This window comes from Physeter macrocephalus, chromosome 16 (assembly GCF_002837175.3).
Source record: "Physeter macrocephalus isolate SW-GA chromosome 16, ASM283717v5, whole genome shotgun sequence".
NCBI lineage: Eukaryota > Metazoa > Chordata > Mammalia > Artiodactyla > Physeteridae > Physeter > Physeter macrocephalus.
The window spans coordinates 56,642,485-56,713,192 of NC_041229.1; the positions used below are offsets into that span (position 1 = coordinate 56,642,485).

General features: G+C 53.4%; 2 long non-coding RNA genes across 2 annotated transcripts; both read left to right on the forward strand.

Annotated features, from left to right (window-relative positions):
* The first annotated feature begins 25,028 nt into the window (after nt 1-25,028).
* LOC114488050 (uncharacterized) lies at nt 25,029-45,716 on the forward strand. Its single transcript, XR_003683737.1, has 3 exons — nt 25,029-25,124; nt 45,129-45,281; nt 45,519-45,716. It is a non-coding gene; the product is annotated as an uncharacterized lncRNA (long non-coding RNA).
* A 1,365-nt stretch (nt 45,717-47,081) lies between these two features.
* Nucleotides 47,082-59,556, forward strand: LOC129391382 (uncharacterized). The gene is made up of 4 exons (XR_008615396.1): nt 47,082-47,220; nt 50,528-50,713; nt 56,146-56,258; nt 59,451-59,556. It is a non-coding gene; the product is annotated as an uncharacterized lncRNA (long non-coding RNA).
* The last annotated feature ends 11,152 nt before the right edge of the window (nt 59,557-70,708 follow it).

Below are 70,708 nucleotides of genomic sequence, written 5' to 3' on the forward strand. Positions count from 1 at the left end.
AGATCTTTCCTGGTTTTAAAAGCCCAGGTCAAAAGCCACTCTTTGTGATGCCTTTCTCAGTCTCCCAAGCTTGTATCTTGTTTCACCCAAGTTGGACTTACTGAGTGATAGACATTACAGAACCCTACAGACATTATTCCACTTAAACCTTTATACTTTATAGCTATAGAGGCTCAGAGAGGTCGATCCATAGATCAAGATCCCATGACTAATGAGTGACAGGACTGAACTCCTGTCTCCACTACCCAGGCCCTCTGACATTATCCCTAACTCAGGGGCTCCCCAAAGGAGGGGCTCAGATTCCGGTGAAAAAAAAAATGGCACATGTACTGCAAAGTCAGCCCCAGGCACAGAAAAGGAGTACCAAATAGGGATAAAGAAGTTGAGTGGTGTGCAGTCCAGAGGAAGGAGGGCTTCATCCCAAGTGACTGAATCAGGGTGGGCTTTACATAGGAGGTGGCATCTGAGCTCATCACCACCACCACCTCAGGCTGGCTTCTCTCCTTGCCTAGAGGATTGGCAGTGACAGCGAATAATAATGATGGTGGTGGTTTAGTGTGCAAAGCATTTTTACACAGATCTCTTTGATACTACAGAACTCTCGGGGCTGAATGTTATTTCCATTTTCGGCAAGAGGAAAATGAAGGCACGGAGAGGTTAATCACCAGCTCCTGGTAACCCAGGAGATAATGTTGGTTTCAGGATTCAAATCCATCCCTTCCAATTCCAGGTTCCCTGCTTCTCCCACCCTGTTCACTCTTGCTCCATCCTGGCCATCAGTTGAGGGGAGCCTTTCTATTCCGAAACAGCTCTTCACCATTGTTTCACAATGTGTGTGTCTGACCCGCCTGACTGTTTTTAAAAGCCGGTTATTGGGTCCCACCCTAGACATACCTAATCAGTAGGAGATGGGGCCCTGGAATCCGCATTTTAACAACTGTCCCTGTGACTTTTGTGCTCACCTAAGAGTGAACCGCCCTGGGCCCACAGTGATGCTGAACAGCGCAGTGGGCAGAGCGGGGACCCTGGAGTCAGCACTGCCCTTCTTGTTTCTGTCTAGCGACCACCTCAGTTTCCCGCCTTCTAAGTGGGCGAGTCACGCGAGGCTCTGAGGGCCGACGTGCCGCGGGCTGCCCGCTCCAGTAGCACAGGCACCTGCCTCCCTCCCCAGGTTCCTTCCCGCCTTCATCCGCCTCGCCCCGACCCAAGTGGAAGGAAACAGCTGGGGGCTCTTTGCTTCCAGCCTGCGGTCGCCTTTAATCGGCTACTGACGCGCCCTGAGGTTGGGGGCTCGGGGTCCCCATTCCGCACGCGCCAGCCCCCCCGCCGGGACCCGAGAGCACGGCGCTCCCCGCCGGCCTGGGCAGCCGAGGCCCCCGCCTCCCTCCGTCCACCCCTCCATCATTCATAAATATTCCGAGGGTCCGGAGGGGGCGGAAACGGACTTTCCAGCTCCCCTTCTGGCCCTGGCCCACCTTCCCCCGGCGCGAACCATGGGAGGGGAAGCCTGGACTCGAGTCAGCGCCGCTCCGGCCCGCGAAGCCTGAGGGGCGCATGCGCGACTGAGACAGGGCAGATGAACGCATGCGTTGGACGGAGGGACTAGAATACGCAAAGGCCAAGAGGGTGGCAATTGGGGAAATTACAGGTATTTTGTGTTAATGAATTATTGAGTTCAAGGTGAAACGTCACAAGGCAGGGCTGGAGAGAGTGGCAGGGACCAATCCAATCAGGGCCTTGTAAACAGTGCGGGGCAAGCACTGTAGGATTCTAAGCAGGACCTGTGCTTCGGCCAGATTATTTGCTTTCAAGAAAGACCACTCTGGCTTGGTGTGGGAAGTGGAACAGAGGGGTTGCAGGACGTGAGTGAGGAATCTGTAGACAGAGGTCATGGTGCCTGGCCAAAGTAGCTACAGTGGGAATGGAAAAAAGGGGATGGAGAATTCTGAGTGTTATGGGTAGGACTCAGTGATAGACTGGATGAGATGATGGGTGGATGGCCCAGCCTTTCCCAAGTAGGAAGCAAGGGGGAGGAGGATTCCTCCTCCCACAGTGTGTCCCTCCTTCTCTATCCATCCAGCTTGGATCCAAGGCCTCATTCAGTGCCTGACCCCTCCACCTCCAGGAAGGCTTCCTTGCTCCTTTATGGATTTCAGAACGTCAAAACTTGTGTTTGGTTAAATGCTGTCTTGCATTGTTCTAGAATTAACTTGTGTTCATCAGCCTTCAAGGGAGCTCAGCATAGTGGTTAAGATCACATTAGAATCCTAGCAGTCCTGCTCTGTAACCTGGGAAAGTCATTTATTCCCTCTGAGCCTTGCTTTCATCATCCATACAGTGGGGCTAATAATCCCTCCCTTGAAGGATTCTATATGCCAGGCATATGGTGTGTGCTCAGTGAGCGAGCTTTTCTTTCCACTAAAGTTGGTCAGCCTGGAAAACCAAACAAAGGTCTCTAGAGTATCTCCTGAAACTTCTTTTCTGGAGCTTTTGGATAGAAGTGACAGAGTGGGGTAATAGAAAGATTATAAGGCTGGGATTGGAAGGCACGAGGCCCTGCTTTGGACTTCCCATGTGACTTCAGGCAAGTCAGGGCCCCCTTACCCACCTTGGACACCAGGGAGTGGATAAAATGGCCCCTGGAGTCCCCACTGCTGCCCCTCGGTCATCCAGTTTCCAGTGGAGTTCCATAGCTCCCAGAAAGCCTTGAGCACTGAGGGATTAGCGGTGCTCATTCCCAGGCTGCCATGACCTCCTCCCTCCAGCCTGTGAATCTGGTTTCCCCCTACAGCCATCCTAATGGGGAAGCAAAAGTATCCCTCTCCTACAGACCTCTAGAGACCAGAGCTGGGGCTGGTCCTCCAGCAGGGCTTGGGGTCTAGTGGGATTGGGCCTGGGTTTCCCTGGGAGGCCAAGGCACCTGGAACACAAGCCCAGAGCTGCAGTTCCAAGAGGACAAACTGGCAAGGGCCTGGCTTGGAGCAGCTGCAGCAGGTATCAGGGCATGGGAGGTAGGCATCTTGGGAACAGCAGGATGAGACATATGTGAGCAAAGCCATGGGATTTGGGTAGATCCCAGCTGAAGGAGCCATAGCAGTGGTGTTATCACACCCTTCTCTTTGCCCAAATGAAAATTAAGTGAGCCACCATGGTCATGCAGCAGGCTACTGGCAGGAACAAAGTGGTAAAGGCTTCTGTGTTCAACACAGGTGAACTGAGTCACTGTAATGGGATAAGGCATGGGAAAGCATCTAGTCCAATGGCACTGAGTAGATGCTTAATAAATGCTACTTAATTGAACACCAGACCCTATGCTGGGAAGCAATGGGTCACACCCACACTCTCTTTCCTCAAGGAGCTCAGAGCCTGGGAAGACCAAAAGATGTACAGAGAAACATTCTTGGCTTATGCAGAGATAAAGGGCAGTCCAGGGACTGGCAGGGTGTACCCGGAAGAAGACAGGCTTGAATCTCTGCTGTGGGGAAGGCTTGGGGCTCAGTGGTGAACTTGGGATAAAAGGCGTGTTAAGGAAGGCTTCACCAAGGAGGTGGCATCTGCAGTGGTCTTTGATGGCTATGCACGAGTTTTCTAAGCCAAGAAGTCAGAGAAGTATATTTTAAGCAAAGGCAAGAGCGTATGCAAAGCCATGGGGGAGGGGAAATATGAAGTGTTTAGGGAGCTGGTGAGTGTTTTGCTGTTTAGGAAATGAGGCTGTAGTAGTCAGGAGGGGCGTGAATGGGAAGGGCCTTGAATGTTAGGCTGAGTGTGCACGGAACCCCAGGGCAATGGGGAGCAATGAAATGTTTCTGAGCAAGAGAATGATGTGGTCAGACTCCATTAGAGAAGGGAACATTCTGTGTTTAGTAAGCCACCTGGAGAGGCCTGGGGAAAGGGGAACTGGGGCAGAGGGCCCATTAGGAACCCCTGCCTGTGCTTCAGTCCTCTGGGACTTGTTTAGGTCAGAGCCAGGCTCCTGGGACTGGTGGCCTCTTCCCACATGGACAGTAGGTGGCGCTGCATCCCTGTGCATCCAGCTTCATGGGCGGTGCTACCTGCTCCTCACCTAGGCGGTGAGACCCCTGGCCCTGCTTGGGCCCTATTTCTGCTGATGGGCAATATCTCTGCTGATGAGGCCCCGAGAAAGGGTGGGGTGGGGCTGGGCTTTGCTCCCCCTCCTCCAAGAGTAAAGAGGGCTACTTGCTTTGCTTTACAGAACCACAGGACCTGTGAGCATGCTGGGAGGGCCTCCAGGGCTCCTCTGGTCCATTTCACAGGTAGGGTAACTAAGGTCCAGAGAGGGAGGGGCTTGCTTGAGCCCCTGAGTGGGTTAGTAGCTCAGGGGTTGTTCCTGTGTGCCAGCCGCAAGAAGTATTCCTGTCCCTTCCTCTTCCTGCGTCTCTCACCAGTTCGCCTCCGCCTTGCCATCCCCATTGCCTCTTTTCCACTCAATCCTCGACCATCTGCCTGGCCTGGACCACTCTCCCAGTCTCCTCACAGGTCCCTGCACGGTGATCTCTTCCGTGCCTGCCTGTGCCCCTCCCCACCCCACGCAGCCCGCACCCATCCAAAGATTCTTCTCACACACAGATCCAACCTTCACCCGCCCTGCTGAAGCCCTTCCCTGCCCCACCAGCCCCGGGGGCTCCTAAGCCTGGCAGTCAGGCCCTGGGAACAAGGCCCACGCCCCTCTCATAGGCCTCATCTGCTCTGGGCCCCTCATGCTGATTCTGACCTACTGTCAAACTACTACTCATCACCCACGACTCGTGGGGCTTCTGAGACGTGGAGGTTTAGGTACCCCTCCTGGGCTCCCGTGGCTGTGACTGCACCGTGTGACTGGGCGCCCCTGTGCCCAGCTCCTCTGCCGGGTGACCCAGAGGGCCTCCAGGCAGGGGCCCCCAGCTGGAGTTCAGTGCAGCTTCTCTGGGTGACCGACCGACCGATAGGAACGCTCTGGGAGGAGCGTTACCAGGTCAGCGCGCGCTGCGAGCCAGGCGCCATGCTAGGCGCTTTTGCACACTCACAGCCTCTCTGTCCACACCACAAGCCGGATGGGTCAGAGGCTGCAGTTATTATCCCGGTTTTGCAGAACAGGAAACAGAAGTGCAGAAGGTCAGGCAGTGAGTAAGTGAGGGAGTGGAACAGGGCTCAGCAAGCTGCGGGCAGGGCACGGCCTCGGGCCACAGCTGAAGGGTAACCGGAGCCACGAGTACCCAATGGTCTGAGTAAGGCTAGTGTGGGGCTATCAGGCGGCCACTCAGGGTGCCTGGGGTGGACGGTCCTCAAAAGTGACCTCCCTTCCTGTCTTGGCGCTTGGGGAGCCCCCTGCCATTCTGAGTCAGGCAAGGACCCGGGGCCTGAGTACCAGACGTTGTTCACGTGGTGGCTGTGAGGCAGAGAGCAGTGGCCAAGGCCGGGGAAGAGGCTGACCTGGTGATCCAGGGAGGGGCAGGCCCCTCCCAGCAGGCAGCTCATGGTCTGAGATCAGGCCAGGCCAAAATACCAAGACTTTCCAAGGAGCCCTGTGGTGAGCAGGCCAGATGCCAGGAAGCCGGAGGTAAGGCTGTCCACAGAAGACAGGCGGGCAGGACGGGCAGGACATAGTAATGAGCTTTACGTATTTGCTGCAGAGAATCCCGGGGCTGGGGATGGGCAAAAGGAGGGGCCCACAGAGTGTCTCAGGCTTCTGGGTCACAGTATCAATGATGGGAGTGTCCTCAGCTTGCTGTGCGACCTTGGCTTGGTCTAGGTACCAGGAAGGAAAATTCTAGCCTGGAGTCCGCCAAGGGGCCCCTGTGTCTGGTGCCCAGTCTTGAAACCACGCAGAAGTCAGAGATAGAAGGGGCCTCGGTGTCTAAGCCTGGGCCCTGTGTTGTCTGAAGGGGAAACTGAGGTGTAGAGAGGGACTGCGCCTGCCCAGTCCCACAAGGCAGGCCCAGAACCCAGGTCTCCTGATTCCCAGTCTGATTTGGTGATGACTCTAAGCACATTCCCTCCTGTTCTTCTAAGACTTGTGCTCAGATTCTTTGGGGGAACCTTCTGGGGGTCATTTGGTACGGCCCCTGTGGCTGGACTTAATCCTTACTCTCTAGGAGATAGTGTTCAGAATGCCTTCCTGGCCTAAATCCACTCCAGACAGTGCTGGAGAACTTCCTTGAGGCTACCCCTGCCCCCTCTAGCTGCAGCCAGGCTGCTTGGGGATGTGTTTGGGGCAGGGCATTGTGAGCAGTTGCTGGTGAGGAGAGGGGTGTCTGCCTAGCTCAGGCTGACACATGCCCACCCGATGGCATCGCTCAGCTTGGTGAGGTCATCCGCTCTCTGGGAGGTTTGCTCCCGGGGCCTCCCATGGAGTTCCACTCAGGTCTTCTCCCAGGCTCAGCCAAGGGGCCCAGCCACTTCTAGAAGGCAACTCTTCCCCTGGGTCATCAGTCTCAGGTGGGGGCACCTCTTCCAGCCATCCAGTTCTGGATGACAGGGTTTCTGGTCACTGCTCCCCGGCTGTGGACTGCAGAGAGAATCCCTGCTGGTTTCCTGGGGGGAAAAGTCTGATCAGCCACTGGGATGATGCCACCAGCTCCCCTTGGGGGACTTGAGGGGAAAAGCATCATCCCACCCCAAGTGAGGAAATCAGGCGAGTCTCAACACGCCCCAGAGCCTCTGCTCCTGGCCTCCTGGCTCTTCCTCAGGCCCTGCCTCATCCCTGAAACATCCTCTCCCTTCCCAGGGAAGGGCGCCCTGAAGGTGCTCGCCCTGATGGTCAGAGGAGAGGGGACACGCATTTACCGAGCTCCTGCTTGTGCTTGGTGTGAATGCCTTCTCTGGCAGTCCTTGCAGCCACTCTATGTGGTATGGGTGTCACTACTCCCAATGACCAGCTGAGACCCCAAATTTCCAAGCCACTAAGCGGGGGAACCAGGACTTGAATTAAGTCTCTCCAAATCCTTACAGAATCAGAAGCTGTCCCCATTCGTGTATAGGGAAAGACCATTATTGCTGTTTCTTAACATGATTGTAACTAGTGAGAATAAACATATATTTCACGTAGTAGGGGCTCAAGAAATATTTGTTGAGGGAAGGAGTGAGTGAATGAACTAGCTCTCAGGGATGGGGGGCTGGATGAGAGGACCTGACCTTAATGGTGTTCAGTCCCCACCCAGGGAGGGGGCTGCCCCTTGGGACCCAGAGAGCAGAACCACCTGTGTCCCTCACATCTCGCTGGGGTGTCATTTCCTCTCTCTCTCCCTCCACCATTGAGGGGTAAGCAAAGCAAGTCTGAGAACCAGGATTTGGGTGGGGACTGAATTAACAGTGGGATTTCCCCTCTGTGGGCTCCTGTGTCTCGCCCTCTCGTGTGGCTCTCCTACCTCTGCGCTCCTCACTCAGCTGGGAATATACCCCTGGGGGCCCCTCCTCTCCCATAGTCTCGACCTACTCCAGGAAGCCTCTTTGTACCCAAGCCTGGACTGGGCTTTGCTCTCTGCTCCCCAGCCTTGTGAATTGTTGTCACAAAAGTTCCATGTTGTCATTGACTAGTTATGTGGTTGTTTGCCCATCAGACTGGGAGTTCCCTGAGGGCAGGCCTTGACCGATTCCTCTCTGAGTCTGCAGCTCCCATGACACAGCCAGGAAGGAAGGTTGTTGAATGAGTGAATGAATGAATGAACGAAAGAATGAATGGATAAAAGAAACAGGCAGCGAAAGTGTCCCCAGTTGACAAGCCTTGGGCCTCAGTTCTACCACCAGCTGCTGGGTGACGTTGGGCAGAGCCCTGTTCCACTCCGGTTTCAAATCTCCCATCTGTCCACTGGGGTGATGGGACCCTCCAGCCACCCCTCAGAAACTGGGAGTGAGGGCAGGGCTGCGTGCACAGGTTCATGCTCAGCATGAAGCTGCCCCCTACTCCCTGCCCCCTCCTTGTCCCCTCAGCCCTGGGCTCCACGTGGCAGGGTGCGGGAAGGACCCATCAAGTTGCTTTAGCCCCATGCTGCTTCACCTTGCCTCATCTCAGAAATGCTCCACCTCAGCTCTGATCTCTCTGCCCTGAGCAAACCTGCTTGGCCAGCGGACACATTGACAGAAGCCAGGGCTTGCTGGGGACAGGTCCTGAAATCCACTCCCAGGATCGGACGGTGTCTGCAATGCTCTGCAGGTCACCAGGCCTGTGCCCCTCCCTGCAACCTGGGGGCCAGCCTATCTGTGAGGAAGGTGGGACCTGCAGAGGGAGGGGCCGGACTGGCCCTTAGCACTGAGTGACCAGTGTCCCAGCTGGGAATCTGAAATCAAGTCTTAAACTCCAAACTGGTTTACTTCAATACCCAGTTCTGCCTGAAGGTGTGAATTTGGACAAGTGAGTGATTTCCTCTGGGCCTCATTTCTTTATCTGTTTCAGGAAGATTACTGTTGCCCAGTATTCCTAAAGGTGCCTGTAGAAATGCAGAGGCTGCTTGTGGAAAAAAACTCTAGACCGGGAGCCAGGCCTGGCTCTTCCTATCTCTGGGCCTCAGCAACTTGTCTGTACAAATGGGGCTCTGACTATGCCCTGTTTCTCTCCCTTCTCCCCTCTGTCTCCATCAGCCTCATAGAGAAAGTGGTGGCTACAGTAGTATCCTGCGTACTGGCCACTTTTCAGGCCTGGGCTGGGCTGTGGGCATCGCAGCCTGAGAGATCCCAGAGTTCTGCAGGGGGAACACATCTATCCTTTAGTCTATCCTTCCATCCATCCTTCTGTCCGTCCATCCATCCAGCCAGCCAGCAAATATTTACCCAGCAGGGTCGCTGTCCCAGGCCTAGGCTACACTATGATTGCAGAGCAGAACCTCACAGGGTCTCTGCCCTCAAAGAATCACAGTCCATCTCCCAGCTGTCCCCACATCTGTCTCAGCAGCCTGGACTTTATTCCCAGATCCAGATTTTTATATTTCACAGATGCCTGAACTTTACCCCTTGGATGCCTCCAGGCTCCTCACATCGGAACACTTGAGCATCATGACCTCCACCTCTTTCTCTGCCAGTTTCCCCAGGTCAGTTAATGACCCCTCAAATCTCAGCATCTTTCCAGACTCCTCTCTCCCTCTCACTCACCTCTGACACGCAAACAAGCAAGCTGTAAACTCTGAGGATACTACTTCCAAATACATTTCTGCTCTTTCCATCTGTTTTCTCCATCTCCATCATCACCACCCCCATTGAACCCTCATCACTCAAGTCTTATTTACCCGACTGGTCTCTCTCACCCATCTTCCATGTGGCAGTGGGATATCTCTCCAAAGTGCACACCTGGTCATGTCTCTCTCTGCTGAAAACTCTTCCAGGCTCCCATTGCTTGTAGGCTAAGGCCATGTTCTATGGGTCCACATCCAGCTGTGCCCAACCTTCCTTTCTGCCCTCGGCACCTGCTTTACCCTTGGGGAGCCGTGGAGGCAGCGGAGCACTGGCGGGTCTGAGGGGTACGTCACATAATTAAACGATCCAGTACAGGGGCAGTGAATGGTTGATCCTTCTGCTAGGTGGCCTCACTTGGTGGTTAGAGGGACATGGCAGAAGCCACCTCTGGGGGACACAAGAGGGCGGGAGAGATCTCGCGCCTCCTGCTGGTGTTTCACAGCCTCAGAACTGTCCTCACTCAGCACTTGGTGCCATCCCTGGTCCCCCATACCTTCAGAGGCATAGCCTGGGTACCGGCTGAGAGCCAGCAGGTGAGGTAAGTATATGTTTTAGCAGAAAGAAAGGTGAGCCAGAGCTGGGCCCTTGCCATTCACAGGATCATAGGTTAGATAGGATAAACAACAAAGCAAACAAAACACCCAACTCACCAGCCATCTAGAAGTATTTGTCAAGTGCTTTACCTGAGCTCCGTATACACTTCAGGTAGTTCTCACAACTCTGTGAGGAGGTACGATTTATTAGCCCATTTTAAAGATGAAGAAACTGAGGCTTGAAGAGCTGCAGTGACTTGCACAGCAGTATCTAGTGACTAAATGGTGGGCAGTAAGAACCCGGACGGGAGGAAGATAATTCAGAATATGGAGAGTAAGAGTGGGATCCAGGAGGGAGTCCCTGACTTGAGCCACTGCCACTTTCCTGGAGCCCTGGCAGCCCTCTGGGAGGGTGGAGAGGAAGCCCCACAAGGCCAGACCTGGCCAGGGCATCTTGAGTCCATGCCTGGAGGTGTGTTGAGGTGGGACAGGTTAAAGCTGCCTCAGCCACAGAGCCCTAGATGAATCTTGTCTGAACTTTCTTCTGCTTCTGCTGAGCCCTGGGTGTTGGGGGAAGAGACTAAGGGGGAGTAGACCCCCTCCCCCCACCAGCAGGGCCATTAGCTACAGAACAAGAAAAGTTCCATCCCGTGTAAGGAGGAGGCTGGGGGCCTGATTTCCCACGTCCCAGCCCTGGGTGGAGATTCTCCTTCTAGGGCTAGATGTAGGGGGCAGGGATTTATTATCAAGAAACCTCTTCTTACCAGAGGCTGGAACTTGTCAGGACAACTTGAGTATTGTCCTAACTTGGCAGCTCTGGGGCTGTGCTCACATGCTGCTTTATCTTGCATGTACTTAACATGTGCTGAGCCCCACGTGGAGGTTTGTAATCAGTGGTCTCATCCAATCCACACAAGGGCCCAGTGGGAGAGAGATTATCACTCCCATTGCTCTGATGGGGAGATTGAGGTACAGAGACGTGAAGGGACTTACTCAGATTACCTAACTCCCAGCCCAAGGTTCTCTCTTGTACTAGTTACTGCCCCCAAACACAACTCCCCTCTCATATAATCCCTGAATTAGGGAGCAAATATCAGTGGGCAGGAACCTTTGGTTTGACTTTGTTTTTGCTGGGGAGAGATTTTGGTTGGACCTGCCAACCATTACTTTCCCCATCTGTTAAATCAGTATTAATACTAGGAGTAGTGCTAATAAACCTCTGCTTTCTGGATGCCGTATGGTTCAGGGGTTAGCGCAGGCCCAGGGCCTGGAGCACAGGGAGGCCCTACAAAGGTTGGTTGGTATTTCAGGGTGGTTAAGGGAAGGAGCAGGCAGACCTGTAAATCCTCAGCTACCCCACCCCCTTTAGGGCCTGTGTCCCTTGCCTCTTCCTGAGAGGTTCCTTTGCAGGGCTTGGGGCCCCTGTGAGTGTGTGGTGTGCGCACTTGCATTCATGCATGAGTTTGCTGCTTCTGCCCTCAGACCAGGGCCCCCAGGGGCCCCCAAGGCCATGTCTCTCCTTTCGATTGGGGCTCACCCTGTTCATGGTGCCTGATTGCTTAATGAGCTTGGCATCAGGGTATGAATAATTGCACCATAAATTATGTAAATCTAATCATAACAACACTGAGCTGGGCAACTCGCATTCTCTCAGCTCTGGGGGTGCCCTGCTCCTGGGATAAAACTTTCGTGGGAACTGCACAACCCAGCTCCCTCCTACTTTTCTGAAATTATAACTATGATGCATACCTTGGCCTCAGCAACTACAGTAGCACAAAGGGCTCCCTGCCCCCATCCCATCGGAGTCTCACAACTATAACGGGAGAACATTGATGGAGCGCGTACAGTATGTCAGGCAGAGTTCTAATCATTTTACATATGTTAACTCATTTAATCCCCCTAATAACCCAATGAGATAAGCATTATTGGATTTCACAGATGAGGAAGCTGAGTCTCAGAGGGGTTTAATAACTTGCCTAAGGTCACACAGCTGATAAAGTGAGAAGTCAGGAAATTTGGTAGGATGGGAAACTAAGGCACAGAAAGGAGAGAAAGACTTGTCCAAGCTCTTGTAGTCATTGGGGGTTCACCCAGGTCTCCTGGGACCTCTTCAGCCATCTTTGGGATCTGCAAGGGCCCGAGTGTCACCTCAATGTGTGCCTGTGTGGCTGAATGTGTGTGTGTTGGAGGTGTGGACCGGGGCCTCGTTCTGGGAAAGTCAGGGGATGCAGCCAAAGCAAAGAGCTATTTTAAGGCCTCCCCTGCCCGCCCTGCTCCCCACACAGCCCCTCTGCTGAGCCAGGATGCAGTGGCCCGGAGCCTGGGCCAAGCATGGAGAGTTTTGTTCCGAGAACACAGGGAAGTCTTGGCTCCAGAACATTCACACTCAATGAATTACTTCAACGCTAGATTAGACTTGCAGGCTTGGAACAAAGTGATAATAGGGCCCAATTAAATTAATTTATATGGACTCTATGCTCTGGGCCCCTCCCTCGGTGGAGGGGCAGGGCTGAGCCACCGCACCTCTGCCCCTGGGCCCAGCCCACGCTGGGAGATCTGGAAGGCAGTGGGCAGATGGGTGTGAGGGCTGCTCCTTCCTTGGTGGGAAAGCAGTGCTGGAGCTGCAGAGGGAGAGGCCAGGATTGTGGTTTTGTTTTTGTTTTTAGTCTGATGTGCAGGTCGGGAGAAAATGACCCTCATTAAACAAAGACTTCAGGAAGCAAATTCCTGGTTAGAGAAGGTAAGGACTGGCAGGTCTGGCTAAGGCCCGATTCCCAAGGTCTAAGGGGGAAACCTTGAAGGGGTCACTTGGGGAGGTCCTCACCCATGGCCAGGCCTCTGTCCTCACTACCCCAGGCAAGGGGACATGTGACTCTCTGTGGTAAGTAGGTGGGTGCAAGAGAGGGCTGGGCACCTGGGCCTCAGTCTGGGCTCTGTCGGCAACTTGCTGTGTGAAGGTCGTATTTGAACCCCTTTGGGCTCAGGATGAAGCCCACCTCCTTAACAGGCTCACAGAGCCCTCCCGATCCAGCCCCTGACCCTCTTCCTTCCACCCTACCAGACACTGTAGATGCCCTGAATCCACCTGTGGTTCTCTGGCTGGTGAGCTTTCCCAATACCCCCGCTCCCGCCTCCCTGGGCCTTTGTACTTGTGGTTTCCTGGTCCAGGATGTCTTTTCCCCCCACTTTCCCTAGAGAGCACCCGATCCTTTCCCAACACCCTGGATGTGGTGATCTGTCTCTCCAGGAAATGGAAGGCAGGGGCAGATCTGATCACCCCCGTGGCCCCAGGGCCAGGAAAGGCCTGGCACAGAGGTAGCATCGAGGAAGGTTAGATAGTCTTGACTCTCTCCTGCAGCACTAATGCTATGACTCTTGTCACGGTTCTAGTCCAGGCACCAGGAGATCACTCAGCTGCACGGGCCACATGGGGTGAAGAACCAAGTGCCTCATTCATGACTCAGCTTAGCCACTGGCCTGAGACAAGTTACTTCCTTCCCCTTTTGGTTTCCCATTCTGCAAAAAGTGAGACTCAGTGTCCTGTATCTGGTGATTGGGGATTGCAGCAGTTTCTGGTGTAGGTCTTACTGCACCAAGTAGAGGCCAGTGCTGATGCCTTGCAGCTGAGCGTGGCAGAGGTGGGTCCTCGGGGCTGAGTCCCAGCCCACAGGCAGCATGAGGGATTTCCCAGGAACTGGGCCTACTTCCTGTCTTCTCCTGGGGAGGCAGGGCTCTTTCCGCAGATGTTTCTCAAATTACTCAGTGTGCTCGATCCCTGGCACCGCTTCTGCCAGGGACACTCCACTTTGGGGTCCTGGCTGCCATCTGCAGGACTGGGAGCTTTGGCCAGGCCTGCAGGGCTCCGAGCCCCAGAGAGCCCACCAAAGAGTCCGGGGGTAAGGAGTCAACTTCCTCTCTCCCCCAGCCCGACCCCCTGTTTTTTGAATCCAGATAAAGGAGCTTGAACGTCACCTAAGAAATGTGGGAGTCCATGCCAGGCAGGAAATGGCCTGGTCAGATGGGGGCTCAGGCGATAAGCCTGCTTTTCGACTCCTCCACATGGGGTCCCTGGAGCCAACCCCGCCCCCCAGGCCCAGCCTGGACAAAGCTCTTTTTCTCCCTCAGGCTTTCCAACAAGTCATTGACTCTGTAGGGCCATGGGGCCAACCACGGAAAAACTCGCCCTCCCCACCCCACTCCCATCCGAAAACGCTGGGCCTTTTGGGGGTTGTGAATTTGCGGGGGAAGCTGAGGGCTGGCGCCTACCGCAGGCAGCCTCTGAACCTCAGCCCCACACTCAGCACCCATGGCGGGGGTCTTTCCTCCAGCCAGAGGGAGCAGGCCCTTGGCCCGGAAGATGAAAGGCATCTGTGGGGAGGCCAGAGCCTGAGTAACTCCCCTGACCCTCGGCTCACCCCTCCTTGTCCCCAGAGGCAGGCCTGGCTAGCTGAGCTGCGGGCTGGGCTGATGTGTGGGGATGCCTGGGGCCAGCTCCGGCCCTCTGCCTCTACAGGCCTCCTCTCCACGTTTCTCTGGTCAGGACAGCCAATGGACGGGGACTCAGAGCCTGGAATCCCGCCTTCCCCACTCTGCCTTCTCCAGGCCTCAGGTTCCTTTTCTGTACCAACAGGAGGTTAGATAAAGTCATCTGTATTATTATTAGGGATCTCACGTTCCATTGCATTGCACATTCCTTTCTGACTCCCTCCTCTGCCAATGCTGGGATCTAGAGAGATGCCAGGGGCCTGTTAGTGTGTCGAGGGGAGGCGGGGGGACAGGGAATGGGGCTGAGGGAGCCCAGAACTAGCTGGCTCAGCTGGAGGCAGGAGGCAAGGAAGACTTTTTACAGCAGATGAGAGTTTTGTTGAGGACTGGAATTATTATTATTTTTTCAATATTATTGTTATTATTATTTTTAAATAAATGTATTTATGTATTTAATTTTGGCTGCATTGGGTCTTCGTTGCTGCGCGTGGGCTTTCTCTAGTTGTGGTGAGCGGGGGCTACTCTTCGTTGCGGTGTGTAGGCTTCTCATTGCGGTGGCTTCTCTTGTTGCGGAGCACAGGCTCTAGGTGCACGGGCTTCAGTAGTTGTGGCTCGTGGGCTCTAGAGCGCAGGCTCAGTAGTTGTGGCTCACCGGCTTAGTTGCTCCGCGGCATGTGGGATCTTCCCGGACCAGGGCTCGAACCCGTGTGCCCTGCATTGGAGGGTGGATTCTTAACCACTGCGCCACCAGGGAAGTCCCGAGGACTGGAATTATTGGTGCATTTGTGTATTGATTAGATAAACATGGAGTGCCTACTATATGTCTTAAAACATACTAGATGATGATGATGATGACGATGATGTGTGTGTGTGTGTGTGTGTGTGTGTGTGTGTGTGTGTGTGTGTGTGTAAAACAGAGATGAAGAAAGACATAACCCTGAGAACAGAAGTTTTCAAATGGATGTGGAGGGAGGGCATTCCTGGCAGAGGAGCACAAGGCAAAGACAGTGACTCATGAAAAAACATCATGGGTTTGGACACGGACACAAAGTTCTGTGCGGCTGAATCAGGAAAGAGGTGACTGCTTTCTGGTATAAATGGCTCTGGAACCAGAGAGACCCAAGATCAGATCCCAGCTCTGCTCTTACTAGCTGTGAGACTTACAGGGTTGTTTGATTTGTCTGAGCCTAGGAGTTTGTAGAGAAAGGGATATAATTCTAACTTCTCGGGGCTGTGGGAATTAAATAAAAGAAGGTAGGTAAAGCACGCCACCCGGGGTCTGGCAGAGGTCAGCGCAGAGGTAACCAGAGGGGGCTCCACCAATAAGCAGAGCTTTCTATCCTCCAGAGTCTTCTTACCATGGAAGCAGCTGCCAGGTGGGGATTAAACTCCGTGTCACGGGAGGTATGTGCCCTGCATTAGGGTTTATCAGTTTATCATCAGTCAGGGAGGCTATGGGGAGAGAGCTTGAACCAGAAATCTCTGAAGTCGTCTAGTTCTCAGGTCTGTAATGCCACCAAACACATACGGCCATCTATCCCCAACATCCTCGTAGAGGTGTGGGACTAGTACCTTTGTCCCCTGAGTTTGCTTTTCTCCAGGTTCCCTCACCTCCCTGGTCACCTCCTCTGGTCACAAAGTTCTACTCTCACACTGGTCATCACTCTCTAGGAATCTTGTCAGTACAGAGTAGATTGAGAAAATCACCTCCTTGGATTTGGTACCATCTCTATTGATATGGCCAAAGAAGTCAGTGGTTATTTGGCAGCCTGCCTTTCACTCAGGTGCATCAGGGAGACCCACCCACTTTGGCTAGATGCTCTCAGACATCTCAAGATTTGTAGAAGCACAGACCCTTCCAGGGAAGTGATAAATCCTTGTGGGATGAATGAATGAAGTGTCTGACTTTGGGCGCAGGCCAGCCCTCAGGAGGGAAATCCAGAGAATGAGGGGGTGCAGAAGGATCCCTGCAGCTGGGGGCTGTGTTGCAGGCTTTCCTTGGGAGCTCAGAATGCTTCCTGTCTCCCCATTCATGATCACCCCACCCTGCTGGTTGCTGTCTTCACAATACCCCTCTTTGGGGGATGGAACAGCAGGCTTAAAAGACTTATGGACTCACAGGTTGTCAGCACTGAGGGACCTCTACAGAGGGTCCAGTTCAACCTCCTCATCATACAGATGGTGAAACCAAGGCCGGATAGAGGGAGGCTGGCAAGGTTTCCTAGAGTCACTCAGTGAGTCCCTGATGCAAGGCGATTCAGGCAGGTGGTGAGGACCACGTTGGATGATGTAAGTGCAGGTGGCCCCTGACCTGGGGGTGACAGCTGGCTCACCCTATTTGCGAGACTTCCAGGTTAACCCCATTCACCACCACCACCCAAGAGCCGTGCAGAAATTCTAAAAATCTCTGGGCTCAGTGACCCTGGCAGATTCCCAGACCCCAGGCCTCACTGGAAGGCCCTGGCAGGGAAAGCATCCATCCTGGGGGGTGATCACAACGCTGGTACAGGGACAGGGCCTCCAGCTCAGGTTCTGGTTCTGGCTTTGCTCCCATTTTCTGTGACCCTCGGCAGGACCTACTACTCTCTGGGCCTCAGTTTCCCCATCTTTGAAGTGATGGCGCCAAACTGGACCCAGAGGCCTCTGAGCTCTCACCCGCTGTCTATCTGAATGCTTTAGCAGGGAGGAATCTGCACTCGCCTTCAGCATTTCCTGCCTTGGCACACGCCAAGCCCCCTATCTAATCCTGGGGTCCCAGGCCTGCCCTCTGGGGAGAAATTGCTGTGATTTAAGGTTCCAGATTTCCTGGACCATTAGTGTCATGATACTTTATATCTGGGCCTCGATTGCTTTTTAATTAAAAACGAATTCCTCCCAATCCTTGGTTTTACATGCATCTCCGGGAGCCTGTGGAGGCTCTGCTCTGCCTGATGCTTTGTGTAGCCCTGCTTTTTGCTCTTCTGCTTCCGTCCTTGAATCCCTAGCTCCCCTTGTTTCAGGAAGAGAAGGGCCTGGAATTCTTTATGGACATCTTCTTTGAGTTAGGTGCTGAGGCCCCAAATTGTATACCACAGATCCCCAGCACCCCACATTTCAAAGCATCTGTGAAGGACAAGAAAAAGGAATGGCCCCAAACCAGTTCTGTGTCTGGCAATCACTTCCAACCCAAGTAGGGGTTGTAAGGACAAACCTGGTGTGCAAGGACTGTCCCCTCGTCGTGTAGGTCCTGGAGTTTGCGGGTAGAGGGCTGTGTGTCTGATTCTCACCTGAAACACCGTCTGAAGACTTGAGGCTGCAGAGAGAGGACAGGGGGCTGCAGGGTTAAGCACGCCCTGCTAGGGTTTGCAGACAAAGAAACAAGATTCCTGTGGGCCCAAGTGGGCGCTCTGGAATGAAGTGGGACACGAATCATGTAGCAAGGCCCAGTTGAGGGTCTGCTGCCTGCCAGGGTCATGTGAAGGTGTCTGCCTGGGATTGAGGGGAGAGTGGGAGACATCAACTGGAAGAGGGGGCATTACCCATGTCAGTAAGTTTTTCTTAGCAAGGGTGGGGGTCATTGAAAAATCCACAATACACCCCAAAGAGAGAAAGCTGGGTTTGGGGCATTGCGACTGCAAGAGGAGCCCCCAAGCCAGGTCCCGGCAGCCTTAGGCTAGTCCTACTGTCATCATTTTGTGTCTACCCTCCCACTCCCCACTCCACACTGTCCCCTGCATCCAGACCTAATTCTGAAAGCAGTGGACGACACAGAGGAGTGGAGGGAGGTGAGGAAATAGAAGAAGCTCCCAAGCCCCTTCCCTCTCCCAGCAGCTAAATCTGGAAATGGGCCTGAGTAGGGGGAGGAGGAATTTTGAATCAGATATGAAAGTGACCTACTGAGGTCAGACTGGGAGCATCTCTTACCACCTGGGAATGAGACTGTCACTTTATACCTAACCTAGAGCAGGAAGGCTGGGGTCCACCCTAGATCCCTGTTAGGGCTGGAGAGGGAGAGCCCACAGGGCAGGTCTGAGAGACAGTGGTGAAAAATTAAGTTTTTTTCACTTGCACACCACAGAATTTAGCCTGTTCCACATGCCAGTTATACATCCATTATTTCATTGACTCTCACAGCCATCCCTGGGGTCAATTTTCTCATTCCCTAACACAGATGAGCAAATGGAGGTTCAGAGAAAATCAATGACTTGCCCAGGGGCCCTTGATTCAGGATTTGAATGGATTCCAATGTCTGGGCAGAACTTTTTTTGGGGGGGGGCAGTGCCACATGGCTTGTGGGATCTTAGTTCCCTCACCAGGGATTGAACCGGGACCACGGCAGTGAAAGCGCCGAGTCCTAACCACTGGACTGCCAGGGAATTCCCTGGGCAAAACTTTCTAGTCTAGTGGTATTTTTTTTTGGCCTTCAAGCTCAACCCCCCAAAACTCTGATTCAGATCAGGAGTGGGGCAAAGGAGTCTGCATTTTCGTAAGCACCTGGGAGGCTCCGGTGCAGGTAGGTGGTCCAGAGAGCACGTCCTGGGAAACACCACCCTCACCTTGATACCTTTGTGGTGAGAATAACTTTGCAGACGACGGGGCAGCTCCAGAATGCCCAGGCCGGACATCACCCCTCATCCCCATGTTCTCTGTGCCCTCCAGTCTTGTGAAGGAACACAATAGCATGAGCCAAGAATGGTCATTCTGGGGCTCTGGATTCAGACTTCACAAGCTCGAAACCCAGCTCTGCTCCCTCTTAGTTGTGTGACCTTTGGGCAAGTTATTTCTCTCTGTGCCTCAGTGTCCTCATCTGTAATATGGGATAATTTGGGTACTGACCACATAAGGTAGTTGTGAGGATTAATTGCATTGGTTCATGTAACTCAATGATATGTCACATGTAATATACAGGGAGTGAGCACTCCATAAATGCTAGTTATTATTAATATTAGTAGTAGTAGTAACATTACCTGTGTGAGTGAAGCACGTTGGGTCCTTCTGGTTGGGGGAACTGGAGGGCAATGATAGGTCTACATGGGCTGGGTGGAGGGACGACCCTGAAAATCAGGTTAGAGAGTTTGAGCGGGGGCTACTGGGTATGGGTAGAGGACACTGGAGCCAAGCTTTCTGTTGGAAGATCTTGGCAATCCAGGAAAAAGAAGACCGTCAGCGGGGGTGGGGTAAGTTGCAGAGAGAAGCAACCATGGTGAGGACAGGACGTGCCCATCCGTTGAGTCAGTGGTTGGCGCCATCTTACCTGGAGGGAAAAGCCGGGACCAAATAATAGCCCCAGTTGGGCACCTTGTTTGACTCCCACAACACCACGTGAGGTAGAAATAGCTGCTCTTGTTATTCTCACTGAAGGGATGAGAACATTGGGACCTGGCTTGCAGGTGCCTTGAGGTCACAGGGCTAATGGCAGAGCAGATCAAACCCGGGGCTGACTGTAAAGCCTGAGCCTCTCTGGCTCCCTCTCTATAATAGAGCTCTGAGAGCCACACACGCTCAGCCTGGGTTTGGGCACAAAGGTCATCCTTCAGCTCACCCAGCACACAGGTGAGCAGTCTTACAGCACCTTCTCGGTCGGGTCTGGCTGGTTTGAGAGCCACTCCCCAAGTCCGTCAGGCCACAGGGGCAGCGAGGCAGGTGGAAGATTTATCTTGGTGGTCCAGTCCCATCGGCCCCGGAGGCTTGTCCTTTGGTTTTGGGGCCCAGTCGCTCCCCGGTGAGCTCAGGATTCCCTGGGTCAGGCGATCCTGGATGGTCTTGGGGCTTGTAAGCCATCTGAAGTGACTTTATGGGGCTGCTGTGTTCTCAGGGTCCATAAAACACATGGAGTCTGAGGCTCTCAGAATTTCCATGTCTTCCCGGCCCAGGGCCAAAGTGAGAGAAGCTAACAGCTTCAGAAGCAGCTCTTGGTGGGGCTGCTCCCCATGCTGGCACCTAACCCGGGGGCACAGGGGGTGTCCACGGCAGCCAGGCCCAGGGTGGGCGTCTTCCAGGCAACTTGTCAGCCCTCAAAGTCCCCAGAGCATCCCTTTCCTTTTATTTTTTAAAATAAATTTATTTTTGGCTGCATTGGGTCTTTGTTGCTGTGCATGGGCTTTCTCTAGTTGTGGTGAGCGGGGGCTACTCTTCATTGCGGTGCGTGGGCTTCTCATTGTGGCGGCTTCTCTTGTACAGCACAGGCTGTAAGCACGCAGGCTTCAGTAGTTGTGGCACCCGGGCTCAGTAGTTGTGGCTCGCAGGCTCAGTAGCTGTGGCTCACGGGCTCTAGAGCACAGGCTCAGTAGTTGTGGCACCCGGGCTCAGTAGTTGTGGCGCACGGGCTTAGTTGCTCCGCGGCATGTGGGAATCTTCCTGGAACAGGGATCAAACCCGTGTCCCCTGCACTGGCAGGCGGATTCTTAACCACTGTGCCACCAAGGAAACCCTCATCCCTTTCTTAAGAACTTTTTGTGGTTTGTTTTGATTTTGTAAAATAGTTTATAGTCTCATTTCGCAGAAGATGAAACTGAGGTTCAAAGAGGTGAAGGGACTTGAATAATGAGATGGCTCTGGGGAAGATGAGGATGAGAACGGGCCTATTCTGGGGGCCACTTCCCACCCCACCCCCAGCTATAGTGGGAGATTCTTGTACCTAAGAAATTGTACCCAAAGCTGAGTTGTGGTTTTTTTTTTCCCCACTGTATATAAATGGAATAATGTAAACATGTTTTTACATTGCAAAGTGTGTGGAGGGAAATAGGAATTGTCTGGGCCTCAGAACAGCCCTGAGAGCCTACAGGGCAGGTGAGGGCCCTGAGGGGTCGAGACTTACAGGAAGCCACACAGTGAGCTGGAGGCTGTCTGGTGTGGAGGCCTCAAGCTCTCAGTAGGCGCCCCCCCCCCCACCCCCCCGTCTCCCGGACCTTCAGAGGGGTCACCTTTCAGCCGGCTGGATCTCCAGCCTGCCAGCACTTTCCTCCTCCTCATGGGAACTGGCTCTTGTCCCCAGCAGCAAGGTGGAAAGAATCTCAGAACCAGAGACAACATTTCCTCAGGAGCCAGAACCCTGGCTCTAGCAGTCCTGGCCACGGGCCCTTCAGAGAGTGACTCTCCCGCTCTCCCCTGATGGGTAGCTCACTCCTCCCGGGGCAGCGCCCTCGTGTGGGACCGCTCTCCTGGGAGAAGTTCCTTGCAGACACTGGTTCAGATGTTTACCTCTCTGTGCCGCCTATCTATGGCCCTCCCTTTGCCCACTGGGACCCCACTCACTCATTCATTCGTTCATTTATTCAGCAAATACTTTTTTTTTTCAATATTTATCTATTTATTTGGCTGTGCCCGGTCTTAGTTGCCACATGCGGGATCTTTGATCTTCGTTGCAGCATGCGGGAACTTAAGTTGTGGCACATGGGATCTTTAGTTGTGGCACGTGGGATCTAGTTCCCTGGCCAGGGATCAAACCTGGGCCCCCTGCTTTGGGAACATGGAATCTTAGCCACTGGACCACCAGGTAAGTCCTTCAGCAAATACTTATGAGCCTAGTGTGGGAAGCGCCTGTGTCTGCCATCCCCTCTGCCCAGTCGGCCCCTCTGGGATATGAGCACCCCGACTGGGCCCTCTTGAGGCTGCCCCCAGTGTCAACGGTCAGTTCTTTCTCTGCCCCACCTTCTTGCCCCCCGGCTGCACCTCTGAACAGTTATCAAAGGCCCAGAGGAAGCTGCAGGCGAAGCACAGGCCAGGGCCCTAGGTGGGATGTGAGGGCCTGGGTTACAGGTGCTGCTCTGCTTTTGCTCCCTGCATCCCTCTGTGGGGCACGTATGTCCCTCTTCTGTATAACGGGTGATCCAAAGCAAATGGTCTTGAGGGGTCATCCTCTCTCCCCGGCCCTCAAAGCTCGGCACAAAGGCCACCTCTAGCCTTCTAATGCCCCCAGTTCAGATTCTTCCAGCTCCTTCTCTGGGAGTGGCTACCTCCTCTTAGCATTGTCTGTGTGTGAGGCTAACCTACCCTGGCAGAGCCCTGCAGGTTTATCTTGTACATCCAGCCCCAGCACCAGGTTGGGCAGAGGAGGGTTTGGTTAACATGGATGTGCACTGAGAGCTGCGTGGCCCTGGCAGGGCAACAGCACACACTTGAGGAGTACATGGTGGGGCTCGAACCCTGACCACAGTACATGCCTTCTCTGTGACCTTGAGCAAATTTTAACCTCCCCGAGCCTCAGTTTCTCCACCTGTAAAATGGGAATAGTACTCAGAGAGAGTGTTAAATAATATAAATATGTCTCATTATTGTAGGCACTCAATAAATGGCTGGTATTGTATTATTTCACTTTCCCCATTTAGGGCCAGATGTATCTATGTGCCCATAGAATGTAACTATTCAACTCACCTGGCATTGGCTTGGTACCCACTCTGTGTCCATCCTGTCACATTGGGATCCTAACCATGTACACCAAGCCTCAAGGACTCCATGCAGGCTGCGTGGCCAGTGGCAGTGCCACTGTGGAATGCCCTGTTGTTGGATGCTGGAAGCCACACGGGCAGGCTTTGGGGGACCAGGCCGCCTGCCAAGCCTGGAAAGGCTTGGTTGCCTCCACTCACCCTCCCGCCTGGCCCAATTAAAAGGTTCTGCTCCACTGGACTTGGAGCCCCCGGGGCTGAGGAACTCGTGGGAGAGAGGAGGCCCCAGCTTGGGACAGGCTCTGCATGCGGAGGCCCCCTCCCTTTCCAAGCCAGTTCAGTTCATTCTCCAGCCCTTTCCTGAGCACCTATTATTCCTGTTTTAGAGATGAGGCTCAGAGAGGGAAAGTGATTTGCCCATAGTTTCTTTTCTCTTTTCTTCTTCTTTTTTTTTTTTTTTTAATATTTATTCATTTGGCTGCACCAGGTCTTAGTTGCGGCACGCGGGATCTTTGTTGCCACCTGCGGGATTTTATTATGGTATGTGGGATCTAGTTCCCTGACCAGGGATTGAACCCGGAACCCCTGCATTGGGAGCACGGAGTCTTAACCGCTGGACCGCCAGGGAAGTCCCTGCCCATAGTTTCATAGTTGGCAGGCTGTGGAGGCAAGATTCGAACCTGGGTGTGTGTCAGTCCAGAGCCTGAGCGTGCTCTGACACACCCTGCGCGACGGGTTGTGACATAGGCCATCCTTTCCTCCCTCCCCTCCTTCTTTCCATAATCATGTAGTGAGAACTTGCCCTGTCTGGGGAGAGTGTTAGATGGGTACATATGGCCCCTGCTCATCATCCAGTGGGGAAAGCAGACAGGGAGCTGATAATTATCCCATGAGGGAGGGAAGGAGGGAACGAGAATTGTGAAGAGGGCTGGGCTGGGCAAGAGGACATGTGTTTGGAGGATCCTTCATTCAACACACTTTTGTTAAACCTTTAGATGAATTTATTTCTAGCCCACCTCATTTCAAAAGGAGGTGGACTGCAGACATACAGAATTTAACCAGTTTTTAAAGGAACAGGGACCAAAAGGGAAGAAAAAAATACAAGCATGCAAGGGGTGAGGTCAACTCACAAAATACCTGCTGGGAGTGTCTCTCTACTTACCAAGCATGAGCCTGGAGCACAGCTCTGTGCTTCCTTCCGTGCACAGGAGGGAGGAGCACACCCATGCTTTTCCATCCTGTTTGTCACATTGCAACACATTTTCCAGATGACCGCTTATGTGACCCATAACGCTTATGACCCAGCCAATACATCCAAGAAAAGGGAAGGTGCTCTGGTTGAAGGAAGGTGAGGGGGTCTTAGAACCCTAAACCCTCAGCCTTCCCTCCACCCTCTTGGCTGCTCCTGGGGCCCCTCTGAGGGTCCCGAGGGCTCAGTTTAACACCACCAAGCTACACTCTTCTCTGTCCATCAGGTGAAAAGTGAAGGAAGCTAGGGGCACCCAGCCGTGGCTGACACTGAGCCCGAGACAGATCCCTCCTGTGAGCTCGAGGACCTCATCTTTGCCAGGCTTGTGCTGGGCACTGGGGACCCAAAGGAGTCAGACACGTCTTTGCCTGGGAGCCTCCCTTCTGGTGGGAGAGACAGATGTGTGACAGAGATATTGGCTGGCTGTGCCAGCACTGACATTGCATCTGCCCTGATATCTGCTGCCATGTATCCGTTTATAATTGCAACATGGGTAGGGGGCGTTGGGTTCAATGGTGGGAGGAGGGGGAAGACCTTGACTGGCCTCCTGGCTAGAGCAAGAGGACCAAGTCAGAAATTTCCAGCACTACTGAGCACTTACTATGTGCTAGGAAGGGTCTGATCCAGTTTTCAGGGACCCGAAACTTATACGATTTGGGGAGCCCTCTTTAAGATGAAAATACCAAAAAAAAAAAAAAAAATACAAAACCAAGTACAAAAGTAAATAATCAGAATGAGAAAAGAAGTCACAATTAATTACAAATTTTTTAAAGTGGCTGAATACCACAAACATCAACAAATTCAGAAAAGTAATACAATCTTTTTTAAAAATTAAGTGTCAGAAATACCTTCATAACACTTTTTCCTTGTAATTTTGGACTACGTACTCTTTCTTTGCCTCCTCATAATAACAGTTGGGCTACATAAAATAAGCAACTTTAGATACAAAGGTACTTGCTGTTTGTATCCTGCTGCAGATGGTGCCCTACAAACACAGAACTTCTAATCAGTTCTATTCCACATGATTCCCAGCAAGAAAAAAAAAGATGCATTTATAATTTCTAATTATTCAGGCCGCAGTGCCATTCCTGACAGGAGAGAGTTTCTATTTTGATAAGGCCCAAATTCTTTGCCTACAGTTTGGCACAACTGATGCTTGAAAGAATATTCCACAGACTAACCTCCAGGTGCATTCATGTCAAACCTTGTTTCTCTCCCACCATCCACAGGGCCGGTTGCAGTTCCAACGCTAAATGAGTCTGCACAGTGCGCAGCAGGGTTCTTCGTGCTGGAAGCTATTCCTATACTAGGACGGCTACAATAACTATACCCGTAAGTGACTGCAAAGCATATACATATACACCACTAATCCCCCAATACAGTAAATATATCCTCAACTCAACTTCCCTTTAGCCAGATCCCTAAATGCCTCAGCCGCTCAACACTACTCAACAGGAAAGGAAGACGGAGGGGGATTCAGGGAGAAAAAGTGCCATCAACCGTTTGTGGCTAAAATATCTTACTTCTTACAAAATTTTATAAAGATATATGACCATAAGAACACATTTCGAGAGTATCTTCCAGAGAAGAGACAAGTGTAAGCAAAGGGCCCCTAAACGCAGATTTCATTACCTTCCAGGTAAGTCTGCCTGAGTGCAGGCACTGTTCTCATCAGTTTGCCTGTCTTGTCTCAGGGAATCTCATAACTACCCTGTGAGGCAGGTTTTTTAATGATGAGGAAACTGAGGCCCAGAGAGGTCATGCAATGGGGGACAGTTCTGAACTCAGAACCACGTGACCCCAAAGCCTGTGCTTATAGCTTTGCTCCCCAGAAGCTGATGGGACTATTGTCAAGAGATGGATGGATAGATGGTTGGATGGATGGATGGATGGACTCCTGACTTATCCTCTGATGCATTGGGTACCCAGGTGCTTTTCCTCCTAGACATAAATGACCCAAAGGAAAGACTGAGTCTGATGCTTCCTTGGTCCAAAGAGCTCAGCACAGGGCAGGGCACAGAGGAGGAACTTAGAAAAGGACCAGGCTGGGGACGGAGGGATGAGGAGACTCAAGTTCCTGCCCTCAGGAACTCAGCAACTCAGTACGGAAAGAAGCCACAGACTGGGCAGAGGTGGCTTGTCAGAGAGCCATGCCTCCTGGGTACTAGTGCAGGGTTCTGCTGAGACGCAGCACGCAGGACAGGTCCTTCTCCCCTTAGGCCATAATGCAGCCTGCAGGGGATCCTTGCATGGGACCGGGGGCTGGACAAGTTGACCTCTCAGGTCCCCAAGTCCTGCAAACCCAACCTTGTCTACTCCTCTGCTCCAAGGCCTTGCCAGGCTTCCCTCTAGAGTTTTTCAAGGTGTCTAGGGAATGAGATGTCCACCCAGGTGGTCCATTCCAAGGTTCAAGAGCTGGAACGGACAATGCCAGATTGCTCCAAGCCAAGCTCAGTTCCGCTTGAGACATTTTATGGGCCCAGCCTGGGTAAACACAAGCGCCATTAATGCGCCGGGGGTTCCACCTCTGCTGCTGTCGGTCTCACCTCCCAGAGCCACAGGCGCTGGAGCGTGAGGCCCAGGGGCAGCTTGGAGAAGACATGGCAAGGGCAGAAATGGCTGCCTGGCAAGGACCCTCAGACACTTTCCGGTCTCCAATCACAGATTGGGGACTGAAGTTTTGGGGAGTAGAGGGAACAGGGACCCACTGAGGCAGCGCCAGAGCTCAAACCTCAATTCAAGCCACACAGCCCACTGTGTACCCCACGACCCCAGGCCCTGCGCCCACCCGGAGATGGGGACGGTGCTTTCCGAAACATCAGTAGAGACACATGGTCTGCCAATAGCTGAGTTCTTATGGGGACAACTGGAAAGAAACTGTGAAATCAGAACCGCCTAGAAAACTCCAGGACTCTGCTCCCTTGGCTCATTTGTCACCCAATTCCTCCACTCACCCACACAGTTTTTTTTTTTTGGCCACGCCATGCACCATGTGGGATCTTAGTTCCCCGACCAGGGATCAAACCCAGGCCCCCTGCAGTGGAAGCTCAGAGTCTTAACCACTGGACTGCCAAAGAAGTCCCTCTACACACCTTTCCTGATGCCAGCTCCACTCCAGGCCCTGAGGTGGGGCTGGGGACCCCGAGATGAGTCAGTCCTGGCCTTTGTCCAGGATGAGGTCACAGTCTGGTGGGGAGACAGGTGTGGACACAGGCAATGACAATGACAAACCGGAGTGCTCAGTGCTGGGACAAAGGGAAGCTCAGGGGCTGTGGAAGCCCTGAGGAGGGGCCCTTAACACAACCTGGGGTCAGGGAGTTCCGTGGGAGGATGGGGAGATGAAGCCTGGCCTGAATTTTGAAGGTGAGTTCTCAGTCAGCTGAGCTATGGGAAAGCCCGTACAGCAGAGGGAACAGCACGTGCAAAATGACAGTCCTTTAGAGGGTACAGCACGGTCGGGGAAGAGGGCCTGGCACATGGTAAGCACTCAGTGACTATCTCTTGAATGAATGTTCAGAAGTTTGGTGCTACTATAGTTAAAAATTCTGTATTGTATATTTGAAAGTGGCTAAGAGAGTAGATCTTAAAAGTTCTGATCACAAGAAAAAAAATTTTGTAACAGTATATGGTGACAGATGTTAACTAGACTTATTGTGGTGATCATTTCACAATATATACGAGTAGTAAATCATTATGTACACCTGAAACTAATATACTGTCATATGACAATTATATCTCAATATAAAAAAAGGAAAAAAATGGATAAAAGCTGTGTCCAGGGCTTCCCTGGTGGCACAGTGGTTGAGAGTCCTCCTGCCGATGCAGGGGACGCGGGTTCGTGCCCCGCTCCGGGAAGATCCCACATGCCGCGGAGCGGCTGGGCCCATGAGCCATGGCCGCTGAGCCTGTGTATCCGGAGCCTGTGCTCCGCAACGGGAGAGGCCACAGCAGTGAGAGGCCCGCGTACCGCAAAAAAAAAAAAAAAAAAAAGCTGTGTCCATTGATATGCTATGAGGAAAAAAAAAGTTTGGTGGAGTTAGAGCGTGGGTGGTCTGGGGCAGCCGAGGGGGTTGGCTGGTGGTGTTTTCACGAAAACTCGTTACTGAAGTATAACATGATAACAGGAAAGTGCACAAATCATAGATTCAGGGCTCAGCAAATTATCAAAAGTGAACACACCTGAGTAACCACCAAGCAGGTCCAGAAACAGGACAGCACCCTGTGCCCTGTCCCGGCAGGACCTCCTTCCAGGGTGACCGATATCCTGCCCTCTGTCACTGCAGGTTTATTTTGTCTGTGTTGGGGCTTCTTAGTGCAGTGTGTACCCATTTGTGTCCGGCTGCTCTTGTTCAACACAGAACAAGTGGCGGTCACCCAGGATGCTGCACGTAGCCCCAGTGGCTTGTCCCCTCACGTGGCTGCATGTTATTCCACTGTGTGAACAGACCAGTTTATTTACTGTTTCTACTGCAGGTGGGCATGTGGTAGCGTCAGTTTGGGGCTATTAGGAGTAGTGCTGTGTGAATATTCTAGTCCTTTGTGTGGGATGTATCTAGTGGTGCCAGCACTAGGGCCCATTATGTCCTTCTCTTCCCAACTCTGCATTCGGTGACATCACCTTGGTACATAGTTCAAAATGGACCCCGGGGAAATATTTACACCATAGGAATTAGCAAATGCTACAAATTGGGGCTTTTTTTTTTTTTTTTTTTTTTTTCCGGTACGCGGGCCTCTCACTGTTGTGGCCTCTCCCGTTGCGGAGCACAGGCTCCGGACGCGCAGGCTCAGTGGCCATGGCTCACTGGCCCAGCCGCTCCACGGCATGTGGGATCTTCCCGGACCGGGACACGAACCCGTGTCCCCTCCATCGGCAGGCGGACTCCCAACCACTGCGCCACCAGGGAAGCCCCAGGGGCTTTTTAAAAAGAGCTGGCTGGTCAACATTTACCAGCACATCACTGGGTCCATCCCCAGTGCTGGCTCACAGGAGCCGTAACTCACAATATTCATCTTGAATGGCAACACTGTTTTCCAAAGTGCTTGTGCCAGTTCCTGCTCCTCCAGCAGCGAGTGAGAGTTATGGGTGCTCCCACCTTCACCATGGAGCGGTTTTCAAGAGGTGGAGCCACCAGGCCTCGTGGACAGACTCACTGTGGGGAGGGTGGGAGAGGCAGGATATTCGGGGAATGGCCGAACTCTGGCTGGGCTTCGGGAGGGTAGGATCACCCTACCGAGAGAGAGAGAACCCGGGGAGAGCAGGGCTGAGGGTGGGTGGTGAGGTTTTGGACAGGTTGGGTCTCCAGGGCCTGTGGGATGTCCAGGGTTGTTAGACTTTTCATCAGCCCCCTGGACTCCATGCCGGTGCGGCCACCCTGCCACCGATTCCTCTGCAGATCTCCCCCTCCTTTCTCACCCTCCTCTTCCGCCTCACCTGGCATTGTGGGGACACCTACAATGGACCTGGGTTCAGTGCCTCTCCTGCCCCAGCCGCTCTGAACCACAATCTACTGAGACAAGTTCCCGCTCCCCTCTAGACCTCAGTGCTCCCTTCTGTCCAATGGGAGGCCTGGGCTGCGGGCCCTCCTGGAGGGAGTGAGAAGCGGACTCCAGGCTCCCACCTCCGGGGGTTCTGGGCAATCTCACCCACTTGGGAAACTCTTCAGTACTTCCTAGAGTGAATTGTTCCCTCAGCCCCAAGTATTTGTCGCCTTGTAGCCTGCTCATTAACTAAGGACTGCGTAGGTTGTACAGGGGACAAGTCCCCCTGAGAACACCTTGTGGCATCTGCTCACCACCCCTGCTCCTCCACACAGCCCAGCCCTGTGCCATCGGCACTCAGGGACAAGGTCCCGGGATTTGTCCTGGCCACACAGCCCTGTGAGTGGCCAAGGCAGGATGCAAACCCAGATGTGGGGTTACAGGATCTGGCTTTTCTCCATACCTCAGTGTTCCCATCCAGACTGACAAAGACTTAGGGCAGGGCCAGGGCATGCCCACCTGACACCCCAGTGCCCAGCCCAGGCCCTGGCATGGAAAAGATGCTTGGTGAGAGTCTATTGAATAAAAGAACACTCTGCACCTGTCCCAGTCCTCTGTGCAGGGCTGGACACTTGGGAGGCCTGGGGTCGAGACTGGGGATGGGCTGAGTGTGTATGCCTGTGGGGATGTATACGAGCCAGGATGGGGGACGGGAGGGAAGGGGGACACATCCCTGACCAGCTTGGCGGTGGAGAGGGGCGCACAGACTATTCTGAGACCATGGTCCATTTCACCCGGGCAGTTCTCTGCGAAGCCAGGAAGTGGTTTGTATTTTCAGAAGGAAATGAGTGGGTTTTGTTCACAGGGAGCAGACAGCTCTGGGAAATGGCTCCAAGGGAAACAGGCCTCGGAGGGAGACCAGAGCCAGGCAGGTGTCAACCAGTGGCATGACAAATGGGCTGGCTGAGCTGACCGTGTCCCTTTCCTGACGCTGTTGAGAGATGCCTCCTCCGAGGGGGTTCTCTGCCTCAGAGCCTCCAAGAGGTGCATGTGGGCCAAGCAGGAAGGGGAAGGGGGCCCAGGCTCCTATCACCACCTCAGGGACCCCCCACAAGTCAGGCCAGCAAGGGCAGGGTGAGGCCCACTCACCGGGAGGGGCCGGGAGGACGGGCTGGAGGCCATTTGGAGATGGGTGTGTTCCTTCTGTCACCCCACTTATCCGTCCACCTTCCCCCATCCAACCACAGTCAACACCAAACCCAACTGAGGTCCCTTAGCTGGGAGTGGGGAACTCGGAGACAGAGGCAGGCTCAGGCCCTGCCGTCAAGAGGCTCCAGACCTCATACGGGGAGGAGAGACTGACTGGTAGACAGCTAATGAATGACACAGGGGTGTCCTGAGGCGGGGGTGGCCAACCCTGCCTGGAGGTCAGCAGCAGCTTCAGGGAGAGGGTACCATCTGAGATGGGTCTTGGTGGGAATAGGAGGATGTCCCAGGAGAAGGTGGGGACGTGGCCCTCCAGGCAGTGTGGGTGGAAAGCCTCAGGCCTCAGGGAGAACTAGGGGCAGGTGAGGGGCAGGAGGGTGGCGGTATGGCCCTGGGCTGGCCTGGGTTCAGTCCCGCCTCTGCCCGAGTCTCTTTGTGAGGTCCACCAGGAGGGCACTGCCCAGTCCAGCCCGTGGAGGCTGAGAGGGGCTCTGGAAACATCCCTGGGCAAGGGCCTAGGAGTGTAAGCCTCCCCTCTCTGCCTAACTCGCTCTGTGGCCCAAGCTGTACTGCTCTCTGCCCCGGTGGGACTTACACCCTGGCGGGGAGCCATCATCTAACCTTACAAATGGCCACCATGGAGATGACTCTGCAGGGAGAGACGGGAGGAAGGACGGAAGGCACCCTGAGGGTCAGGAAGGGCTGTTCTGGGGAAAGGATGGTCTTTAAAGCTAAGACCTGATGGACAGTGACTAGTCAGATGGGTGAGGGGAGGGCGGCCCAGGTGGAGGGGAAAGTTTGTGGAGGCTGAACGAGAAGGAGCCGGCAGAGCAAGTTCAGGGCCAAGGCAGCTGGAGAGCCGAGCCTGGGGAGAGGGACCAGAGGCGAGGCGCCATCCTAAGTAGCGTCGGAATCACTGGAGGGTTTCTGTGACTGCATCTTCGCTGGGCACGAGGGTGACCGGTCAATGAGCATGCCCCAGCCCTGCCCCGAGGCTTCACCAGCCTGGATGGGACACGGAGGCTTGGAAAAGAGACTTAAAAAAATTCACCTGGACTCCTGGGTAGAGCATCCTGCAGGGTCAGAGGGACAAGTGAGGAGGATTTTGCAGGTCCAGGTGAGGGGTGGGGATGAGATTGCCCAGGAGGAGAAGTGCCAGGAGAGTATAGAAGAGGCTCAGCCCAGAGCCTGAGAAGATCCCATGAATTCTTCTTATTTCCTCCCTTATTTAAGCTCCCTTATTCCCTCCATAGTGGGACTTGGGCTGGGCCCCTGCCCCTGCTCGGGCCTCCAGTCTCACCTCTTCCGACCCATCTGCTGCCAGCAACCAATCACATCTGTCCAGCCGCTCCCCAGTGCCTGAGCCTGTCCCATGCCCCCCTTTTCGATCCAGCCTCCACTGCCTCCCTAGACCTCCCCCTTCTCCCAGCCCTTCCACCCTGTGCACCTCAGCCCTTCCTGTGGCTTCAGGCTTTGGGGCGTTGCTTGTGTTCTCCCACTGTGAGGCAGGACCCCTCACCCCTTGTCTGCCTGAAGAGTCGTGCTCTCCACTCAAAATCGAGCTCAGCACCGCCTCCTCTGAGAAGCCTTCTTTGATCATCCACTTCCCCAACAGAGTTAAGGCCCCTCCTCCGGGCAGCTCCTGGCCTCCCACATGCTCAGATCATTCTGTTTCAGAGGGTGTCACGTGCCTGTCTTCCCAACAGACCTCCCAACTCCCCTTCCTTCCCAGCACGGAGGAACCTGAGGGCAGCTCCAGGAGAGGAGCTCAGCAGGAGAGCTGAATCGTAAAGCAGAGAATGTCTCTGTGAGCCAGGATTCTGGTCAAGGAGGTGTGCTGGAGGGGGTATGTGTCCTGGGTGTGTGTGTGTGAGTGTGTGTGTGTGTGGTGTGTACTGTGCTAGGTCCATGGGGCTCAATGAAGAGATGGGGAGGTCGACGTGGGAGAGGTCAGGGTGGGATGGGCAGGGCCAGCAACTCTCTGGGGAGACAAATGCTAGAGGGGAAAAAGATGCTAGGCAGGGGGACAGCCTGGGGAAAGGCACAGGGCAGGACCGCATGGACAGTCCGTGATGGGGAGCAAAGAGTGGCAGGAGGTGACACGGGTGAGGGGTACTTTTGGAAGGGCCCTTAGGGATGGCTGTTCCCCTTTTCGCTCACCAGACCAGGCCCTGAGCTGGGTGGCGTGTCTGCATAGCTCATCTAAACCACACAGCCCCCCATGAGGTAGGTTCTGGTACCATCCCCATTTGATGAAGGAGAAAACTGAGGCATACAGAGGGCTCACGACCTGCACAGGTTCAAAGCCAGGATCAGGGCCCGGAGGCATCTGACTGCGAAGCCCAAGCTTGGGACCACGGCACCCTGCTGTCTCTGACAGGCTTTATTTCTGTAAATCTCAGGGAAACTGAGTTCTGAAGAGGGCAGTGGCTTCACTGGGGCTGCCCGAGCTCTGGGCCTGGCTTGAGCTCCACCATCCCAGCCAGGCTTCCCTAGCTGCACCCTCCACAGCACAGGCCCCTCCTCAGCACCCCTGGAAGAACTTCATAAGCAGCTGAGCTGGTAAAGCCTGAGGGGTGTGGGAGGGGCATGTGGCCTGGCACATCTGTGAAGAGGACCCCAGTTCCAGTGGCCTCTTTGAAGGAGGCTGAGGGCAGAGGTAGGGGCTATGGAATCCTTGGAATGAGCGTTTGTTCCAGAGCTCCAGACTGAGAGCAGGATCCCAGGTGGAAGGGCTCTGAGAACAATGGCGGCCTGGGTGGGGGGCAGCTTCTGGGACAGACAAGGCAGGGCACGGAGGGGCAGTGCTGGGCATAAGCTGGGCAGAGCCCTCAGGGTGCGGGTGGCTCAGATGAAACCACAGACCAGACAGGGAGCAGCCTCCCTTCTTCCGGTCCCAATGGGTGCCAGGCACATGTAGCACCTGCACCCTAGGGGATGCTTGGTGATGACATGGCTCCTTGGGCAGGATACTTAGAACACCCAGAAATGCTCTCACCTACATAGTCTCCACAGGCCCTCGGCAGCCTGTGGGATGGGCCAGATGATGATCATCACACTACTTTACAGACTGAGAAACTAAGGCTCAGAGACGCACGAATTACCCACAGTCACTCAGTGTCTTGGGGACACACACCCCTGATTCAGTCACACCCAGGAGTCCCAGACTTCAGGGTGATCCTGGGAGCACAGGGCAAAGGACAAAGACTCAGATGTTGGACTTCCCTGGTGGCGCAGTGGTTAAGAATCCTCCTGCCAATGCAGGGGACATGGGTTCGGGCCCTGGTCCAGAAAGATCCCACATGCCGCGGAGCAACTAAGCCCATGTGCCACCACTACTGAGCCCACATGCTCCAGGGCTCATGCTCCGCCACAAGAGAAGCCACCGCAACGAGAAGGCCACGCACCACAACAAAGAGTAGCCCTCGCTCGCCATAATTAGAGAAAGCCTGTGCAGCAACGAAGACCCAATGTAGCCAAAAATAAATAAATATTTATTAAAATTAATAATTAATTTAACAATGAATGGTTAAAACAATTAATTAACTAATTTTTAAAAAGACTCAGATGTTGCCAACACAGTATGACAGAGCTGGAAGCCCAGGAATCCTGGGAACCCAAAGTAGGGAAGGCTCAAGGGAGGCTGCCTGGAAGAAATATCATTGATCCCAGCCTTGAAGCATGGAGATGAGTTCCGGGGAGATCAGGCGAGGAGGCGCTGGTGGGCAGGAGGCTCTGGGTGTCAGAGAGGGATGGGAAAGGGGCTGTGTCAGCCTCCAGATGAGGCAGGAGCCCTCAGCCCAGGGCACCCCAACCCCACACTGGCCAAACTTGTCTTGGGGTGGCTGGTGACTGCCCCTGCCCCAGGCCGCCCCAGGTGGACTGCCCTAGACTAAGCCCCGGCCCACCCCCCACCAGGGCTGCATCGGGCTCCAGGCACTGCAGCTACTGAACCCCAGCACTACTCCTGTCTCTGACCTGCGGTGGGAGACCCCAGGGCCCAGCAAGGCCCCCATCCAGCGGGGTGGGCACCTCTTCTGTGACCATCCTAGCACTTCTGTCAAGGCTCTGGAATCTCTCCCACGCCCGCCATACTCTCCAGGCCCACTGCCCCGGTCTCTCCCTTGTTTCCTGGCTCCGTGCTGTGGGCTCTGCGCTGTGGACACGGGGCTCCTTCCTAGAACAAATGTGTCCTGTGCAGCGGCCTGTCCGACACCAGGTCTCACCCCAGCATTCAAGTCCCTCTCAGTCTACTCCAAATGCCCACTCTAGCCCCTCTTCTCCCACTTCTGTGCCCAGCCCATCTCGGTCCCTGAGCTGTACCAGGGATATGCTGGGGCCCAAGTGAGCCAGGTCTCCTCTGGCTCTGAGCACTTCCCATGCTGTTCTCTCTGCCTGGAGTTGGTCCTTCAGCAAACATCTCCCAGTACCTCCTCTGTGCCAGGCACCTGCTAGAGTCCTGCCCTTGAGGAGCCCTTTTTGTTGCATGGGGGTGAAGTCTGAACACTCTGGAGGGGGTGAGGGAGACAGGGGCTCTGGGGGGATGACGTGGCAAAGTCCAGATGAGGGATGTTAAGGAACAGGCCACAGACGTGGGGCTGGAGTGATCTGCAGAGGCCTGAACGGGTGGCCCTAACTCTCCACCTCAGTCTGTTCCCAGCACAGGGCCCTGCAAACATCAACCCTCAGCCTCTTTCAGGGTCACCCATCTTGGAGAAGTAGCCAGAGAGAAATCCTTCATCTACAGGTGGGAACCCTAAAGTCCAAAGAGGACCGGGGAGCTCCAAGGTCCCTCCAGAGACAGGGGTCTTCCTAGTCCAGCCCAGCTCAGACCAGGCCCCTCTGATGCACTGGTGCCCATCCTGAGGGGGAGGCTGGAGGCACAATTAGCTGAGACCAGCCCCGGGCTGGGGCTTTCCCCATGGATATCCACATATGGGACAGGCAGGCACAAGGGCAAGTGGCCCTCACTGGCACACCCCACTCCCGCCACGCCACGCAGTCCCACCCTGCTCTTTCCCAGCTGCGATCTCTGGCGGCAGGAAGGAGCAGGCCATGTTATTATTTTCCTGGCTCACCTGACTGTTCTGATGGCCCCTATAATCACACGGTGGTGCCCCTGCCATCCGGTCAGGGAGCCAGGGGACCCCTTTTCTGAGCAGAGCATACCTCTGCCCCCCATCTGAGCCCTGCCGGGACAGACTCAAGAGTGCCCTGAGGTTACGTATCAACAACAATGACAGTAAGAAAACAGAGAGGGCGCTCCCCCATCCCCCCAAGGGCATTCACACACATTGTCTTTCTGGACACTTGAGCCGCTCAAAGCGTCAGCGGGCAGAAACTGAGGCTCTGAGAGGGTACGGGGCTTGCCAAGGCCACCTCACAGGTCCCAGGGTCCGAGACCCGCGCCTGGCACCCTTTCCTCTGCACCCACCCCAGACGCTGAGCAGGGGAGGTTCCATGCAGGGGCCTCGGTCCCACTGCTGAAGAGCTGGCTGGCCCTCCTCCCTGCCTCTCCTTCCCTGGGCGCGACTGGAAGCTAGCTGCGGGCAGGAGGCCAGGTCCTCAACCGTCCCCAGACGCGCAGCAAACCGTGGGAGTTCCTCTCTGAGTCTTGGACTCTTGGCTGCTCTGCAGACCCCTCCCCAGCCATGGCCTCCCACACCCAGGCCCTCATCTCTCCACAGGGACGCGAGGCCGCCCAGTCTCTCCCCGTCGAGAGTGGGAGAGTGGGGGGAGTGGACAGAGCCTCTGCCCACAGGACCAATGGGAAACCCAGGACACCACTTCTGAATTGTTCTACGGTGGTAGGTGGTTCTGGGCCAGTCGAGTGATCCAGGTGGCAAGCTGCAGGGGGCGAACTGCTACAGGATGGACAGGGTCCTGCAGCATGGCCCGCAGGCCCCAGAGTCCCTTGTCACAGGCTGGCTTTGCACCGCGGCAAGTCCCACCAGCTCCCAGTCTCGGGATCCTTGTCTCTAAAGGGATGATAATAGCAGCACCTACTTCATGACCTTGCCTTGAGGATCCAGTGTGAGGGCTTGTCAAGCACTTAACAAGTGGCTGGCACTTACTAGATGTAGCTACTTATATTATGAATTTTTTTTTTTTTTTTCGGTACACGGGCCTCTCACTGTTGTGGCCTCTCCCATTGCGGAGCACAGGCTCCGGACGCGCAGGCTCAGTGGCCATGGCTCACGGGCCCAGCTGCTCCGCGGCATGTGGGATCTTCCCGGACCGGGGCACGAACCCGCGTCCCCTGCATCGGCAGGTGGATTCTCAACCACTGCGCCACCAGGGAAGCCCACGAATATTTTTAAACAAGTGGTAAACAGGCCAGCTTCACTCAGGTGCCCCAGAGATGAAGGCTGGGCCTGATTTAGAGACAGGGGTGAGTTCCTCTCTACTGAACACCCGCTGCATATCCATCATCACCTCTGGTCAGATGACCTTGTAGGGGAGGAGGACCTCAGAGAGGGGGAGTGTCCTGGCTGAGGCTGAACAGATTTGCGAGGTGGAATGGGGATTCTATGGGACCCTTTGTCCAGCACACAGCACAGCCACAGCCGTTCCCCAGGCGGACACTGATATGTCCCGTTCCCTCCGGCCCCTTGTGCTCAGCACCCCTGGGGTCTCTGGATATCCGGGCTTTCCCAGGGGCTGCTGGTGCCCTTCCCTCTGATCTGGAGCTGTCTTCTCATGCCCAGCTCTTCCCTTCTCAGACGCAGCTGTGGAGCTGTCATCCTGGCCTTCGATGACAGCTTCACTCGTACCCCGTTATTTAAGGGTCCCATCTGGCCCGGTCTTCTCCCTCAGTCTTTGAACTTGACTGGGGTTGGAGGTGGGTCACATACTGTCTGGGCCCCCCCACAGGTGTGAGTTTTGGGGCAATTCCTTCCCCAGCCACTGTTCCCTGTTTCACCTCCTATGCAGGCAGACACCTGCTGAGTGGCTTCAGTGACAGTGCATTCCCTTGGTCAGCAAATATTTGCCGCCTGTGGCTCAGCACATCTGCAGGCCACCCAGGATGGGGGCAGAGGGGAGGGTGGCCACGAGCCAACAGTGTGAGGCTGCAAAGGATGCCAGTATCCTCTGGCTCCATCACCGAGAGGCGTAGGGACCAGGACCACAAGAGCGGATGTCCTGCTCTGGAAAACTGCCCCCTCTGGGCTCCGCGGACAGACTGGAGCTTGTTCAGAGGAGACAAAATGTTGGATAGGTCCTCAAGTGTATCCTGTGAAATGTGGCTGAGACGGCAGGGGTGCCCGCCTGGAGAAGGGCAGTCTTGGAGGTGAGGGTGGGAGGCCACCCTTGCCAGCTCTCTCTCTCTGGATGAACTGGGATTCCCTAGCGTGTCATATCACAGCTCCACGTGATAAATGACGTTCTCCTGGATGGAGCCAGCTCACAGTGGGAAGGGGCCCTGGGAGGCTGACCTCCCTCCATGGAAGCCATGCAAGGCGATGGATGTGAATTCCTGCCTCAGGGTATTGAATCCTCACAGTTGGTGAGTCCCACGGGGCAGCTGGTTGTAGGGAAAGCACTGCAAGGGAGCCTAACACGTGGCCTCCAGGTCTGGCGCCATCATGGACTGTGGGATTGGACATAGGTCCCCCGTCCTGCTGAGCTTCAGTTTCCTGATCTGTAACGTGGGTGTGCTCATACTTACCTCTAATGGCCGTGGGACAGTCTATGAGATGGGGCCCAGCACACAGTAGGTGCTCTGGAACGCCTACTCTACCCCACAGAAAAGCTGGTACGTGAAAATGTCATCATTCCTACTTTATAAAACTCTTAGCTTTGATGATCTGTTTTAGGACGCCCAGCCGCTGGGCCAGGCTCTCCCTCCAGAGGACATTGCCACTGGTGTTCCCTGACTGAGGGACATGGAAGCTGTGTGGTGCAGATGGGCTGGGCCTCCCTGGGGATGGGCAGCAGTTCTGCACTGGGGTGCCTGGAAGCGTACTCTCTCCTCAGAAGGAAGTTGCAACCTGTCAGATGAATGCAGAGTGGGAGGTGGATGAGCACCCCTTCCCCCCACACCTCTTCCCTGATTCCCCACCCCTGCCCCTGCTGAAGCCTGTCTCCCATCTGACCACTGCCTGCTCCAGAGCCTTCTGTGGCTCCCCAGTGCCCACAGCATTTTTCTAAATCTCTAGGATGCAGCTGTCTCCTGAGCCTGGCCTCCCTCTCCATCCTCACTCTGGCCACACCCAGCTCCATCTCTTCCGGGCCCCTCCTGGTCCTTGCTCTCGCTGCTCCCTTCACCTGCAATGCCCCTTGCACCACATCTCAGCCTGTTAAAAATCCCGTCACCAGAGACTGGAGAAGGCTTGAAATAGGCACTGTGCATAGAGGGGAAATGAGTCAACTAGGTCAATGCATTTGGAGTTTGAGTCATTGTTGACTGTTTGGAGTGTGGTATGAAACTAGTGAAAACAATTTCTGCCCCTGTGTGGTTTCTTTCTTCAACAGTTGCTTGGGTCTAGGCATTAAAAAGGGGATAGTTGGGTTCATCCACCATTGGATTTATTTTAGATTTGGTGCAAAGAGAAAAGGGAACAGGGTATTAGCAAGGGTGTTATTGAAATGATGGACTGTGGATCAGGAGGAAAGCAAAGAAAGAAGAAAGCTTATGGACTGGGAGGAAGTAGAGAGATCAACTGATGGAAAGGCCCTGTGAGGTCAGAGAACCATTGACTAGGGCACTGACCGCACAGACAAACGGGAAGGAAGGTGTTGGAGAGTTGGGGTTTAAATCAGTGCTTTGAAGGTGGAGCCATAGTGGGCGGTGGCAAGGTCTGAGGTAAGACTGTGGGAATGAAGGCTGGAGGGGGTGGAGAAAGGGAGTGGAGACAACAGTGGGAAGGACTGAGGGTCCGGGGGGTGGATCGTCATCTCCATGGTCCTGGAAATCACCCAGGATCACCCCAGGGCTGGAGAGCATGATTGCAATCCTGATAGCAGAGTTGTCCGTGAATAATGGAGGATGCGTGGGAGATTAGAACAGGGGTTGGCAAACTTTTCTCTAAATGGAAGATGGTAAACATTTTAGGTTTTGCAACCAGGGTCCTATAGGGCCTCTGTTGCAGCTACTCAACTCTGCCTTTAGGGCAAAAGCAGCCACAGGCAAAATGCAAATAAATGGGCTGGCTGTGCTCCAATAAAACTTTATTTACAAAAACAGGCAGCAAGCTAGGATTTGGCTCATGGATCATGGATTGATACCCCTGGATTCAAGGATAATAGCAGTGAACTGGGGAAGACAGAGACTGTCTAGTTTTTCTTAAAGACTGTTACGTATAGCTGGTGGTACTTGAGGTAATTTTAGGTGATTAATGAAAAAGCTTTACAAACTTTAATTATGGAAAAATTTAAAACATACACACAATTAGATAGAATAGGATAATGAACTTCTATGTACTGATCACCCAACTTCAAAAATTATGAATAAACATCCAGTCACCTCCACCTCCAGCAGGAAGCCTTTACTCATTCCAACATTTTGGCCACAGCGTTGGCCTCCCCAGGGTCCTTTGAGCTCCTGGAAAGCAGGGACTGAGGCTGGTCTATATGGGTATGCAGCCTACACCTGGGCCTAGCTCATTTTAGGGAGCATCAAGGTGGTTGGACTGAATCACCAAGAGGAGGGGAAGCAACCATTGTCTTCTGAGCACCAACTCTGGTTTGAGAGCTCTCCCATGTGTCATTTCTCCGTGAGCAAGGGGATATTATTCTCATTTTACAGACAAGGAAATCGACACACAGAGAGGTTGAGTGTCTTACCCAAAGTCACACAGCATTAAGTGGAAGTGGGCTGGGAACCTACATTTATCTGGCCCCAACACACTGTAATCTTTGTCAATCCATACCCAGAGAGGAAGACTTTGCCATACTTTTGTTTTTGAAAGGGAAGTAGCAGCCCTGGCCCTGACTTGCAAGTTGTGAGGGTTAGGAGTTAATCATCTTAACAACTTTATGAGGTAAACACTGATATCAGCTCTCAAGATATTGTATATCAGCTGAGACACAGACAGGTGAAGTGGCTTGCCCAAGGTCACACAGCGGTGGCTGGGATTTGAACCCAGGAGTGTGGCTAGAGAGCCCTCAGGCTTAGCTATTCTGTTCTCACTAGTTGGAACCCACTCGGAGCTTGCCTGCTGGCCCTCCAAGGGTGCTGGGGAAAGCTGCCCTGGGCCTGAGGTCCCCCTGGTCCTCTCCAGTCCACCTCCGCCCATCCCCTGCCCAGCCTACCACCCATCCAGCTGCCCCAGCAAAGGAGGCTTTGATGGGTTATTTGCGGCCACCCCCTCCCCCAACAGGAGCGGGGAAGCAGGAGGGCCTAGGCGGTGCTGCTGTCTCCCCTGGCTCTGCCGAGAGCCCCCCAGCCAACCTGGGGTAAGAGCCCCTGGCCCAGGCCTGCCTAGCCCCAGGTGGGCCTCACCAGTTTATCCTGCTCGCAAAGCCAACAGACCGTGGCATCTACAGACCGTGACCTCCTCCCAGCAGACTGTAGCTCTGTCATCATCGCCAGCTCCAATGCCTCAGTGCGCTTGGTGGGGCCCAGGCCCCAGGCTCAGTCCCCTGTGTCCCTGAGCCCACCCGTGCGAGCCATAGAGGGGCCATGGGTGGTGAAGGAGGCCTGGAACAGAGAGGTAGGCTGGCGTTCCTGGCTCAGCTGGGCTGCAGCATGGCTGTGTGAGCTTGAGCAAGTTACTTGAGCTCTCTGAGCCTCTGTTGCCTCACCCATTCTTTTGCAGGTTCAGTGAACCAAGGTGTGGAAATAGGCTTTGCACAGCCTGTGTGGATGGGAGGGGCTCCTGTTATGTTCGCTCGCTCTCGCATGACCCATTTCTCCTGCCCTTTCCTAGTGACCCCTATAGTCACGTCACATTGAAGAGGAATGCTCTCGGGTGCTTCAAGGACCATTACCCTGGCTTGAGGGCCAGGTCTGCACACTCTCCCATGCAGAGAACCCAGACCATCCCAGGGCAGGCGGGGGCCTTGGGGATCCCTCATCCAGCCTCTGCCCGTGCAGTGGAGGTACAGGGGCCTGGTCAGGAAGCTACCAGCCTAGGTCAGGGAGAAGCAAGTGCAGGAAAGCGTGTGCACTGCAGGGAGAGAAGCTAGGGACATGCTGTTGGGCAAGCACAGCTTCGGAGTCAGACAGACCTCAGGTCAGATTTTGGCTTGGAGGTATGGGGCGCCGGAGGGCTATACAGCTAGGCAGGCTGGCTCTGTACCACTCTGGGGGCCATCCTTTGCATTACTGTTGTCTGGGATTTGTATATTTCTTTTTCTTTTTTAATTAAAAATTTTTTTAAATTTTTATTTATTTATTCATTTATTTTTGGCTGCATTGGGTCTTCGTTAATGCACGCGGGCTTGCTCTAGTTGCGGCGAGCGGGGGCTACTCCTTATTGTGGTGCTCGGGCTTCTCATTGTGGTAGCTTCTCTTGTTGCGGAGCACGGGATCTAGGCACGCGGGCTTCAGTAGTTGTGGCTTGTGGGCTCTAGAGTGCAGGCTCAGTAGTTGTGGCTCACGGGCTTAGTTGCTCCGTGGCATGTGGGATCTTCCCAGACCAGGGATCAAACCTGTGTCTCCTGCATTGGCAGGCAGATTCTTATCCACTGCGCCACCAGGGAAGCCCCAGGGATTGTATATTTATTAATACGCTTTTCTGCTTTGAGGAAAAGGCATCTTTCATACATGTGTGAAGGTGCTAGCTCTCCGTCATTATCTCTTCCTGCATCTCCTGCACTTGCGCGGGACTGCTCTGAGGCAGGGACTGGGTCTGATCATCTCTGTCCAGAGCCTAGTACAGAAAGGACTCTTGCCAAGCATTTGCCAAGTGACTGAGTGACATCCCTGTGCTGCCACCACCCCTCCCCCCATGCGCCCTGCAGCTGAGGACCTTTGTTAGGGCCTGAACTCAAAAAAGAGGGCCCTCAAGCCCCAGACAGATGGGGGGACATCAGAAATGGCTAGGTGGGAGAGTGCAGTGGGTCAGGAAGGTCAGTCCCCCCAGGCCAAAGCCCACAGCGCGAGGCACCCCGCCAGGGCCATGTACAATTGTTCAGGTTGTGCGCTGCACAGAGAACTGAGGGGCTGGGGGCTACAGTCCATACCATGCTCCTGCACCCTGGTGTGAGGCTGCACTGTCAAGGGAAAGAGAAGATTGTCCTAATTTGCACTGAGGCAGCACTACATGGGGCAGCAGCAGCCCTGCCCTTGCCCTTTGTCCAGACTCAGACCTCTCTTCAGAGCCTCCCAGGCCTCCCAGTCACTCTCTTGAGTCTGGGTTCAGCAAATTGGAACAGGGCTGCAGACTTGAGGTATGGGAAGAGTCACTGTGAGGCAGATATGTGACACAACAATATGGCAAGGGTAGTGACCGTGGCCTCTGTGGTCGGACAGATCCAGTTCAAGGCCCACCCAGCTTTGCTGCCTGCCAGCTGAATGATCTTGGGAAAGTCGCTTAACCTCTCTGAGCCTCAGTTTATTCTTTTTTTCATCACAGCACTTTTAAATGGAAGTGTCATTGACAGAGAATAAAGTACACCAATTTTAAGTGTACATCTCCAGATGTATATACCTGTGTAACCACCACCTGAATTAAGATACATATTTTTATCCCCCAAGAAGGTTTCCTTGTTGAGTCTCATTTTCTTCATCTGCAAAATGGGGAAACAATAGCTCCATAGAATGTTACAAAGACAAAATGAGATGAAGCTTGTCAGGCATTTAGCATGGTGCCTGGTACACAGAGTGTGCTCAGTCCATGGTGGGCTGTTATTATTTCCCTCTCCCATTCAGACACTTAGCAATTTCTACCTCATCTGAGTTCACCACAGGCCTGCACTTTACCCTGGGGAAATTGAGGCTTGATGAGGTACGAGCCCTGGCTTTGCTATGTGACTTTAGGAAAATCACCTCCCTTCTCTGGGCCAATGAAGGAATCAAATTAGAAGCTCCCTGGGTCTCATCTGATCTTTTGGAGCCTGTGTTTAGGTTCTGTGGTCTGAAGCGGGGAGCCCTTGAGTGTTTCCACTCAGTCAGTGGGGGTCTGGGCCTGGCCTCTGCGTGGGTTGTGTGTGTTAGGGTATGGGAGGCTGGGTTTGGCTGGCAGTCAGCTGGGCCAGGCCCTGGGGATGCACACACGGAGTTCTATCTCTGCATATGAACTTTCAGCCCCAAATTACGCACAAGGCGCTTTTAGGAATCTGTTTACCTCCCCTGCGGCCCCCGACCCATTTCACATTTGTCAGGGAGAAACTGGAGGAGCCAGATCTGCCCTTCCTCACCTCAGCCACTCCTGGGACATTCTTCGGTCAGAACAGAGTGAAGGTGACAACAGAGAAAAGAATAAATCCTGCAAGACAGAGCTCTACTTTTCCTCTGTTTGATACAAAGTGGTGCATTCCAGGCCCTTCTCCCTACAGCTGAGGGGAGCTCGAGGCTGGAGACGAGAGAGGAGAGCAGAAATCTAGATTTTGATAAAAAGAACTTGCTCCCCTGGGGATGGGAAAGCTCAGCCTCAGTCCCGCTATCCAGGCAACTCCGTCCTGGATTTATTGCCCACTGGTTGGCCTGGAGTCCGACATTCTAGCCGCCATCCACTGGGCTGTCTCGTACATCAGGACCAGGCAGGGAGTGAAGCCAAGAACGAGCCGGGAGGCCTGGGGCAGGAAGGCGGCTTTGCAGGGCGTGAGCCCCCATCACTGGAGGGCTCAGGCAGAGATGAGAGGCCCATTGGACAAAGAAGTTTTATGGGGACCCAGCCAGGCTCAAGGCCAGACAGACGAGAGTTTGAATTTTGGCTCCCTCTTCTATTAGTTGGTTGATTCTGGACAAGTGGGCTATTACCAGAGTCTCAGCTTCCTCAGCTGTGATGTAAGGATGGTCACACCCATCTCCCAAGATGGCTAGGGGAGCGAAAGTGGCGGTATCTGTTAAATGCCCAGCCAGAGTCATAAAAATAGGATCCAGAGAAGTACTGGGGGAGTGGGCTTTGTTGTTTTGCTATCTGTATTCATTTTCTATGGCTCCCGTAACAAAATAGCACAAACTTAGTGGCATAGAACGACACAAATTGATCTTACAATGGTGTAGGCCAGACATCCAAAACAGGTCTCACTGAGCTAAAAGCAAGTTGTCTTCAAGGCTGTGTTCCTTTCTGGGGGCCCTGGGGAGAATCCACTCTCCACCTTCTAGAAGCTGCTTGCATTCCTTGGCTCACGGTACCTTCTCTCTTCAAAGCCAGCAGTGGCTGATTGTGTTTCCTCATGTCCCATTGCCCTGACATTGACTCTTCTTCTGTCACCCTCTTCCACTTTCAGGGACTTTTGCAATTACAGTGGGCTCATCCGGGTAATCCAGGATAACCTCCCTATTTAAGATCAGCTGATTCACAACCCTAATTCCATCTACAATCTTAATTCCCTTTGTCATGTAATATAACATATTCATAGGTTCAGAGGGTTAGAATGTGGACTCCTTCGGGGGACCATTATTCTGCCTATTGCTCTGTCCAAGTAACTGTTTGCTCCATCAGGACAGGGAGACTATGCTATTCCTGCTCATCAGGAACTGATTGATGCTGTGGACTAGTGGCCCTGTGTGCTGTTTCCTTTCTTTCCTCTTTCAAATAGGAGTTGTGATTGCAGTTACTCTATTCTCTCTTGGCCATTGTGGAGTAATGGCATGTTGGGGAGGTTATCATTCAGGCCACAGTTTACAGGACCCTGAGAACACATGTAATTCTGAAGTAAAAGAATGTAAGTCACCTGGAGATTTGGAACTCAGTAAGTATGTGAGTCTTTGATTTGTCTTCCATTTGGGGGAGAGGAGGAGATGGGAAGGTATTTTGTACATGAATAAGGGCGTGTGTGGATGTCAGTCCATCAAAGGGGTGAACTGTGAGGGGCAGTTATTCTTTTTGTCAGCAACATCCTTTCCCCTTTTATTCTGGTAACAACACTCTGATTTTGCTTTAGGGTAATCATTCCTCTCATCCACTCTCCTCCACCCTCCAACTCTAGAGACTCAGGCCTGACTGATCAAAGCACCACACATTCCTGACCACAAGGTCTTGTTCAGGGATGGACACGTGACCTCAGAACCAAAAGGGTGAAATATTGGAATACTTGCTGGGACTACTGAGAAAGGAGTACTCTTTTTTTTACAGCTGGATCTGAACCTGGAAGGTAACTCCACAGTTATCTTTCCTCCACATAGAGCCTAAGAATGAAGCCAGCATGGAAACCAGGAGAATCTAGAGATGGGGCAAGCAGGTCTTGGGGACAGAATTTGATCCCTTGAAAAAAGCCATGCCTGAAATTCTCATATCCTTGGATTTTTTGGTGACATGGGTCAAGACTTTTTTTTTTTTTAATTTTTGCTTAAGCCAATTTTTGGGCAATGCGTCTGTTATATGGCAATGGGATTGTGCTTATAAATAATATCCTTACAGTACTCTCCCATTTACAAAGAACTTTTATATCCATGATTCTATGTAATAATCATGCTAAGCTCATAACATAAAGATTTTGCACCCTATTTTATAGATAAGAAAACTGAGCCTGATTTGATTTGATTTGTTCATGGTTGCACATTATTTACATGCCAGGGACAGATTTCCTAAGATGAAAACTTATGCTTTTTCTCCCCTTCTCAGAAGGTGAAGAGTCAGAAAAAGTGGAATTTGAGCTGGCCCTTGAAGAATGGGTAAGATCCCAATAGAAGAAGTTGGGAAGGATATTTTAGGGGGAAAATAACACATGAGAAAAATCCTGGAGGTGGAAGGGGCAGGTGTGGTGGAGAGTGACGGGCGACCTAGGGCCCACTAAGGACAGGTGCAGAGGTTGAGGCCGGGCACCGCGGGTGGAATTAGGCCCCTGATGTCTGAGAAGATGGGGTTTGGAAGAGGCAGGAGGGTCTGTCTTGACTCCCCTAGGTCACACACTGTGGAGTGATGCCACTTTGCTCAGGTTCCAGAGGTCACCCCGCTGTTTCAGATCTGGGATAGGGCTCTGCTATCATCCTACCTCAAAGTTGACAGCCCTGGGCTTGCATTTTGGCCCTTCTGCTTCTAAAATATGTGACATTGGGCAACTCACTTCACCTTCCTGAACTTTGGTGTCCCATCTGCAAGTTACAGAGTGCGATGAGGATTCGCAATAATGAGAGTAAAGCACGAAGCTTGCCACAGAGTAGGTACCCTAAGGATGGTAGCTATTATTATTATTATCCTCAACATCATCACTAATATTGTTACTCCATGTCTGAACCCATTCCTCCTTCCATTCTTTCTCCCCGTGCAGACAACAGACCCGCAGACTGATTCCTCTCCCTGGTGCCTTTTGGGCCTAGATTTCTGTTTCCCTACAGCTTTGGGTTTGTCTGATTCTTACCCTGTGTAAGGAAATATTCAGTCCTTTGACTCAGGGACATTGTAACTCTTACCACAATTGTGATTCATTACTTATCCTTTTGTGTTTGTCTCTCCTGTTCCGCTTGTTCCTCACAGGGTGGGCCTGTGTCTGCCTTGGTCAGCGTCTTGCTTAGTGTCTGTTGTATAAAAGAGCTCCCTAAATATTTGCTGAAAGAGGGACTGAATGAATGACCGCTGATTGAACTCTCAGAGTGAACAGACAGCAGTACTCGGGGTCATGGGCAAGGCCCCCAGACTCCGAGTTCCCCGGAAGGAACCACCGACCACTCGTCAAGGGATGGCAGAGTGAGGTGAGCTTCTCCTGGCAGCTCTCTGAAGTAGGTAGGATTTATCCCCATTTTAGAGTTGAATAAACTGAGGTTTACAGAGGCTTGCTCAAGATCAGCCTTCCTGTAAGTGGGGGGCTGAGCTTGACCCAAGATCTGTGACTGGGGCCTGTCTCTCAAAGCCCATCTAATGCTAATTTCAGTGCCCAAAAATCTGCATGTTTATTTTCATCCAAACGTTTTATTTATTTCACTGATGATTTTTGTTTGCAATAGAGCTTTTTGTTCTCCAAAATGATATTGGGCAAACCTAGAAAAAGGGGCAGTCAGTCCTGAAGCATTTTCCAGAGCCAACCCTGGAAAATGGAGGACGATACGGGGTGCCAGCCCCTGCTATTGTTCTCAGAGACCCTAATGGCAGTCATTACACGAGCAAGCTGCTAACCTGTGAGCAAATGCGTCAACTTAACGAACAATCAAGTGATTCCCGATCCGTGTGGGATATTAGCCGAGCGCTGGATATTGGCCAGCTGAGTTGCACAACACTCTCCCTGGAGGGGAGTTGCTGGATGGGAGGGATTTTCCAGCTCGTGACTTGGATGAACCCAGAGCTATTTCCCTATTGAGGAGCCCCAGCCTGAGAGGCACCAGCAGCCTCGGCTGAGGATGGCTGGGACAGAGTGGGGAGTGGGCCGGCCCAGTCTGTCCAGGCCTGGCCTGCTGGTGTGGCTCTCAGAAGTCTTAGTGGGGTTTAGGCCTACACACCAGCCCCTTGGAAACCCAGCAGCTGGGGTTGGTAGGGGGCTGGTTTCCAGGGAAACAGGGCACCCTCTGCCCAGCAGGGAGAGGGGGGCGGAGGCTGAAGAGAGGCCAGAGCAGCAAGGGAGGAGACCCCGGCCCTTGGAGCTGAAGGGCCCGGGGTGGTGAAGGGGGGCCGTGTGGGAAGAGGGCAGGAAGGGGGATTTGGCACAGGCCCGCTGCTGCCTGGTCTCAATTTACTTGTGAGGAGCCTCCTAATAGCCGGGTGAGAGCCGTGCACGCTTTCCTGAGAGCCTGCTAAGTGTTTATGGAATGATTTGTGAGGAGAAATTTCTTTGGAAGCAGCTTGGGGAAGGTATGTTATTAAGAGCTTTCTCTCCAAGTTCCCCTTGGCCAGCTTCCCCCCGGGCCCCTGGGGTCTGGGCAGCCCATGGTCACAGCAGCTGTTTGCTATTTTGCAGGCCACGGGGCTGGGGGAAGACAGAGAAGTGGGGCAATTTCCTTCTCCCCCAGGTGGCGTCATGCAGCAGAGGAGAGCTGGGCCAGAGCCGGGAGCCCGGCTCCGAGGGAGGCACCCGCACCTCAGGAAGGTGTGGGGTCTGTCACAGGGGCCAAGGAGGAGGAAGGCCACAGGCCCAGAGGCAGCCGGGACGCTGTGGATGACAGGGACTGAGACGCGGCCGTTAGCCACCGATAACACGGAGGTCGCTGGGGAGGGACATAGACAAGCCAAAAAGATGGGGAGGGGCCAATGACCCAGTGAGGTGTTTGCCTTCCCCACTGACTGGGGGCGGGGCGTGAGGTGTCCCTGGCATTAGGACTGTCTGGCTTCTCTTGATTTCCACATGGTCAGTGGACATCAGGGCTGGCCCAGAGTGGTGGGCCCTCACCCAGCTACCCAGCCCTGTCAGAGAAGGGCACAGTGAGGGCACTGGGCCAACCCTGGAAGTTAACGTCACTGTGACTCTTGGTCTGGGAAGCCCAGGACTACCTCCTAACTATCCCATCAGCGGAAATCCACCCAATCTGGTCTCCATAGAACAGCCTCCTTACCTCAGGGGTTGGCAGCCAACTACACAGGTCCACTAGGAAAGACCAGTGACTGGTTATTTCTGATTCTGTGAGGCCCCTGCCAGGGCATGTGGGCCCATCATGAGCTTTATCCCAGCTGATCTGCACAGCAGCCCTGAGGTGGCAGAAGGGGAAATCAGACTTTTTACCTCCCTAATTTATAGTGGAAAAAAACTGAAGCCCAGAGACTGTGATCACTCTGCTGAGGTCACACAGTGAGTACCTGCCCAGGTAGGGTTCATACTCAGATGTTAAGATCAAAGCTGGTGCTCTTGCCTGTAAACTACACCCACCAAAGACACTCACCTCTGTCATCTCGTTTGGCACACCTGCACTGTCATTTTCTGTGATGTCTCTGTGTGTGTCTGTCTCCTTGCTTACCTGGAAGATCCCTGAGGTTAGGGGTCAGGTTGGCTTCATCCTGGATCCTTATGTCTCAGTACCAGGCCTGGCACCGAGGAGATGGATGGATGGATGGATGGATGGATGGATAAACTCTAGTCACAATTTGGAAGATAGTATATGATCAAATTAACAAAGCTAGTGTGGTAGGGGTCTTGGAGAGTGGCCTGCTGGGGTGAAGGGGTATGTGTTTGGGACACTGCATCTCGACAGATGCCAAGTACGAAACCAAGGGACTGTACTGGAAATCTGTGGAGTGATTTTTCGATGTCACAGTGATTGGGGATCTCCACTGACATTTTGCGAATGAGGACATTGGAAAGTCTTGTGGGACATTTGTGTGAATGAAAATCCTGTTTGTAATCACCTGTGCCTCAAACCTACCTCTATTCTGTGTATAAGCCCAAAGTATTTTTTACATGATTCTAATACACCCTGAATTTTCCAGAAATACAATTACCTTGTAAATTGAGGGAAGACTGTCCTTTGTTCAAAACATTGTTAAGACTGGTTCACCATTCACCATTTCGGAAAAATTACATCACTGATGGCAGTACTTCTCATGATGTTTGAGTGATCTGGCATGTCTGTAGGCACGGCAGTTTCAATCACAGTGAGCCCACAGTTAGATCCTTCTGTTATGTCTTCTTAGAGTAGCCAGCCCTGGGCACGAAAATTAGTGAAATATGTATTTTTATTATAAATTACTTTCCATTTATTTCATTTCACTTTTATTCAGTGGTGTGCTGGAGCCAAGTCACATGAGAGCAGATGGGGTGTGTGTTTCTTTCTAACTCTGCATTCAGTGGCATCATGCTGGTAGTCTGAAATCAGCCATTGTGGAAGTATTCACACCATGGAAATTGGCAAAAGATACAGGCCTACCTTGGAGATGTCCAGACCACCACAATAAAGCAAATATCGCAATAAAGCAAGTCACACGAATCTTTTGGTTTCCCGGTGCCTATAAAAGTTATGTTTACACTGTACTGTAGTCTGTTAAGTGTGCAATAGCACGATGTCTACAAAAACAATGTACGTACCTTAATTAAAAATACTTTTATTGCTAAAAAATGCTAAACATCATCTGAACCTTCAGGGAGTCATAATCTTTTTGCTGGTGGAGGATTTGAAATATCGCGAGAATTACCAAAATGTGACGCAGAGACGTGAAGTGAGCAAATGCTGCTGGAAAAATGGCGCCGATGGATTTGCTGCACGCAGGGTTGCCACAAACCTTCAATTTGTAAAAAAACGCAATATTTGTGAAGCGCAATAAAACAAGGTATGCCCGTATAAATCATTTTATTTTTTTCCTTCAGAGATTTGATTGTTAAACATTTATCAGCCCACCACTGGTTACACTGGCTTTTTCACTGTGTGTGGAGGCAGACTATGTTATCAATGAAGACCGTTTCATGATACTATTTCAACATAATAAAGGGGACATTGGGCCCCATGAGATGGAGACCGACAGACGGAGGGAAATGGGTCTGTGGATGGTTGTCAGTAAGGACCTCCTGCCCACGGCAAGTGAAAAGCAGGCTCCTGAAGAAGCCAGGGAGCTTTGAATACTTGTGAGGAGGACTTGAGGGGTGTCAGACAACCATAGAAGGTTCTTCTTTCCCCACCCGCTCCAGGGAGGCAGGAGCCAGACCATAGGCAGCCTCTGCTTCCTCCCTCTGAAGAATTCAGCAATTTGGCATGACAGACGCTGGGGCTGCTGTGTTGTGCTGGGCTATTTTGTTCATTGCAGTTTTGACAGAACTGGTCGGAAAAGGAGAGGCCAGGTGACCTTGACAGTGACCAGCCCTTGACTTGCCTTCCTGGGGGTTTGGACCCTTCATGAAGTCCCCCCTGGGGTTGGCCGTAACCATCCCCCATCCTGTTGCGCTCCAGCCCACTACTCAGGGCTCCACATTTAATGGTAACAATGCCCAGCTTGTGAGCTCCTACTGTACGCCAAAGCCCTGTGCTAAGTGCTTCTCACGCATGACTTCCTGGTATTCTGCCCTCTCCACCTCCCATGAGAGGTCACTGTTTTTCCCCCATTTTTCAGATAAGAAGACCAGCTCAGAGAGGGGACAGGACTTGCCCAAGGTCACCCAGCCAGCAGTTGGTGGAGCCAGGACCACAAGCCGTGCTGACTCCCAGCCAGGCTCTTAACCCCACACTCAAACTTTCAAAGGGAAGATGGTATCTGTTCAGCTCCTCCCTTTGATGAGGTCCAATGTGTAGGTCAGAGCTGGAAGGGACCAGAGAACTGACCTAATCCTATGATTCTCAACACTTCATAAATCCACCCTCCACCCTGACATATACCAGCTTCTCAAAGAACCTGCTCCCACCGTGAGAGAAGCAGAGGCTCTCTTTTTCTAGAAGGGATGTTTCTGCTGGTCTGTTTATCGTGTAGGTAGGGTCGGGCTGAATAATGGTGATTTCAGCGGTGTCCCTGAGAGCCAATGTTATTGCTATGGCTTTAAAACACAAACAGAAAAAGAATCTATTAGTCACAGGGGAGTGTAATAAGCCTGTTGAGTAATCAGCCTGCCAACCATGGTACCTGCAAACCGCAAGGATGATAAATGAAATACCACAGCCAAATTCTTGGACCCTTGAGGGTGGGTGTGCGGTCTGTGAGCAGGGAGGTCACAGGCCTCATTCTGGAAACTCTGCTTCCTACTAGTGGGCTGAGGACCCCCTGCTCAATTTCAACTTTCCATTTCATAGGTGGGGAAACCAAGGCCTTGAAAGGAGAAATGGTTTTTCACTCAAGATCACCGTCAAATTCAAGACAGAGTCAGGGCTGGCAGACAGTTCTCGCTGGCTGTCCACAGTCTGGGAGGACAGCAAGTGCTTGTGAGCATGGCTGAGGTCACGTGGGGTGTTCTGTGTCCCTCTCTGACCTGCTTTTCTCCTCCCTCTGACATGCCCTGGCTGACTTCAGAACCCTTTCTCCTCCCCTTTGCAGATAAGGCTGCCAAGGCTTCCAGAGGGACTTGGGGACAGGGTGTGGCTTCCAGAAAGTCCAGACTTGGGGACGAGCTGGAGAGAGACCAGGATTCGTGTCTCCTTTCCCCTTCCCCAGGCCTGTCCACTTGCAGCTATGTGGGTGGATCCAGCCACTCTGGGATTTGCCAGATGGGCAGAAACACCAAAGGTTTTCCCCAAATCCAATCAGAAAGGGCCTTCTTAGAAGAAGTAAAGACTGGGAAGGAAGTGGCCAGAGCTTTGACTTCTGAGCACTCTAGATACTAGCCACCAGAGTGAGCCAGTCATTTCCCTCGTCCAGACCTCTGTTTTCCTCTTCTGTAAAATGGGGAGAGGGAAGGATGCTCATCCAGTCAATGAAACTTTACTGAGCGCCCATCATCAAAGTTCGCACTTAACCACGTTCCAGGTGCTGAGCTAATTGCTGTCCATGCCTTCTTGCATTTCAATCTCACGACCACCTTCAAGCTAGGTTTTATATTTCCTATGTTAATGACAAGGTAACTGGGGCTCAGAGAGTTTTAACAGCTTGTTCTGGATCCCATAACAGATCCAGGACCCATACCCAGGGACCCATGGAAGGAGCCTGTGCCACATTCTGAAGGTACTTTAAGCTGGAGTATGGTGTCAGCTGGCGCGGGAATCTTATATCCAATCGTGGAGATACCAAGTCAGTCCTTAGAGGATACTGCTTCACACTGGGCACAGAACCCGGTCCTGGGGCCCAGCCACTCTGAGTTTGAGAGGAGGGCATCTGACATCACGACATCACTGGTAGGCTGCTAGGGGCCCATCAGTGGAGCTGGAGAGACACAGGGCTCTTTCAGTGCCCATCCCCTCTGGCTGGCTCCCAGAGTAGCAAGTATGGATGCTGTGAGGGAGCTGAGTTCTAAGAATGACACCAGGTACAAGGTGAGCCACCAGGAAATGAACCAGGTATTTTACAGACATATGCTGATTTGATCCCCCAACAGTCCTGTGAAATAGGAATTATTAGCCTCATATTATGAATGAAGAGACTGAGATCCAGAGAGGTGAAGTGACCAGTTCAAAGTTACCCTGGCCTATGATTTTGACCAGGATCTGTCTGCCCACAGCCCATGGTTTTTCACTGTCTAGCTCCAGTCTATATTTGTTGCAAGATGCTGCACAAGTCACTACACTTCCCTGCATCAAGGGTTCCATGAGATGAGAAAATTCATTCTTGCCCTTGTTAAAAAGTGTTGGAAGATTTCAGTGAGATCGTGGGTGGAGATGTGCTTTGAAGTTCTGCACATGACTGACATTTTGCTATTATGTGATTTCAGGGGCATTGGTGACTCTGTAACCTAAAAGTATCATCTCCTCTGGCCTATCCAGGTCTAAAATTCTACCCTGAGAGCTGCTTCCCCAGGGTCTGACTTTGTCCCCAGTAAGTCCTCTGGAAGAGCAGGTTGACTGGGACAGGATTACCCACTATCAGACGCTAGGGCCTTTACAACATTGCTATATGGTCGGGTCAAGTTTAGTGGTCTCCAGGAAGGCAGATGGTCTGGGACAGATGAGCAGTTCCTTCAGACCTGGGTGAAGTCCTGTCTTATAAGCTCAGCCCCATCTTCTTGCAGGCAAGAACACCACTTCCCATGGAGAACAGACCTGGCCAAACGATTCTGTGGCCACAACTGCTTTGGGCCCCAGCAGGTCTGGTGACCCAGGTCTGGGAGTCAGAGAGGTGGGCTCTGGGAGGCCCAGCTGTGTGGCATCTAGACAGACACGAATCATCTGCAGAAGACTGAGGCCCCATTGGGTGGCCAGAAGCTGCCCAGAGAGGCTATGACCAGTACAGAGATCAGAAGCCAATGCGGACCAACCCAGAATGGACAGACAGAGTCAGGTTAGAAGCAGGATATGGTGGCAGGATATCACAGTCATTACCTGCAGGATTTTAATTTTTAGAGGTGATTGAGTTTCTGAGGCAATGTCATCTCCAGCAGTGAGCTTCTGGGCCAGGGCAATGTCATCTGGGATGTGGGACTGGGGTATCCTTTCCAAGTGGGGACCTGCTAGCTGATGTGGGCCTCAACATTGCCATGTTTGGTTGAAACCATGACTTATTTGGAGGGCTTGGGCCTCTAGATTATAAATCAATGAACACTCCCAGACTGATAGCAAGAAGACCACAGTCACCAGAATGGTGTACAGCTGCACCTGACAGGTTGTTGTTTTTAGTGGAAGTTTAGGTTCACAGGAGTCCCATATCAGATGAGTAGCTGCCAGGCCTGTGGGACAATCTATGGTTAAAGGGTCCCAGGGGAGTATGCACCCTTGGTTTGGCTTCCAGCTGGGATGGGGACAAGATTGAAAATTTATAAAGATAGATTAAGGCCTGGGGCAAGACAAAGACTCATTTAGGAGTTTATTTGCTGAATTGGAATTTTAAAAGAATTTGTCTGAGGAGGCCATTATGCCTCTCAGTTAAACTAGCTATCTGGGACCTTTCAGGGATGTGAAAGTTCTCTTAAATGTCTCTTCCAAGGGCCCAGAATTGTGTATTTTGAGAAGTGGAAACGTGTATCTTGGTTATTACCAGTAAGTCTGTAACTTGGAAAGGAATAAGGAGAGGCCTGACACAAGGTCTTGTATTGAGATCTGTGTGATTTTGATTTATATTGTGAGTTTCTGAGAGGCAAGAGATTCCCAGAGTTCTCTATCTTGAAGTGGACAATTTTTAGATAATGGCCCAAGAGTTTATAATAAATGTGAAGATGGGACCATTTGTTGGCCAGAGTATCCAGTGCTAAGACCACTGGCTGCCTGAAGTTTGGCCAAGTGTATTGTCTCTTGGGTTCTATCCCTTATTAAGGACATTCAGGCTAAGGGGTGGAAAACAGCGGAACTCCACTGGGCTCTGTCACATACGCTGGCTGACAGCGCCATTCTCCCATTGCTGGCCGCTCGATTCATCCCAAAGTTCTTCCTAGGTAGCCAAGGGGTCTGGGGTAACCTCCTCCAGCACCATGACATCTGGCAAGGGACTGAGGACATGTAAAGCCACCCCTTACTGCAGGTGGAATATGCCAGAAAACCCAGGTTTGACTCCATCCTGTCCTAAGGAGGCTTTGGTAGCTGTGCTGAGCTTGCAGGGTGGTTTCCACAACCCAAAGCGTAATGGGCAGCTGGGTGTGGAGAGCCACAGGCTCAGAGTCTGTGAGATCCTCTATTGCCAGGAGAACTGGATGGGGGAAAGAACCTGGCAACATGGGTGAGACCATAAGGGGCTGACGCACTGGGTGACTGTGAGCCATTCTGCTCTCTGGTCCTCACCTCCTAACTGAAGGTACAGTTAAGTTTGGACCCCATGATCTTAGGCCCCTTAGCTGTGACATTCTCAGGGTGCCCAGTGACCGCATTCCACCCACAAAAAATGTCCTGATTCCCTACTGCCCTCAGAGTGGAGTCCAAGGTTATTATGGCAGTCAAGGCCCTGCATGGACTGACCCCTGGTGACTCTACAACCCCAGCTCTCACTACTTCCTGCCTTCTCCTTTTAGGCTCCAGCCACATGGAACCAGATGCCACTCCCCAGACTCTTGGGCACCCTTCCCTTACTGATCTACTGTCTTCGACTCCTGATGCAGATATTATCTCCTCTTGGAAGCCCTCCCTGACTGCCTTCGCACCCACTGCTCCTGTTCTCATATGTTCTTGTCTGCTTATCTGTCCCTGCTCTTGGCTCTCCACTCCCAGCTTGGTGCATGAGGACCAGAGAAGAGTGACACAGGATTCTGGTGTCCAGCACAGCGCCACACACAACTCAGACCCTCACTGAAGGGGATGGAGCACTGGCCACCTCCAGCCTGGTAGGTTGATGCTGCCTCTTCCTTCTCCCCCTGTCCCCCGCTTCTCCCCCCCTCTCTTTCCTCCCTTCCTCCTCCTTCCCCTCTGGCTCCATGGGCTGTCCTGCCCAGGGTGGGTGAACTCACAGTCTGATGTGGCTTGGCCAAGCTTTCCTTTGAATGCAATGAAAACCAAACAGCACATTGCTCATCGTTGTTAGAAAAGTCCATAGGATGGAAAAGCTGCCTCTTTACCCACCCTGGTACCACCAGCTGGATTTTCCTATTCCTCAGAGCCTAAGCTTTCAGGGGAACATAGAATTGCAGGATCTTAGAATCACAGGATAATGGAAGCTTAGACTAATGTAATGCTAGAATTCAAGAACTGTTGAATCAGAAAGCCACACTAATGATATCTTAGTATTATATTACATTAAAGCCAGAGATTCCTTTTACCACATGCAGTCTTTGCATATGGAATCCTAGAATCCCCATCAAGGTGCTGCCAAAAACGTCAGGTTGGACACAAGAGTCCACTGCCTGTGGTATCCACGTGCCACGGACCAAATGTTTGCGTCCCCTCAAAGTTCATGTATTGAAGCCCTAATCCCCAGGGTGATGGTTTTTGGAGGTGGGGCCTTTGGGAGGTGATGAGGTGATGAGGGTGGAGCCTTCCCGATGGGATTAGTGCCCTTACAAGAAGAGACACCAAGAAGAGAGATGATTTCTGTCCAGTATGCGAGGACACAGGAAGTAGCTGTCCATCTGCAAACCAGGAAGAGCACCCTCACCAGACACCAAGTCCGCCAGTGTCTTGATCTTGAACTTCCCAGCCTCCAGAGCTGTGAGAAATAAATGTTTGTGGTTTAAGACACCATGAAAACTCTCCGTACAGGGTCACACAGCAGTAGAAGCAGGGAAGGCTGTGGCCCTCGCAGCTGGGGCTCCTGCCCTACACAAGACCCTGAAGTCTCAGTGTTGGGAGGAAGGCTCTGGTGACAGGCAGACCTGAGTCTGACCCCAACTCTGATGATGCCATAACATGCGATTCTGGACAAGGCACTCAGCCTTTCTGACCTCCAGTTTCATGGCAGCAAGGGCATAATAATTTTAGGTGAACAGTCAACTGGTGGGTAGCTTGTGGCTTATCATGTTCTAGGCTTTCTCTGAATGTGAGGCATTCAGGGGCTTGAACAGTGCAGGGCTCTCTGAGCAGCTCTGGTGACCTGACATGATGCAGAGGTAAGGGCAGGAAAACCAGGTGCCCGGGGACAAAGCTGGGCTGAGGCCACGAGCCACACTGAGGACGTTGATCTCAGGCCCGCCAGGGAAGAGGACAGATAAGACCTCTGGTTAAGCCTTTCTTGGGTCTCCATCCCTACCCTGCACACCCTCCCTGACAAAAAATCTGGGACATTCGTGTAATTGCCTGATCCTCTGTTTCCTCATCTGTGGAGCACAGGCAGTAACACACTTGGTGGAGTGCCCAGCCCGTCCCCCTGCCAACTCCCTTTCTGAGTGTGCCTTTCCTCTCTGAGGCTCAGTTTACTCATCTAGGACTTAGACCTCTGGCCTGCAGTTTCGTTGAGAGCAGGACTAAAATGCATTCACTTTTTAACCAAAGCATAGTGTGGGCCGAAGGCATCCATACTCATTAAAGGCAAAGAATAGTAATTGACTGGGCCTTGGAAGGGACTGTACTGGTCACCTGGTCATCTGTCACATGCGCCTTCTCAGAGGTATTCATGTGGTCATTTCAGCCGCCTCTCAGAGAGGTTGACTGTCTTCCTCTAGGTCACACAGTAAGGAATTGGTCCAGAGGTATCTCTACCCCACCTATTCTGTCTCCCTACGGCTCTTTTTCTTTTTCTGTTTTACTCCACCAGGTGGCATTTGGCTTCACAGCCTCTGACTTATTTACTATTGGGGGAGAGGGGGTTGAGGCTGGGAGGCCTCCTTTCAGGACATCAAAGTCAACTGAACCCATGCCCTTGGTGGGAGGTCTGGAGGAGCCAGCCCTGTCAGCATGTCGGGGAAGTCAAGCCCCCTCCAGAGGGGCAGGGATGGGGGTAGGGATTGGGGCCTGGGTTGAGATCAAGTTGCCCTGAATGGAAACGAACTCCAACCCCAAACCAAACCCAAATAGAGATTCCAGGAGGAACTGGGGGTCCCAAGCTGCCCCAGGCTAGGCTGGGACAGGGAGGGAGGGGTCAGACGGTAAACTCAGGGCTCCAGGCTCCCCCTCCCCTCCAGGGGGCTTGTGGTTCCCAGGCCTGTGCTGAAGAGCCCTCCCTTGGAGACCCAGGCAGATGGAATTTCTATCCGGTGAGCCAGCAGCCAGCCAGTGCAGGAGAGCAGCTCCAGGCCTGGGTTTTGTCTGCCTGGCAAACCTCCACAGAGGGTTTGCTGTCTCCCAGCAGCCGCCAGAGAATGAGGTGTGCGAGGGACCAGGCCAGCCCCAATCTTTCCAGAGTAGCAACATGAAGGCCATGGGCACATTAAACGGATGGTAGCTGGCCTTATTAAGGCCCTTAGCACCTCCTAGAGCACTGGTAATGCTCAGCTGGGGACTCTTGGCCAGCAGTCTGTGCTCACATTTGGACGTGCTTCTGGCTTCCAAGGGAAATAGTAGCTGAAGGTAAACCAGGCCCTAACACTCATGAGGGAGACAAGAAGCACCTCAGGCTAATCTTCAGCGGGGGGCAGGTCCTTTATTTAAAGTCTGTGGGACCCTGGTGTGGGAGGAAAGACATGGAGACAACTAGCAAATGCTGAGTGCCTATCATTTGTTAGACCCTGGGCCCGCCCCTTATTAAAATGCATCCTCGGGGTTGTCCCAACCACTACCCCGAGAGGTAAGGCTGATTAGCACCCCCATTTGGCAGATGAGAAAGTAGAGGCTCAGAGAGGTGATCAGATTGCCATGGGGTACAGTGGTGGATGGGGCAGGCTGGTGGGTGGGTGGTGTTCCCTATGCCAGGCAGCCAGGGCTTCTGCTCTCCGCTCTTTTCAGACGGAATGCTAGCCTGGCGAGGCCTCAGCTGTGGCTCCCGGGTCCTCATGGTAGAGCTTTGGAGTGTGTCTGTCGCTTTTTCTTTATCCTACTTTGTATTTCCTCTGTGCCTAGGTTGTTTTTAATGTGGCATGTATACTCCTTTTGTATCATTGTGAACTTTTCTCCTTTGAATTTGAATAATCTTTGGTTTTTGCTGGCAGGCAGGCACCGTCTGGGGTGAGCTGAGCCCATTGAGAACTCCTCTGAGGGTCACACTGAGGGTGGGGCCCTGGCAGCCATGTTTACTCACCTGGGATCCTGGCTCCTGACTGGGTGAGCATGAGCACGTGACCCAGGCTGGCCCAATCACATGTTCCCTTGCTGAACTGGGGGTTTGGTGTTCAGAGTCAGCTCTGGCCCTCAGTCAGTCTCCAGGTGTGGCCCATATTGAGGGACAGATGAAGGGAGGACTGCGGGGTGTCTGTCCTCCCCCATGAGTCCAGGAAAGCATCTGCAGAGAGAGGCAGTGATAAGAAGCACCCTGGCTCTGCCTCCTCAGCCCCTGGCTGCTTTTCTAGTTCTCACGGGACCAAGGCTGGCCCTCACTCCTGACAGGGGTTGCATGGGACAGGGTGTCCTTAGAGTGAATAACCCTTTTGGCCTAAGGGCACCTGAAAGTCTTCACAGAACAGCTGATTTATTGCAAGGTAAAACTGGGAGAACCACTTAATCCAACTAGACCTTGTCTCTGAGTTCAGGGCAGCAGCACCCACCCTCAGCTTTGTCCACAGTTCTGAGACCTCCTCTCTCCAGAGGGGCATTATCAGTCTTCCCCACAAATAATGCCCTCCTTTTTCTCTTGGTGCCACTGTCCCTTCAGGACCATGTATTCTACACATGCACACATGCACACACACACACCTGTCCCCATTGCCCTAAGCCCATCACTTTACCCTTCCACCCAGATGTACCCTCTTCACCTGATGCTCCCCACCCTTCCAGAGGGCTCCAAACTCAATACCACCTCCCACTCCCATCCTTATCTCCTATAACCCTTGAAATTCTTGGTCCAGAGCAGGGAACACCTGTGCAGCTGGGGTGATGGGAGAGCGTGGGTTGGGAGGCAGGAGGCTTGAGGTCCAGCCCCCCATCTGCTGTGGGCCCGCCCATGTGCGACCTTGGGGGAGGTCTTTGTCCTCTCTGGGACTCTGCCCTGGCACAGATAGAAGTCAAGTCTGGATGACTCTGCTTTTAAGGCTGCAGAGTGGAGGCCTAGAGTCTTCCAAAGAGTGGGCCCTAAATCCAGTATGACTGTTGTCCTTATAAGAAGAAGAGGAGACACAAACACAGGCACGGGGTAGAATGCCATGTGACAACAGGGGCAGAGATTGGAGTAATGCAGCTGCAAACCAGGGCATGCCAAGGCTTGCTGGCCACCACCAGATGCGAGAAAGAGGCGAGGAAGTCTTCTTCTCTAGAACCTGCAGAGAGAGCATGGGCCTGCCCAAACTTGGATTTGGACTTCTATCCTCCAGAACTGTGAGAGACTAAATTGCTCTTGTTTTAAGTCCCCCAGTTGTGGTGCTTGCTTATGGTGGTCCTAAGAAACACATATGGGGGGCCCTTCAGCTAACTCTGGACTTTACCCAGCTTTCCTCCCAGCCCGAGACGCCCTCTCCCACTGCTGCCTGCCTCCTTCTTTCTGTTTCAGCCACACCAAATAATTGTTCCCGTTTTCCCTTCCATGTCTTTTCTCATGCTGTGCCAGAAAACATATCTCTTCACCAGGCTCACTTCTACTCACGCTTTAAAAGCCTCTCTTGGGACAAAAAAAAAAAAAAGCCTCTCTTAGACAGTCATCTCTTCCAGGAATAATAGCAAACATTTATTGAACCTTACTGTGGGTCACGCACTATGCTAAGTGCTTTCTGTGAATTGTTTCATCCAGTCCTCACAACACCTCCGAGAGAGAGGTGTCCTCATCCCCATTTTACAGATGGGGGAAACCAAGCCCCAGGAAGGCCCCTATGAGCTTCCCACAGTCATAAGGGGCACAGGCCTGCGTGGCAGAAGCTGAGCTCTGCTGCTGCCCCGTGTCACTACCACCTCTGCCTGGGGAGCCCTCACCTTCCCCAGGAACATCTGCTCTTCCAGGCCTCCAGCTGCTCATGTTTCAGGATAACAAATTATGCTGTAACAAGAGGTGAAATCAAATGCTGACCAAATAGTTTTCCACAGTCATTTCATGCAAAATAATTCCAAGGCATCCGTCTTCCTCACCATGTGGGGTTAGAACACATGGAGCCGGGAAGGACAGAGGAGCCAGACCCTAGCCTGGCTCTCACAAATAAACAAGGCGTAGGCGACATCACGGCCAGCAGGAGGCTGCAGCGTAAATCAGGGCTTTTATGGGGCGAGTGGCCTGTCAGGGCCCAGACCCCCTGCCTGGCCTCTGAGAGAGAATGCCAGTGGACGCCCTTGTGATCGAGCCAGGACCACTCACTGATATGCCCACCCAGGGTCTCCTGCCAGGTCCTCAGCCCCACCTGGCAGCCCCCTCCCCCCGCCCCCAGGTTCACCAAGGGCCAGCTGCCAGCATGCACGCCCACCCACTGATTTTCTCACTCATTCATTCTGTACTTGTTCACTCTGTACGAGGCGTGTAGTAAGCAATCAGTAAAAAACTTCTTGAACGAATAAATTTTCTCACTTCTTTCCACCTTTTTTTCCCACCTGCCTCCCACTGACTCTGTAGCACTGAGGCCTCCAAGATGCAAAGCCCCTGGTACCCCCACTTGCCACAGAGCAGCACCTTCAGAGCAGTGTGTCGTGTGTCCTGGGGGTCCTTGGAGGCTGAAGTAGATGCCCCCTCAGAGGCCGTGCTTCTTTTCTTGGTGGGTGAGAAGTGAGAGAAAGTTCAGGGCTCAGTCTTGGTTACCCGGTTAAGCTCTTGATTGATAGGCTGAGAAGGCCCCAGGTGATGGTGGGTGTTAGGGCAGGAAAGGTGGCAGGGAGGTTGCCCAGGGGTGTCCACTGCACCTCTGTTGATTTTGGCTTCAGAGCCGAAGTTCACACAGTTCTCTGGTGCTGACCCGTGGGGTCTGATTAACATACAACACCCAGCCCCTCCTGCTCACACCTCTAGGCTTTTGCAGACACTGTTTCTTCTTTCTGGACCTGACCTGCCAGGCCAAGGAACTGGAACTTTGTCCGGGAGAAGTGGAAGGCCCATAATAATCCAGGCGCTAAAACCAGGCTGGGCCCCATCGTGCTGAGCTGGGGCAGGAGGGCTTGGCAGAGGAGAAAGGGAATAGAACAGGGTCCCCAGGCTGTACAGCTTTGCGCCAGTCAGGGCCCCCTTCAGAGCTTCAGTTTCCCCTTCTGGAAGTGGGGTTGCACTCGGGGATGCCCTGACGTGGGGTGTGAAACAGGGCTGGAGCAGGGAGGACTTGAGGAGGACCAAACTAGAAACTGTCCCTCATCGGAACTATTCATGTCCATTCGTGCAAAGCTGCTCCCCAGCAACCAGAGGGATATGGCTCCAAGTGTGCAGATGGAGTCCCCTGGGACAGGACAGGAGGCCTGAAACCCCAGGGTCCCCAGGGACAGCCTGGGGGCTGTGGCCCCTCCAGGCTAAGGCCTTGTGCCAGGTCTGGCAGGAGCTTCTCTTTCTGTCTTTAGAGCTCCAGAAAAGACCCCAGACGTAAAGCCGGCGGGGCGGGCCTCCTGATGGCCAAGACCCCGTGTGGCTCCAGAAGGCAGCGGGTGCTGGCTCTGTGCTGGGTGAGCCCTGCAGGGCCAGGGCTGGCCAATCTGCTCTGAGAGTCAGACACCGAGCCTGAACAATAGGCCATGTTGGCCAGAACGTAGGACATAGAGTTGTTAGGAACAGACTCTGCTCCTAGGGCCGGCATTTGCTAGCTGTGACTTGAGGCAGTGATTTATCCTCTTCGGGTTTCTGTTTCCACATCTGTAAACTGGGAATAAAACTCCTGTACCTTGCAGAGCTGTTGAGAGGCTCAAATGAGTTGATGTGTGTATGGTGCTGAGCAGTGGGTTTGGCGAGGTCTGTGCTCTCAAATGGTAGCCATCACTCCAGCACCCATACCGGGCCTCTGGATTCTGGGGTGTGGAGAAGATGGGTGGCTGGGAGAGAGGGAGGGCTGGAGAGGTAGGGGCTCTCCGGAAGTCATGGGAGAAAGCACCCCCATTCATGTTGAGGGATCTCTTGCCCCCTGGCCTGACTGAGCTTCCCTACCACAACCCCTCCTGTGGGCAGAAGGATGTCTGTCCCAGCTCACAGCAGCCACCAGGCACCTCAGGGCAGGGAGACGATGACCTCAGGCTCCAGGAGCGAATTCTGGCTTCATCACTTGCCCACTGGGGGATCTTGGGCCTCCGTGATGGAGCCTCAGTTTTTCCCATAGTCAAATAGGTCTAATGCCATCTGCCTAATTCAGATGGAAATGAAATCAGGTGAGGTGATGGGGGTGAAAGGCATGTGCACAGGTAAGGGATTCAGGTCCGAGAGTTAGAAGATACCTCAGGGCAGGCCTCAGACACTATCTCTTTGTAGACGAGGACACTGAGCTGCAGAGGAGACAGTGATGTGCCACTGCCACAAAGTGACCAGACATGGCCTGGGCTGGATGGACGCTGAGCTCAGCCCCCAGCAGGCCTTCCCCTGCCGGGCCTCACAGCCTCCTGGAGGCCAGCACAAGTGTGGCCACCATCTCATTTGATGCCTCACTTTTCAGATGGGTCTTCTGGAAACTGCCCGACAGTGCCCAGTATAGCGGCAGCAGAACTCGGGGTCGCCCTTCCATACCTCCCCTCTCCTGGCCAAGCCACACAGGTCTGCCATGAGGACACACAGTGCCTGAATCAGCTGGAGATTCCAGAATCAGCCCGGGGCTCCGTCACAGCCCCATTTCCTCAGGCTGGGTCCTCAGCAAGCCAGTGAAGCCTCATCTCCCTCGTTGCCCAGGGGAAAACTACGTGGTGTTTTGAAAGAGCAAGAGATAGATAGTGATAGGCCCTACTAGGCTCCTGGATTCTCAACTCCTGAATTTGCTCCAAGGCCCCCTTTGCTCTCCTATGGCCCAAGGGCCCCAGTAAGGCTCTATAGTACCTTTATGAAAGTTAGAAAAAAGGCGCCTGTTTGAGCAGATACAGCCCCATACCAGGATTTCACCACCCATTCATCCCCTCAGTGGGCTGTCCTTGTGCAGTGAACACCCTGCACAACTGGCCCTGCCCAGCCCCCTCAGCTCTCCTCTCCCAGCTGGGCCTACTCTATTCTTGTGGCTCCCCCGGAGTGCCTGGCAGGGGAAACCTCTCCCCAGTCTCCTTTTCTTCCTTCCCAGGACCAACCAGACACCCCTCCTGTGTCAGGATGCTCCGTGGGACCCAGGCAGGGGGAAGGACCATGCCCAAATTTATGAAGCTTCTAGAATTCTCCAGCTTAACTCTTGGCTTATGGCTTCAGACTCCAATTGTGAGGAGGCACCAGAGCTCCCTGTCCTTCCACTGATGGGACTTAACCCTCACTTCCAGTGGCCTCCTCTTCTTTGAAGGTCTCTATATTCTCCATGGAGATAGCATGGGCTCTCTGTACCAGATGCCCTGTAGATCCGGTCCTATAACTTCCCCCGGAAATCCTATCTCTGCTCCCCAACACCCACAGAACAAAGTTGGAACTCTTTCCCCCAACCCCCAAGGTCCTCACAGCCCAGCCCTGTCTTTTACCTTCAGCCTCACTACAAGGCCCTCCCCTCCTCACCTCTGGGTTCCCGGCAGACAGAATCTTTTCATTCCCAGAAGGCACCAGTTGGCTTCAAGCCTTCAGGGTACTTGCCTCCCAGTGCTCCCCTGCTCTGGAAATGAGCTAGAAGCTTGCCCCACGGCACAGATCCCAGCAGTTTACCCAGAATGTTCACAACCATTAGCTCCTTTGAACCTCACCATAGCCCTGTTGAGAGGGTAGGGCAAGGATTTTATGTCTTTGGCATCTAGCAACATACTTACTTTTAGATACTGGATGAAGGAAGGATGGATACAGTGGGCAGATGGCTGAATGACTGGATGGCTTGATGGGTGGGCAGAGACTGGATCTGGAGACAGGGCAGGAAGAATTTGAAATGTGGTAGAATTTGTGCAGCCCAGGGGACCTCCTGGAGGGAGTTCTAGTTTACGCAACTAGGTGAACTGGGGGTGGGGAGGGAGGCAGCCAGTGATCTCTGGGACCAGGGAGGGGAGGAAGGACCTCCATGAAGGTGCAGGGCATGGTGGGAGGCAGGCAGCAGCTGCAGAGGCCCCCTTTCTCTTTCTGGCTAGTCGGGCACTGCCCAGGGCTAATGAGCTTGGTGATTCCCCCAAGCCACCCCAGTCAAATGCTAGAGGGGCCTCGCTCTGCTCCAGCGGCCCACATCCAGCTCTGGGGGCCCTTTCCCAGGAGAGCTTGGGCTGCAGGTGGGGTAAGCGGGGGTGGGGGAACTTTCAACACCAGGCAGCCTACCCTAGAGGTGAGGGCCTGGAATCGTCCATCATAGGGGCCTGGGACTTAGATTTCTCAGTCTTCCCAACTGCCAAAGTGGGTATGAATCAGGGCTTTGCAGGGTGAGGAAGGATAGTCTGAAAACCATTAACAGAGAATCTTCAGTCCAAGGGAGACACAGAGCAGAGGTGCATGGCCCCTGCGGGAGAAGGTGGGTGGGGAGGTGAAGAGGGGTTGAGAGCCGGACAGGAGGGGTCTCTCAACCACAGCGCCGTCCCTCCTCCACCGCATGCTCCATCCCAGGTTGGACGTGAACCAGTGCATGTCTGTATATCTGTGCGTGTCTGTGTCTGTGTGTGTAATCAATGTACCTGCCTCTTATGATTGTTATGAGGCTTAAACAAGTTAACACTTCGTAAAAGGCTTGGTGCAGGGCCTGGCACTTCCTAAGTTCCCTATAAATATAAATATTCCTAAGTTCTCCATGATGAAGGGGAGAGTATAATGGTGAAGAGCCCAACTCTGGAGTCAGGCTACCTGGGTCACTAAGTGTCAGCAACAATCAGCACTGTGGGTTACTGTGGGTCTGTGACCACTTGTGTTTGGTCCTCAGCGGCAGCATTTCCATATGCTCTGCTCAGCTCTCTCCCCATCTCTCGTTGGCAGCAAGTCTTTCTCCCTCGAGGCACTCCACTCTCATCAGACAGGATGTTCTTGCTGCAAAGGGAATGCACTCTAACTTCCTGCCACTCAAACTCACCAGAGTCCGTTCCCATTCTCACTCTGTCCTCCTCCTGGCCTGCCCCATGGAAGAGACTTCCTGCGTCCCGTCTCTGGGCTCCCTGCCTGCTCCTCCCTCTGGCAGATCCTTTCTCCACCCAGCACCTCCCCGCTTTGTCCTCACCCGCTTCCATCCCCGTGGAAACACGTTCAACTTCCTCCCCAACCCCCTCCGATCAGCAGGCCCCCTGCCTCCCCTCCACCCTGAGCCTCAGGCCTGGCTCACCAGTGCCCCCACCTCCCCCAGCCCACCCCCACCCCTTCCCTGCTCTCCAGACACCCCTTTCCCTGGCTCCCTCCCATCTCTTGGGCCACAGGAGCTGCTTCTCCTGCCAGAGTTGTTAGTGTCCCCCCTCCATGCTCCACGCCTAGCTGCTCTCACGCTGTCTGCTCCAGCCTGTTCTGGCTCCAGCAGCCAAGTGCCAATCCACACATGGCCTCTGCTGCCTGGCCAGCTCTTCTGGGCTCCATTCACCTGTATCTGGTGGCCCCAGGCCCAGTTGCTCTGGGGAGGACAGGGTTTGAAGCCTGGGACAGACTGACTCCCACTCAAGTCTCTGCAGGCTTTTATGGAGTGTGCCATCGTCTCCGTGCATCTTCACCAAGTGTCCATCTTGCCCGTCTTGCATTCCACATGGGATGGGGGCTCACTCTCTCACACTGAGAGAATCCCTCTCTCTGCCTGGAAGAAAGTCGTCCTCTAGAGCTGCCCCCAGTGCATCAGAGACTGGAGAGGCAGAGCCACACCGGGACAGGATGGTTGGAAGTGCTGCGTCACCCCTTCCAAGCTAGGTGGCCTTGGGAAAGTTCTTGCCACTCTCTGAACTCAGTCTCCTTACCTTTCAGTGAGGACATACCACCTACCTCATTATGGGGACAGTGTTTGGCCTGAGCCTTGGAACAGAACAGGCATCCAGTGACTGGGAAGGTGGCAGGATTTCAAAACAGCTGGGCAGAAGGCAGGGCCATTAGCTGCCCCTTGCCATATGTGTCCCAGGGCTGCTGCACTGACAGCGTTAAAAATGTCAAAGGCCACCTCACTGCACAATCTTGAGTCCTCTGTTGCCGCCTTGAAGGTCCTTTTCATGCCAAGGGCAGAGAGCAGGTGCCAAACAAAATCAAGGAATCATATCTATTCATTGAACAAACTTTCCCTGTCTCGTACTGCATGCACGGCCCTGTGCTGGGCGCTGACTCAGAGACCCACCAGACCCACTATCCCTGAGGAAAGCTTATGGATTGGTGCGAAGAAGCACATGTAAACAGAAAAATAACCCTCAAAGTGGTCACAGCTGGGACAGAAGGAATCCTGTGGTTGTGGGAGCCTGGCCCAGGAGGTTCCAGGGAAGCTAGCACAAACTCACAGATCCCAAGAAATAGGGAACTTAAGAACCAGATCCTGGGAATTCCCTGACGGGCCAGTGGTTAGGGCTCAGTGCTTTCACTGCGGGGAGGCCCAGGTTCAATCCCTGGTCCGGCTAAGATCCTGCGAGCCACGGGTGCGGCCAAAAAAAAAGAACCCAGATCCAAAATATGTGAGGCTTTCTGAGCACCAAGAGGAGGCAATGAGGTGTGGTCCCATTGCTGGGTATCAACAGGACATGCAGGCGGTGTGGGGAGGTGTGGATGACACCCCGAAACCCACTTGTTCTGCCAGATTCATCTCATCAGTGAATCCCTTAATGCAGTGGTCCCCAACCTTTGTGGCACCAGGGGCGGGTTTTGTGGAAGACAATTTTCCATGGACAGGGGGTAGGGGGGTGGGTTGGTTTCGAGATGATAAGGCATTAGATTCTCATAAGGAACGCGCAACCTAGGTCCCTCGCATGCGCAGGTCACAGTCGGGTTCCTGCTCCTCTGAGAATCTAATGCCGCTGCTGAGCTGACAGTAGGCAGACTCAGGCGGTAATGCGAGCTATGGGGAGCGGCTGTAAATACAGATGAAGCTTCGCTCCCTTGCCTGCCACTCACCTCCTGCTGTGCGGCCCGGTTCCTAACAGGCCACGGACTGGTACCCGTCTGTGGCTTGGGGATTGGGGACCCCTCTCTTAATGGACCAGAGAGGGTCACGGAGCCAGATTATACTTTCATGTCTATAAGGTTGATTTTCTAAAGGCGGGGTAGGGAAGGGGCATCAGGGTGCTGTACAGTGAGCTCAGGCCAGGCCTAGCCCTCAGTCTGCTGTGTACCATCTGTGTGACCCTGGGGAAGTCACTCTCCCTCTCTGGACCACAACTTTTTCATCTATAAAGTGGGAGCATTCATTCCCACCTCCAGGGCTGTGCTAAGGATGACTAGAGATCATGCATAGGGATGCACTGGCACAGGGCTAAGCATAGCGTGGGGATTCAGCAAACGTCACCTTTTCTTTCTTTGCTCTGAGAGAGCTGGACCATGCCCAGGACACACTGCCCTGGGGAGTGATGGCAGCCTGAGCAGCCGGATGGGGAGGACACTGATGTGTTTCAGGGACCCCAGGACTGAGGCAAGCCATTCCTGGGACAAAGCCACCTGCTTCCTCCTCCTCATTCCAGCAGTTTCCCTTACTGGAAGAAAGGGCCCTTGGGAGGGAGAAGGAGCAGTGGAGAGTGGAGAAGGGGGCAGTGGGGTGGGTGGGAAGGGCTCACACCAGTATGTTTTGGTGCTGGTTCTTTCTCTTTTGATCTCTGAGCTGCTGTTCCTGACTGCAAGCTTGGGGACAGGCGGGGATACCCCAACCTAGATGGGCCACTGGGGCACTAGGCCTGGAAGGGGTCCTGCACTTGGGAGCTCAGGGCTTTAGACTGCTCCTGGGGAGACCTTGGGCTCAGCTTTCCTCCTTTCTAGGCCTCAGCAACAGAGAGGATTTGGACAACCTGAGCCTGAAGATCCTTCCAGCCCTAACATTCCAGAGCCAGGGTGTGGGAGAGCAAATCTGCATTCTAGGCTTTTCTCTGCCACCCACTTGGCTTTGGGAGACTCTCAGCCTCTGTCTCCTCGGTTTCCCTCTCTGAACAATGAGTGGGCTGACCTTGGTGATATAAGGACCTCATGGGTCCTGTCCATTGTTTTGAGTGTCTCCTGGGGTGGCATTCTTGACCTCTTTCCCTGAGTATGGCCATCCAGGAGAAGGGGGCAAGAGTGAGAGATGGGAAGTGGGGAGGGGAGGGGGCAGAGAGGGCTGGACTCCGGGGCCTGGAGATGGGGCCCTGGATGTGGAGCCCCAGCCCAGGCCACTTCAGGGACAGTGACCCCTCCCTATGGCGCATACAGAGGCCCCCTACACCCCCTGTCACAGAATTCCTATGAGCTATTTGGCCAGGGGCCCCATTTTACAGATAGGAAGACCAAGGCCCCAAAGCAGGAAGGGATTTGCCCAGAGTCACATGGCTGTTCAGTGGCTAAGGTGGAATTTGGCAGCAGGGGGTGGGGGGGCGTGGGAGGAAACTTGTGGAAACTCCATGGCTTCACACCCCTCATCACTGGCCACAGCGGCCCATCCTCCATAGGATGGCCACTGAGTCCCACCCCTCACGGTGCAGGGGAGGAAACTGAGGCCCAGAAGAGAGCAGGGCCGTGCACTCTTCCCACTGACTTTAGTTGCAGTGGCTGTGACAGTCCACGAAGCCCAAACGTCATCGCTAGCAGCCTTGCTTGCTGTCTAAAATCCCCTCTCAGAGCCCCCGTAATTGGGTAAAGCATGTGTCCTGAGACCCATGTGCTGAGAGGGGCAGAAGACAGAAAAGCATTACAGGCATGTGGCACCCTCAGACTCCGAGGACAGCCAAGAAAGAAGGAAGCCCAGGGATTAGTGGGGGACAAGGGGTCCAAAAGGGGACGGGCGCTTGCTGGGGCCCACAGAGGGTTGAGCTCAGTCAGGCAGCCAATCCAGGCCCTGCTACCCCAGCCCAAGTAGCCCCCTCCTTCTGCCCCTGCCCCAGGCCCTTACTTATATGTGTGGTCCTGGAAGCAGGAGGGCCTGGAGCGGCAGGGACAGCGGCTGGGGGCTGGGAACACCTCCCCTAACCTGGGTCCCTCTTCCAGAGGGTGCTGTGGGCCGCAGCGGATTAATGGTGCAGAGGCCACTCATTTCCTCTGGAGATAGGCCGCACCACACAGCCCCCCATTGTTGGCGGCCCTTATCTCGGGAAGTTCCGCTGGCTGCATCCGGAGGAGGCACTCGGGCCCCTCCGGCCCCGGCCTCACCTTTCTTTGCCTCTTGGA